The 60,948-nt window shown below is 50.8% G+C and overlaps 1 protein-coding gene across 1 annotated transcript; it reads left to right on the top strand.

Moving 5' to 3' along the window:
* The first annotated feature begins 8,398 nt into the window (after positions 1–8,398).
* NOL6 (nucleolar protein 6) lies at positions 8,399–39,774 on the top strand. The gene is made up of 26 exons (XM_086771007.1): positions 8,399–8,410; positions 8,508–8,714; positions 9,709–9,825; positions 10,064–10,243; positions 10,890–11,058; positions 11,813–11,947; positions 12,091–12,254; positions 12,717–12,837; positions 13,181–13,239; positions 13,387–13,488; positions 14,023–14,138; positions 14,542–14,719; positions 15,125–15,247; positions 15,408–15,556; positions 16,216–16,291; positions 18,042–18,182; positions 18,476–18,593; positions 18,812–18,966; positions 19,197–19,360; positions 19,805–19,957; positions 22,311–22,408; positions 23,655–23,779; positions 23,940–24,029; positions 26,636–26,833; positions 36,444–36,545; positions 37,753–39,774. The coding sequence occupies exons 1-26, from the start codon at positions 8,405–8,407 to the stop codon at positions 37,900–37,902; spliced, it is 3,396 nt and encodes a 1,131-aa protein (XP_086627133.1). The 5' UTR covers positions 8,399–8,404; the 3' UTR covers positions 37,903–39,774.
* Positions 39,775–60,948: the final 21,174 nt, after the last annotated feature.

Genomic DNA, 60,948 nt, shown 5'->3' with positions numbered 1-60,948 from the left:
TCTCCAGCATAAAACTTGGGTGCAGTAACCGGCCTGTTTTACGACAGAGGTTCATCACCTGGGGGGCAAGGAAGCCTTCTGCTTATGGCTTGGTAACCCGCAGCAGGGCAGGATGGGGTATCCAGGTGAGAGCATCCAGCTGAGAGTTTCAAGCACGCCTGTCACTCCTGGATCTGGGCATCCGGGATTTTTGGAACTACCTGGATGTTAGACAGCACAAAGCCCTCAGCTCCCTCTGCAGCCTTCAGTGCCTTCAGGAGGCAGCTGGCCTCACCCTGTGCTCCCCCGACCGATCTCAAGGCGTATCTCTCCCGGGTGTGTAAGCAAAGGCACGTAACTCCTACCCTTTGAGGTCAAACCATGCTAAAGGGCAGCAAAGCAGATTTTCCCAGATTCCCCAAAGCTGGTGCTCAGTTTTTGTTTTGGTGGAAGGACCCCTGTGCAGACCTCAAAGGTGTCTTCCCTCATGGGGAAACCATCTCTGACCTCAGCAGATGGCAGCTCTGGCTCACAGAGCAGGCTTGCAGGGGCTGTAGGGGCCAGGGAAGAGGGGTTCATCCCAGCCCAAAGCCAGGGTGCTCCTCTCTGTCCTCCCAGACCCAAAGCACCCCGTGGGGTGAGACCACACACTTGAGACTCCTCTGTGTGGAGAGGGAGGCCCAGGAGAACACCTTCAGCACCCACATCTTGCAAGATGTTTCTGGAGCGGCAGAGCTTTGAAGCTGGTTTCTGGTAGCACCCTCTTGTGTGGAGTCTTGAGTGGCTACTAATACAGTTCAGCATGCCCTGCTATCTTCCTGCCAGTGGAGGAAGACTTTGTTCTCTCTCCTCCTCCCAGCTGAGCTGCCTAATTCCACAAAACATCTCTGAAACACCTACTTCCGGAGGTGAAGCTGCCCCCACAGGTTAAAAACCACAAACAAGGAGGGATCTAGCAGAAACAGACAACACAGTTGCGTAATCTCTGTTTCTGTGGGAAGCCAGAGCAAAACAGAGAATTGTGAGGGAGTTTCCTGAATGCACATGTCAGCTCTGACTCAGCTTTCCTGCACCCCGGCAAATCCCCCCACTGTTCTGTCTCAGTTTCCTCATCAGGTGAACAAGGATGGACCACATCTGTCTTCAAGAGTCATTAGGATGGGGGGGGGGGCCGGACAGACGGGACTGGGATGAAGGAAAAAAGGGCCAGAGCTGTTAAATCTGAGCCAGGTGTGCCTGAAGATTTCAATTAATCAAGTCAGCATCATCATCATCATCATCACCCCCACTGACGTTTGCCCAGTGCCACGCCGGCTGGGTTTGGCTGAAAGGGAGGGAGGGAGGGCACTCGCATTGCCAGGCAGTTTGGCATTTGGAGGTTTAAGCCATGAATAAATAGACACTGCATTTGCATGTTCCTCGTTCTCTCCACTACATCTAGGCTTGGGAGCTGCCCTGGAGATTGAATTTTTATTTTTAGAGGGGAAAACAGAGCACTGTCCTGTTGCAGGGAGATTGCCGAGGGCTGTTTCAGTGGGACAGACAAGGCAAACCAACCATCGCTGATAAAACATGGCACGACTACAAAAGGAAAGAGGGCAGAGCTTTTCTCCTCCTTCAGTGTCTCTGATGTGATTTTTGGAGGCTGCAGGTTGTTTCTTACTATCAGAAAAAAAAAAAAAAGTTTCTTCCTCCTTGTTGCTATGTGTAAAGCCCACAGCAACAGCCGGGAAATCAGATAAATTTGCTCTCTAGCCTGTTGCAGAAAGCAAACAAAAGCAACTGGAAAATAAAAACAAGGGCACAAAACAAGCTATGCAAAATGCAAATAGGTGATTTAAAAGGAGGCAAAACACTGCTAGCGTGTTACAGAGCATATCAACTTCTCTTGATGCAATTCAGGTTGCCAGAGTCTTGAGATAAAGCTGCCACAGCCAGTGGCAGACAGTCAAAATCAACCTCTCCCTCTCCACCCCTGACCTATAGGTATGGATCGGTTTAGTCCTCTTTGAATTTTTGACCTTTTAGGCTTTTTTTTTTTCCTTTTGCCTAGGGGGGGAGGTATAACATACCTTCCCAGAGTACAACCTGCTAAGGAGGGCTCTGCCATCCCAGATAAAGCTCAGGAGCCACCTCTGCTGCTGATGGGGGGATGCACAGTGGCTGCTCCATCCCCATGCAGACAGGTGAGACTTAATGAATCAGGTTAGACTTCACAAACCACCATCCATCCAAGCAATGAGTGATGACTGAGGCTTGTTTTAATCAACATGACATTGCCCGGGTGGACTCTGAGGGCCAGGAGGGACCTTGGCATCTCTCTGACCCCATCCCATGGGAGAGGAGCTGGTGGTGTCTGAGCCAGGAGCTGGGCTCCAGCTCTCTCAGGACTTTTTTTTCTTTTGCTGGCTGCCAGGAACATGCTGGGTGCCTGCCTCAAGTTGGCCATGAAGCCCTTGAGGTTTTGTTTATAGCTTAAATGGCTAAAAATATCTGCTTTGCCCTATTTCTTTGCCTTGATGAGGTCCTCTACTTCTTGGCCATCATGAAGATTGCTCATTAGCTGTGTGTTTCCGTGATATGGCCATACTTGGGTTGGACAGTCAAGCATTACAGGAGTGCTTTCTTGTGTCATTACTCTGTGTACCAGATTATTTTTGTCCGGGAGTTACAGATGACTCTATCATGCGTTAGTACTTGAGAATTTGAAGCACTTGAAAGTGCTTTAGAAGCCAAAAGGAGGAACTATTTAATCCTACAATGAAATGCAGATTCTGCTGGGGTGGAACAGAAACCCCTCTCCCCAGGAGAAGCAATAAACCCCATAAAATCTGGGTAAAGCTGTTGGGAGAGATCAGCCAGGCAATGAGAAGTGACATGCCTCTGGACTTCTGCCTTGCTCCAGGCACTATTGCTGAGATCATGTTTTGGAGGGCTTGGAAAAAAAACAGCTGTGATCATGGGGTGGCCAAGTGGGGTTAGGGATGGATGCAAATGTCCAGTGGGGAGAGCCCCAGGCAGGAACTGGCTTTGTCCATGGAGAAGCATGAAACATTCACAAGTGATGCTGAGGTTGAGGTTTAGCTGCCCACAGCTGCCGTGGGACCAGAGCATTTCCACAGCAGTGGAGTTTGCGGGAAGGCCCCAGGGTGGAACAAGGTGGTGCAGAGGGCGGGCGGACGCAGGATAAGCTGGGGTCAACGTGACGGCTAAACCTGCTCAGCAGCCTCATCTGACCACAGCTCTTTCCCACCGGCTGTGTGCGATGCCAGCGGCATTCCCAGGGCGGGAGCAGAGGGAGCAAGGATGTGCGTGCACGCGGGTGTGCGTGCACTCGTGCACTCGTGCACAGCAGAGCCACGTGGTCGGGGTTGCCAGTGCCATGATGGGCTGAGGTTTGGAGATGCTCAAATTTTTGAGAGCTACTCCTAGGAAAGGCAGCACCAAGCAGCTCCGCACCTCCTCACACTCCAGGTCAGCAAGTTCAAACGTCCGAGCCTGCCGGCGGGAGGTTGCTGTGCTGGGATCTAGCACCCTGTTTGCAAACAGCTTCAGCAAGCTGAAGGCACTTGGGTCCCCTCAAAAAAAAATTGGAGGAAGTATGTCTGCAAGTCACCAGCAGGCTTTTTGTTTTGCCAGACGTAAAGGGATAATGGAGAGCAGCAACCCTCTTTTTCTTCTGCAGCTCCCCCTTTTTGGGACAGTAGCGATTCCCGCCTGTGGTCAACACTGTCCCCCACCCTCCTTGCGTGCCAGGGGAAAGGACAGCCCTGCTCCACCAGCATGGGTGAACCTAGTGAGGAACAGATGGAAACAGAAATAACCCAACAGGGAGGGGAAAAAACTCAGCCCCAGCCTGTTGGTCCCACCAGTGCTGTTATCTCATGGGAGATATTTTGAGTACCAACTGTCACACCAGCTTGTCCCAGTGTGGGGCGGCGGGCTGTGTGCCTACGCATGATTTCCATTTGTGTGAAGTGAAGGGATGGATTGTGGTTTTTGCCCTGCGGTTGGTGGCCATGGATCTTCTGGAACTTGGGGTTGACTGTGTAGGACACAGCGTCAGGTATTTGGGTGGCTTGGCTGTCCATGTGACAGTAGTCAGGGGCTGTGTCGTGGCTTATTTAGCGTGATGTAGATGTTTTAAAGGAAGTATGCATGCTATCTTGGGGAGTTTTGCCATTTGTAAGATGCCACCATTGAATTTTGATGGTGGTGTTTGGGTAGCTGGTGTTAATGTGGGATTTCCCCAGGGGTGCCTTGATGCCAGCTTGCCATCCATACGAGCCTCGTAGGAAAGCAGGAGCTCTGGGATGTCACGCTGAGAAGATGCTGGTACATAGAGTTTGGGGATGCTGACGCTCAGTGAGAACCTGCCTGGGAATGGCTTCACTTGGACTGGGAAACCCCAGGTTCCTGGGAATGGAGTCAGGGGAAGGATTCCTCCAGTTCCCTGGGGGTTTCCAGGCAGCAGGGATGAAGTGTGGCTGGAAGCGGGAGCCCAGCAGCAGGCAGGTGGCTGGGGCCATGCCGCTGTTCTTTAGGCAAGGTAGGATGGTGGGAGGGGCGTGACGCCTGCGAGGGCAGGCACGTGGCGTGGAATGCTGTAAAATATTTTTTTTATTAGTAAAATAATATTAGCATTGTAGGATGGGGCGTGATTAATGACTCACTAGCTGCTGAGATACTTTATTAAACAACCTGTTCTGGGAAAGGCGTCATTGGCCCTGCTCCCCACTGCAGGGCTGCCCGGGGTGGCCTGGCTGCCCTGGGGTGGCACATCCAGCAGCCAACCTGCCCCAATCCCCCTGGCCCCTCTAAACTCCCCCCAGTGCCCACCAGTCCCCAGGACCCCCTGGCTCCAGCAGAGCTGGCAGCTTCTTGCTGTGGTTCTGTGTGCGGGAGTGCATGTGTCTGTAGGCATGGGTATGTAGGCTCACGTGTACGTGCATGCCTGTGTGTGTACGTGTGTATTTCTGCACGTGTGTGTGTGTGTGTGTGTGCCTGGGCACATGCCCCATCCTGGAGGCTACAGGGTGAGCGCTTTCACCCAAAATCAGGTGGATGCAGGGTCCTGGGGGGTGGCAGGAGGCCAGGGCCAGGCACTGCCCTGTTATCCTGCCTCACCGACACCACACCCTGAGCCCCTTTCTACCACTCCGCCTGGGCCTTACACCCCATCCTGGGGACAGCAGGGGTTAAGGGGTGATGCTGAGGGGTTTGCATGACGGGGTGCCCAGCGACCTGCCCTGGATCTGCTGTTTACTCCCCAAGTGACCGAGTCCCTCCTCCCCCATTGCTCTCAAGCAGTGCAGGGACATGATCTTGGGGCCAGGGATGACCAAACTGGTTTTCCCAACCTTCCTAAAAATCCTTTGCAGGGCTGCAATTACCCTTACCTTAAATCAGAGGGGAGCCCGACACCACAGGTATGCCTACAGCACCTGGAAGTGTTGGGCAGTGAATCACATCTTGGGGAGCAGCGTGGCACAGCATGGATGGAGCGCAACGAACTAGGAATAAGGAAGAGGAGCGGAGCTGGAACAAAGGGGTCCTGGTCCTGGCAGGGGCAGGAGGAGGGAATGGAGCGGAACGGGAGCTCCTCTGTCCAAGGAGCTATTTCTTTTGGGAATACAGAGCATAAAATCTTCCTGCGTTAGTAGCTGATGCTGTAATTCCTACTCAGCAAAGTCACTGGGGCTGTGCACAAGAATTACTTGCAAAACTGGATAGGAGTTAAACATCTACACTAACTGAAAGTCAGTTTTGGAAGCAACCTTGGGATGCAGTGGATGAAGGGGAATGTGTGCACGGGTGTGGACTGATGAAGAGGGTTTATCTCCCCAGCTCAAGGGCCGGAGATAACCCTGTGGGACGCGACCCAGGCCACTGAGATGGAGAAAGAAGTGACTCAGAGGTTACAATGCGCAAAAATCCTCTTCTGGGATTCTCTAGAGAGGGCTGGGGATCTTGCTGTTGGTGGCTGAAATTGAGAGAGGCCACGATGCCGCAACTGGGCAGGAGCTGCAGCGAGCAGTAACAGGGACCAGGAGCCTCATCTCATAGCTACAGCTGTCACCCACATCCCTGCTGCAAGTGTTTGTGCGGAGGAGGTGGTCCCCAAATACGACAACGGGTCAGCTCAGCTCTTGAGATACTTTCCTTGGAAAGCAGGAGGCAAACATGCCCCTGCCAGGAGTCCTGGTCCCCTGGTTGACACAAGGCTGACCCAGCTTTCAGCAGGTTTTCTTACATGGATGTTGTTAAATTTGGGAGACATGAGGCTTGAGGGGGCTTTTGGCAGTGATGCTAGTGACTGTGCCGAGCTAGGCAGCAGGTCAGGTGCCAGCCCTTTTTTTTTGGGAAAGGAAATGATGCCTGGCCCCAAGCAGGAGCTGAGCATGGGGATTTCCCAGGCAGAGACGATGCACAGCAGCAGTGTGTGGAAATGAGCTCTCCTGGGTGAAAGCTGAGCAGCCACGGGCACCAGAGGACACAGTGTTGCCATGATTTCTCTAGCAGAGGTAAGGGTGAGAGCTTGCCCTGGTGTCCCAAATAAGATGCAGCAAAGACCTGTAGGGCAGACAGAAAATCAGCTGCAAACATCCTCTGAACAGTCAGCTTGGTTTTTTTCCCCTCCAACACCCAACCTGCTTATTTTTTCCCTAAACCTGCTTGGTTTCCCCAAAACGTGCTTGTATTTCCCACAAGTATAACCGAGGAGCAGTGGGCTGATTTGGCTTAGGGGTCCTGTGCTGGGGACAGAGCTCAGCCCAGTTCACTGGAGAGTTCCCTGAACTCCTACGTTTACCTTCAGGATCGATATGTGATACACATCTACTCTTGAAGAGATCCTGCTTATAGCGTTCCCACAGTGCAGGAAAAAAACCTGAACCGAGGGTGGCCAGGGTGCAGGGAGAAGAATTTGGACCTGGCGTGGAGATGACGCACTCCAGGCTGGGTTTGCTCTCCCAGAGCAGAGTCCTTCTAAAGGACAGTTCCACCGGAGTCACAGCATCTCTGCTTCATATTGATGCACAGCAGGGCACGGAGAAGTGAATTACACTGTCTACAGGAATGCAAAAGCCAGGTAAAGAGCTGGAAACAGAACTAAAATTATGAGTTCCAAATCTGTGACCTGTTCAGGGACTCACATGGGGCTTTTATACACCCCAGCAACCTAAATCCAGTTGGACCTGGGGTTCGGAGTTGCCTCTGTAAAGGCATATAGATATGCAAAGGCATCTATAAAGGCGATATTTCTCCTCTTACAATAATCTGTACGTAGGCTGCTGCTGGCCCAGCCCTGCTCCCACAGCCTGCTCCAGCCCCTGTGGGAGCTGGCCAAGCCAGGTCAGGCTTTGCCTCGTGCTCTTTGCAGGTCACGTAGGGGACGTCCACCTCAATCAATCACAAAGAACCAGAGCCCGGCTCCACGGCATACAAGCAGCTCTGTGCTCGCCCTACCCAGGATTAACCCAGCCGTGCTGTCTGCAACCTGGCTGCTTTGGTGAAGAGAAGTCTTTTCTGGGTGCAGGAAACAGGTCTCTGTCTTCACTGTGTATCAAAAACGTCAAGTAACTCAGGGTTTTTGGAAAATCCTCCCATCAGGAGGCACACACAGCTCTCCTGCCAAGCCACCCGAGGCTCAAAACCAAAGAGGAATGATTTTCTAGACCCAGCTCAGCCGTTTGCCAGAACTGTGTATATTGTGCAAACTCCAGCTTACTTTACTACGCGTTTATCTGCAGCTTCCCTGAGCCCAGCTGATGCCCTGGTTACCCACCTAAACTCTACACCCAAGCAACTCCGGATTCTCCTCATGTCTAGAGCACGAAGTCACACTAGATAGAAAACTGGAGTCCGGGATGTTTATCAGACTCAAATATACTTCACCTCCCCCAACCCCAGTTATTTTAAGGCCCCTTTCGAACACGATGTGAAAAATGCGGCGCTGCTTAAATCAGGCTCCCCAAGAGGCACCGCAGCCAGGCCCCGGCCAGCGGAGTAATGCCGGGCGCGGGGCGATCTGGCCTCTGGCACCCACGCGCGACCAGCCTGAACATGCAACCACGCCGCGGTGCCCCGAGAACCGCAGTTTTGGGCTGAAAGGTTGTGAATTTGGGTTACAGCTCCCCACAACCCTACGGGGCGGGACGGTGCTGCCGCAAAGCACCCGCAACCGCTGCAAAACGCACGCGACCTGCCGCAAAGCGAGGAAACACCCTCCTCCCCCGTCCCCCTCCGCCCAAGCGAGCGCGGCTCCGTGGGCGGGGCGGGAAGGCGGAGCGCGGAGCCGGCGCAGCCAATAGCAGCCTTTCACGGCTACGCGCGGCCAATGGGGAGCGGCGCTCGGCGGCCAGCCGGGTGCGTGGCGCTGCACGTGGTGACAGGGCCCACGCGGGCGCGTGCGGCGGCGGCGGCCATGGCGGTGAGGCGGCGGCGGGGGAGCGGGCCCGGGGCGGGAGGGTCGGCACCCCGAGGCCCTACGGGGCTCTGGGCCGAGCCGTGCTGTCTTCTCCTCGCAGGGCTCTCCGGAGGCGGCGGCGCAGGGCCGGGAGCCTCCCGCCGGGGGCGCGACGCGGAGCGGGAAGAGGACGGCCCCGGCCGGGGCCGGAGCCCTGCAGCCGGCGAAGCTGAGCCGGGCCGAGCTCTACAAACCACCGACCAGCGAGGAGCTGAGCCAGCTGAAGGAGACGGAGGATCTGTTCCACTCCAGCCTGCTCCGCCTGCAGGTCAGCCGGGAGGCCCGCCGGCCTGGGCAGCCGCACTCGGCCGCGCTCTGCCCCTCTGGGGGCTAAGCTGGGGGGAAAGGTGGGGAGCGGCGGGACCCCGGACCCGGGGCTTTCCAGGAACCAGATCTCGAGCCGCTGGCAGGCCCCTGAGCCCTCCTGACCTGCTAAATCCGGGCAGCGGCTGCTCCTCTGCAGGAGCTGGGCACGGGGCAGGGACAGAAAGCACAGGCTTTACAAGGCACCCAGTGTATTACTGGTATCGCCACCGTAATTCTTATGACCATCCCGCGCCAGCCTCTTTTACACCGTTAAATTTGAACTGCTCCAGCACATAACTGCAATGTGATGAAAGCTCGACCATCGCATCCTTTGCTGCGGTGATTTATTGCTTACCAGGGTGAGGAACTAATGTCAGCAGCTGTGCCTGGCTTTGACAAGCTTCTGGATGGGACACGAGGATCTTCTTATGTCCTCGGGAAGCAGGCTGTCTGTGCTAGGAAGAGATCAGGCTGGTGACTAGATGGCCCCGATGGTTGTAAAGTTAGTGATTTTTGTGAAGAGTGGTTTTGATCTCCTGGGTACCTGCTAGCATTGGTGGCAGGATCTCTAGAGCCTGGTTTGTGGTGTGAACCTGCATGGTTGTTTCCTGCAGCTGATACTCTGTAACACAAAAAAAAACCTTTCTGAGAGCTGTGCCTATGTGAATCACGCCAGTTTTTTTTTTTTGTGGGTGGACCTCAGACAGAAGCCAGTGGGATGGAGTTGATTGCCATCCAGCACTTTGCAGGAGATGGCAGGAGCTGTGTTGTCCTTCTGCCCATGGGCTGACTGAACTCCTGGCTCCAGGCAGGGTTTCTGGAGATGCACAGGGATGTTCCCCACCTCACCTACTACCCTCTTTGCCAGGCTTCTGTTTGATGCTGGAGGACAAGGTAAATGGCAGGAGCAATTCCAATATTGCAGCTACCCTTGATGGTCCTCTTTCCTCCTACAGATTGAAGAGCTTCTGAAGGAGGTGACATTGAAGGAGACAAAGAAGAAGAAGATTGATCCCTTCCTCCATGAAATTAACAGCCTGCTGAGTGTCATCCCGGAGACCCCAGAAACTGAAGTACGTTCCAGAGGCAAGACCCTGTGTATGGAGCAGGTTCTGCTGTCGCTGTGCAAGCAGGGGTCCTCATGGACTATCTTCCTTGGGACTGAAAAAATATTACTTTGCTATATGTTGGAGGGGAGGACACTCTGTCTTTAAGCTCTGGGGCAGGCGCCTGCAGCGATGTGGGGAGAGGGGTCCTGCACATCTGAGGTGGTGATGCTTAGAGCGTTCTGTGTGTCCTGTCTGTTCCCAGCTCACTGACCAGGCCTGGCTTCCCAAGGGCGTGAAGGTCCCGTTCCTGCAGGTGCCATTCAGTGTGAAGGGCAAGTTCCGCTTTGTGCCCCCGGTTGAGCTGAAGGTGGTGGGCAGTTACCTGCTGGGCACCTGCATTAAGCCAGAGATCAATGTGGATGTGGCGGTGACCATGCCGCGGGTGAGTCTGAACATGCCTGCTTCTGAGTGGCCTGGAGCCTGGCTGAGCCCTGTCCCCTCCTGTCCCCCACGACCCCTGCACTGCCCGCTCCATTCGTGAGTGAGGATGCGCATCTAGATGTGCAGTGTGGTGACTCCTACAAGGAGCTGGGGAATGCAGTGTCACTGCTTGCTCTATCAGAGCTTGCAGCTGCTTTAATTTCAGTTTCTCATTAGTACCTTCCTTTTCTCTGCCTGGGCTGAACCTGTTCCACATTGCCGGGCAAATAGATGCTGCCCAGCTTTGTACCCCGTTGCACTTCTGCCCCGGCTCCCAAGACTGTGTTACAGGGAGAGTGATTTTTTCAGGCTGTTACCCCTCTACAGCTCCTTCCCCTTGCTGCCCAGACTTGCTCTAACAGGCTTTGAGATGAAGCGACGCTTTGTTTGGCTGCATGGCTCTACTCTGTCTCCTGTAATCACAGAGCCTGGTGAGCTGGCAGCAAGGTAGTGCTCCTGACCGACTTGGAGCTTCTTGGGGCCGTAGCCACAGTGCTGGTGTAGGGCTGCCCTTGAAGCCAGGACGAGCGGTGGGTGCTGTAGCGCCTCAGGCTGAACTGGGTTCTGCAGGCAAGTGAGGTGGGATTGCTCCATCCCTCTCTTTCCAGGAAATCTTCCAGGACAAAGATAACCTGAATCAGCGCTACCACCGGAAGAGAGCTCTGTACCTGGCCCACATTGCCCAGCACTTCTCCAAGGAGAAGCTCTTTGGCAGTGTGAAGTTTGCCTACATGAACAGCAACCATCTCAAGCCCATCCTGCTCCTGAGGCCTCAAGGTAGCGCATGAGCCTTGCTCTGGTGGGGGGTGTGAGTGGGTACTGGTATTAGATGGAGGGTGTGGTGGTGGTCTCATACCTTGTAACACGTCCTTTAGACAGGGATCAGTCTGCAGCTGTCATTACAATTTGTGATAAATTTTGGAGCTTTGATGCTCCCAGTTGTTGTCTCCCTCCCCACAGAGCCCAGTCCTCAAAGTCTCTTCCCCTCCCAGTCCATTTCTGCAGCTTGGCTGGGCTCTCCAGCCTTGGCCTTGCTGGGTGGCCCACCCTGTAGGTACTTCAGGGAGTAAAGCAGACCCTACAAAAGCATGTCTAGCGCTGTCCTTCCTCCCTGTTCTCCCCAGCCCTGCTCCCTGCCATCTTCTTGCCTTCCCCAGGCAGCTGTGTGCAGCTGGCTCTTCTCTAAGATGATGTGGGGTCTGTGTGCTCATTGGATGCTGCTTGTTTACGCAGCCCCAGCCATTTGGGCTTTGACAGGCGGTGGTGTGGCCAGGCCAGGGCAGGCAGGAGAGTGCTGAGGTAGCAGACTGGTCAGTGGAGATGAGGATGGGACTTGGACCTGAGCAATGTGAGCTCGGGGTTATTTTTGGCTCTGGGATGTGGTCACTCTCTGCTCTGAGATGATTTCCACTGCCGCTGAGCTTTGCTGGGAAGGAGCTTTTTCCTTTCCCCAAGCTGGGGATGCTCCCTGTTTTCTCAAATTAGTCTCTGACGTCTCTTTCTCCTGCACTTTACTCCCTGGTGCTTACAGGCAAAGATGAGAAGATGGTCACTGTTCGACTCCATGCCTGTCCTGTCCCGAGTCTGTTCAAACCCAGCCGCTTCTATCCCAGCAAGAACAACATCCGGACAGCCTGGTTCATGGAGCAGAGCACCCCCAAAGAAGGTAGGGCCTGGGGCTGGGGGAACACAAGGCTGCTCAGTTCAGCCAGAGACTGCACCCAGTGTGCAGACGTGGGTTTGCTGCAGCTCTTTTCTGTGAACGGGAGGTTTGTGATTGGGTCCAACATGCTGTTGTGTCCCACACAGGAGCCACTGAGCCGCCGACCCCGCACTACAACAACTCCATCCTCTGTGACACAGTGCTGCTCTCCCACCTGCACTTCTTGTCTAGTGCGGCCACCGACTTCCCGGGCATGAAGGATGGCCTAGCCCTTCTCAAAGTCTGGCTGAACCAGCGGCAGCTGAGCAAGGTATGTCCTGTGCCAGGGGACAGGGCAGGCTCTGCCCTGGTGGTTTGGTCCTTGTGGGTGTTGTGGTGGGCTTGTGACTCTGATTTGAGCTGTGTTAGGTTTGAAGGAGCTTCATGCTGCCCTATGGCTTGCAGTGAGTCTGTGTGTACCAGATAATTGTGTTTCTTTGACATCCCTGGAATGATGTAGTGGGGTTTTGGTTGTTTTTTGGTGTGTTTTTTTTTTTTTTTTTGAGGGGGGAATTAATCCCATTTTCCAAATAACTTTGAGGTGTTACCTTCCTGCAATGGGATCCGTATCTCTGCTCGTTGTACAGGGCTTTGCCTCAGTGTCTTCCTGGTGGGACTGGGGTTTGAGGTCTGCCCTGCTGATGAAGACAGAGGCCAGAAGCAGTCATGTGGGTTGGGCTCTGGGGCTCCTGCTGCCTCGAGCTCTTGTTGACTCAGCCCTCTGTTTTCACAGGGCTTGGGGTGCTTCAATGGGTTCTTGGTCTCCATGCTGGTTGCCTACTTGCTGATGAAACGCAAGATTGTCAAGATGATGAGTGGGTACCAGGTGCTGAGGAGCACCCTGCAGTTTCTGGGTGAGTTCCCAAGGGCCTGTCTGGGCAGGGAAAGGCTAATGTCAGCAGAGTCTCTGTGTGAAACCTGAACACAGTAGGAGAAGGGAGAAATGTGGCTTTTCTCTCTCCGATGCTGAGACCCTGTGGGTGCGATGGACAGGAGGGGATGAGAGAGCAGAGCGGGGATGGGTGAAGCAGCTTGCAGAGGAGTGGGTAGGTCCCATCACAAGGTGGAGGCCAGTGTTGTGTTGTAGCACTGTTAATGTTGTGAGACCACAGTGCTGTTGGCACATAGCTGTACCGCTATCAGCAATGGGGGAGATATGGATGGTGGTGTGACTTGTTCCTTCCTGTCTGCCCACAGCCACCACTGACCTAAGTGTGATGGGGATCAGCCTAGCGAAGGATGGGGATGCCTCCCTGGTAAGCAGCCCTCCAGGGGTGTCTCCTGCCTGTGTCTGGCTGTGCTGCCTGGGCAGGGATGTGCCTGTTATAGGGATGGCAACAAGGTGGTAGTGCCCTGGTGTCTGGGCTGCACCGTGGCCCTAAGGACTGTGTTTGCTCTTCCAGCCTGTCCTGGATGACTTCCACCAGGCATTTGAAGTGGTCTTTGTGGATCCCTCTGGGCTGGTGAACCTCTGTGCTGATATGACCGCAAGCAAATATCACCAGGTACTGAGCAAGTTGTGATGACATCCTGAAATGCTGTCTTAGGAGTGAGCTGAGATAGGCAGAGGGTAGTCAACATATCTTGGAGGAGAATGTTGGGTGTGGGGAGGGAGTTCAGTGTTGTTTTTTAAGCTTTTAGCATCTGTCTGCAGCTCTGAAGCTTCTAAGTGAGTTTTAAGACTTTGAACCACTGCCTTACCTGTCTTGCTTGAATGGTGGAGGGAGTTTGTTTTCCTCTTTGTGGGCACCTTTGGGTGAAGCCAAGCAGCTGTTTAGCAGAAGTAACTGTTTTGGAGCAGAAGAAAACCACCTTGATCGCAAGGCTATCAAGGAGGGACAGTCTGGCCAGCAGCAACAACCGTTGGTGACTTGGCTTCATGCTGAGGACAGAGGCTGTCTGGGATCAGGGTCTGCTAGTGACCATGGAGCTGGGGTGGCCATGGTTGCTGAGGGAGCATTGGTAACCACTGCTGGAGAGATTTGCTTTCCTTCTCCCCTCCCATTCATGCTCTTGCTCTGTCTTGTCTCCTTGCTCAGGTCCAGTTTGAAGCCAAGCGCTCCATGGAAATTTTGGATGATCGAATGGTGGACGGCTTTCAGGCGCTGCTCATGACCGCAAAGCCCACGCTCAGAACCTTTGACCATGTCTTCCAGTGAGTTTTGCTGGTGGGGTAATGCTGAGGAGCCTGTTCAGAGAGAAGTGGGCTGCTTCTGGCTTTGGACTGGGGTGGGTTCAGACCTGCCTGGTGGGAAGTGGCCCTGTGAGCTCTGAGATACACTAGTGCCCCTTGCATTTGGCCATGCCACTTTTACTGTCTAGATAGCCTCCTGGGAGGGAGGAGGGCAATGCTTTGGCCGTGGGAAATTATGACTGTCCCAAGGACCAGCATCTCCTGTGGTGCATCCTGAGATGCCAAAGTGCAGTGTTTCTTCTTGTAGCCCTCATCCTGGGCCAGGATGCTCAGCTCCCCACTTTATCCATCCTCTAGCATATCTCTCTCTCAGAAAGGTTACGGTGGCAGAGGTCGGTGACCAGCTTCTCTCCTTATCCTGTAGCCTGAAGCATGTCTCCAAGCTGCAGGGTGCCTGCAAGAAGATGCAACTGCTGAATGAGCTGATGGATCGGGGTGGGAACTACGTGGCTGCAGCCCTTCCCTTCATTGTTTCGCTACTGGCCCGTGGGCTGGCTGGGAGAGCACTGCTTGTGGCTCACTCCTTGCCACAGATCCAGGAGGTAACGCAGCTCAGCAATGACACTGTATCCTCTGTAACACATGGGGTCTTGTGTGTCCCTTGTGGCACTGCCAGGCACAGGGAAGGGATCTTTGTTCACTGAGGAAGGAGACGGGCATGTCCCCTGTGTGGAGGATGCAGGACCTGAGGCCCTGGACTGGGGTGTGGGGTGCAGCTGGGAGGCTTGGTCTGGGCAGAAGTTCTCGCCCAGCAATGGGGCAGGATAAAGACAACTGATTTTTTTTTTTGTCACGGAGAACTATTAAATGAGGCTTTCCCTGTCAGTGCTTTTCTGGGCACCTGAGAGCACATAGCAGGAGTTTCATCTAGCAGCCCAACATGCCAGGAACTGCTGCTCCAGCAACTTCTTTTCTCCTTGTGTTTCATGTTCCCTTTTTTCCCACAGTGGCCGATAGACGCTGAACCCCCAAAACACAAGGATGTTGGGCCACTGACATTTGGGCTCCTCTTTGTCCCCGAGTTTGCTGCCAGCACGCTGGAGAAGGGACCACAGGCAGATCACCCTGAGGTGAGGGGAGCTCTGCTTGTGCCGAGTAGGGTGGAGCAAAGCTGGTGCCATGCTGTGGTTGCAGATGGCTGAGGGGCTGGCTAACAGTCATAGGAGTGGTTTGGCTGGCTCCAGCAGTGACCCATGTCGCTGGCCTGGCTTGGCCAATGTCCCCCCACAGGCCCTGGACTTTCGGACCTTCTGGGGGGAGAAATCGGAGCTGCGGCGGTTCCAGGATGGCAGCATCTGCGAGGCGGTGGTGTGGGAGGCCGACACTGTCTGCCAGAAACGCCTCATTCCTGAGCAGATTGTCAAGCACTTGCTGAAGCTGTAAGTTGTGCTGAGCAGCAACCAAGGCTGGGGGACCTGCAAGTGTGTGGGGGTCACTGCCGCTCTCCTGGCTTGTGCTGCATCCCTGGTAACCCCATTGTCAGATTTGCACTTTTGGGGATGTTGTGAGTAGTTTTGACTTTGTGAAATCTGGAAATCACTTCAGTTGTGATCCTGGTGCTGTGAGCTGCTTCCCAAGAGAAGATGGGGAGGGCAAGCACATGGTGCTGTAGCTTCTGCTGATGGTAACAGTAAGGGCAAGGATGCAGCATTGTCCTGCCCTGACATGCAGATGGGAAGTTGAGACACTCATTGTTGGCAGAGGTGGAAGAGAAGCTGTCTGGACCTTACAGGATGTTTAATGAAATTTTCTGAGACCCTGTAGTGGTTCACAAGGTTGGTTCTGTGTAGCATTGGAAAGCCTCCCTGTAGCAGTTGGCTTTGAATCCTGTGAAGCTGCATGAGTTGCTGGGTCACTGTGAGTGAGTAACTTGGGCATGGGAGGAGCACACAGAGATTGATCTTCTCACTGTGACCTTCCTGTATGGAGGGATTCTTCATCCTTGGACTGACCCTTGCCTGCGGGTGCAGCATGCGGTGTCAGGATGGATGAGTTGGCACGTTGTAGATCTCATGCTCTGTTGTCTTCTCCCACATAGCCACGCGGACATTCCCGAGTCCTCCATCTGCTACACAGGAGCCCTGCTGGAGTCTGTGATCAGGACTGGGAAAGAGGTATGGCTGCTTCCCCAGTGGGGCTGTGGGTTTCTCAAGGAAGGGCAGTATGGGGAGGGCTATGAGGAGGTCATTTTAGCTTGGTGGCCCTGAGGTTTGCAAGAGAAGGTAGCAAGGGTAAAGAAAATTCCTGCCTGCAAGTGCTTTAGGCAGCATGGTGCTCTTCTTCGGTCTACCAAGCCGCTTGTGCTCACCAAGCATAGCTGCTGAAGTCCTCTTTCTCTGGCAGCCCCCATACCCCATTTTCCTCTGCAAGCATCCCTCTGGCCTCCTCTCTCTGCTTGTGTCCACTATGTCCATATCATCTGAGGATATATCACTGTCCCACTGTGCTCCTCCGACTCCACCTTTCAGGTCCTGCGTCCTTCAGGACATGGGACAGACAATTCTGTGCCTTCGTCCCGTAGATCCAGCTGCGAAACCCAGGAGAAGGATCTTTCTTGTCATAGTGCAAAGTGCTAGATCATGCCCACCAAGCTCTACTCCAGCTGAATGTGCAGCTGAAACAAAGAAATGCCATTTTGAGACAGAAGAGATGCATCATGGAGGCTAGAAAATGTTCCTCTGCCTACTTCTGCTCTCCAAGTTATGAAATTAAAGCCTGGAGATGAGCCATGAGCACTTTGGCCCCACTGTACTGGTCTTTGGTAAAACCAGCTTTTTACCTGGTTGTTGGATGGAGGAGGAAGTTGTTTTCTTTCTCCTTTTTAAGAGAAAAGAGGAACAAATCTGATTCAAAGAATCTTCTGTGTCAGGACCAGTTGTGTTCTGGGCAGAGCTGTATGTCAGGTTTGGGATGAGATGCTAGTTTGTACAGCCTGTTGCGTGGTGAGGCAGCAAATGCCTGTGTGCCATGTCTCTGCAATCTAGCCTGGGGTGAGCAGGGCTTGTAAACCCCATGTGGGAGAGGGGATGCACTTTCCTCGAGCCTGAGGGGCATTTAGGAGTTGATTGTTGCCTGTCCTTGAGGAATGAAGGAGAAACTCAGCCAGCTGTAGGGAGAGGCAGGACCGTGGTCTGTCGTTTGTGGTGCACCCCGCAGAGGGTGCTGCTGCTCTGCCGTAAAGCCTAGGCTGACTGGATACATGTGACTCAGTTCAGCTGTATCTGAGCTCAGTGGTTTGGTGTCAGTGGTGTCTCCTCCTTGTTTAGGTTCCTCTGCTGTGCTTTAGGGAGATGGTAGGAGCAAGGGCAGCAGCAATTCTCCTTTTTAGTGCTTCTTATCTGCCCTCCTCAGGGCTCTTGTGATGCACTGGAAATTTTCTGTCTTTGGTTTTGGCATGCTTAACAGTTCTGCCATGGCTAAGGATGTAGCTGGTGCAGTTTTCTGTTAACTGCCGCCTCTGTTAGCATCATGGTAACTGACAGGGAGGCAGTAGCAGAGCTCTTGCCGTGCCAGCATGCGATCCCTTTACTCCCAAATCACTCTTAGCTTCTCTCTTCTTAGGGAGAATGCTGGCAGTACAGCTCTTGGTGCTGCCTTAGTGCCTTGCACAGGAAATAATTTCACTTGCCACTTGAAATGCAGCCTCTAGGATGCCTGTGGCTGTTGGGGAGCCACAGTTGGTTTTGCCATTATCTTCCCTGTCTGTCTTACCTCCTTATTTTGCTGAGTGCTCTTGCCAGAAGCTGGTCCCTGAGGTGGCAGTGCTGGCTCCTTGGAGCTTGGCTGCGATGCCAGCCTGAGAGGGAGGTGAGGTGGGCGCCTGTGCGGGAGAGGTGAACGGAGAGGCTGCCTGTGTGTTTGCAGGTGTCGGGGACGGGCGAGGAGGCCATGGTCAATGTCATTTGCTCCTATGATGACCTGAGCCGCAAGCTTTGGAACCTGAAGGGGCTGCCGCTGACCGTGACGGCCGTGCAGGGTGTCCATCCAGTCATCCGGTACACAGATGTGAGTGTCCCTGGGCACAGCCAATGCATGAGGGTCTGCAAGAAGCTGGTGGGATGCGCTGGGGTGAGGGAGGACCAAGAGAATTAGTCACTCTCTGCTTTTATGGCTCCTGTGAGCCCTCAGGGTGACGCAGTGCCTGTTCTTTGCTGTCTCATCCCTTGGGCTGGCTATGCACAAGCTGGCTAAGCCCTCCATGGGCTTTGCTGGGCCGTGAGGTTTGGGCTGAGGGGGTGCGCAGTGCCCCGCAGTTTCTGTTCCCTGTTCTCAGTCTCCGGGTGGCTGTTGTCTCCTAGGTGTTCCCACCCATTCCCATGAAGCCAATTTATTCCTTCCATACCCGAGTCAGGACCAAGCACTTGCTGCTTCCCTCAGAGGAGAAGCCGTGCCCAGCCTACATAGCCCCTTTGAAGAGTAAGTGGGGAGAGATTGTGAGCGGGAGGTGATTTGGTGGGAGGAAGCAGAGGCAGACAACGATGTTGACTGTTACTGCTGCATTGGTGTGCCACTGGCAGGAGTAGTGCCCTGTCTCCTCCTGCTCTCCTGCTGTAACCTCTAGTCCCAGCCACCCCCGTCCAACGCCTCATTTCTGTGTGAGGCTCACTGGCCTCCTGCTGTCCCTTTGCCCCCAGTCATCTGCCACATGGAAGGCAGTGGCCAGTGGCCACAGGACAAAGAAGCCATCAAGCGTATCAAGGCGGCTTTCCACCTCCAGCTGGCTGAGCTCCTCCAGCAGCAGCACCAACTGGTTTGCAGACCTGCAGTCACCCACACCGACGTGTACAAGGTAGGGGAGCGATGGGAACCTTCTCCAGACCTGGCTTGTTACCCAGGAGGTAGGCAGGGGACTGTGGGGGTTGTCCCAGTGGACAAAACCAAGATTTGGATGGTGGGCCTAGGAAGGAGCATGGTGGGACTGTGTTGATCCCAGGATGCTGCTGTTGTGTCCCTGTGGTGCAGCGTAGCACACCAGCTTGCTTATGTTACCACCAAGCCTGACTTCACCTTTCATCTCAGGATGGCTACGTTTTCCGTCTCCAAGTAGCCTACCACCGGGAGCCCCTGATCTTGAAGGAAGTGGTCACCCCAGAAGGGATGCTGAAGTACCAGGACACAGAGGAGTCTCGGCATCTGGAGATGGAGACATTGCATCTGCCCTATCTAACCAGCTCCCTGCATGGGTACGTGAGGCAGGGGGTGCCTTGAGGGGCCAGGATGCGGGGCGTGGCTGGAAGCCAGTGTGGAGGTACCCTTGGATGCTGGAGGGTGATGCTGGGGAGAGGAGCTCACCGTGGGAAGTAGCCACCTTGTGAGAGGCTCTGTGGCGGGGTGGACGGACGAATGTGGGTAGGGGTAGCACCACTTGTCCCTGTTGTCACATCCGAGGTCACTGGTATGAGAAGACAAGTACCAAAGAGCAGCATGGTCAGAGAGGAGCATGTCGCAGCATTTCCCCTTCCTTCTCCCAAAATTTCAACACCTTCAGAGAGTGCCTTGTGGTCGTGATGCTGCGCACATGTTCCTGACAGATTTTTGCCCCTCTCTTCTCTCTTGCTGAATGCCAAAATGCCATTTTGAGTTCTGGGATGTGTGGGTTGAGCAGTGGCTTCTCTCTCTCTTTGCAGGCTCCAGCAGCAGCACCCTGTCTTCGGCAGCACTTGCCGGCTGGCCAAGCGCTGGGTCAGTGCCCAGCTCCTGAGCGACAACATCTCTGAGGAGTGTGTGGACCTCCTTGTGGCCTTTCTCTTCCTCCACCCAGCCCCCTTCACACCACCCAGGTGAGCATGAGGAGCTTGGGCTGGCCCAATGGGGATTTACTGCTTTTTTCCTTACCTAGAATGGAGGCGGGATGGGATACTGCTAGAGCAGGAGGTGCTGGGAGGTGCACAGCAGGGACTGTGAGGGCCCCGTGTTGCCGAAATGCTGTCCCAAGCCCTGTTGGGAGTGGCTGGCCAGAGGAGATGGAGATGCTTCGCACTGTGGGGCTGTGGCTTCCCCTACCCTGTGTGCTGCAGAGAAAGGGAAGAGACAGGTAAGGATGGTAACAGATGTCCTCAAGGCCTCTGGATGCTAGCAGCACAACCATGAGGTGTCTTGTGCCTTCTTGAGGACTGGTGAGGCCCCTTGTCCTGGGGAGGATGGCTGGTAGAAGCAGGGTGAGGGCTGCATTGTGGCTGCCAGCATGCTGGGGCTCCTTGGTTCCCTGGTGTCGTAGTTTAGCCCCACTTGGCACCAAGCTACGCAGTCTCTCACTCGCTCCCCTCATCCTCCGAGGGAACAGGGAGAGAGAAGATAAGAAAAAAAAAGGCTCGAGGTTTGAGATAAGGACAGGGAGAAATCCTTAAAGTTACCGTTATGGACAAAACCGACTGGACTTGGGGAAAACTATTTATTATTAAAACCAAAGCAGGATAATGAGAAAAAGAACAAAATGACTTCCCCCTACCCCTCCCTCTTCCTGGGCTTAACATTACATTCAATTGTCTCTACCTCCTTACCTCCACCGAGCGGCACAGGGGAGAATAGGAAATGGGGGTTGTGGTCAGTTCACCACTTGTTGCTTTCCACTGCTCCTTCCTCCTCGTGGGAAGAACTGCCCACATTCCTCCCCTGCTCCAGCGTGGGGTCCCTCCCATGGGCTATAGTCCTTTGTGAAACTGCTCCAGCATGGGTCGTTTTTCTATGGGGTGCAGTCCCTTCAGAACGACTGCCCCAGCGCAGGCCCTCCACAGGGTCACAGCCTCCTTCAGGCATCCGCCTGCCCCGGTGTGGGGTCCTCCCCGGGCTGCAGGGGGATCTCTGCTCCTCCGTGGGGCTCCATGGGCTGCAGGGGCACAGCCGGCCTCACCATGGGCTGCACCACGGGCTGCAGGGGAATCTCTGCCGGGAGCAGCGTTACTGCTGTCCCTGCTTCTGCACTGACCTTGGCGTCTGCAGCCGTTCCTCTCACCAGAAATTCTTTACAACCGGCTCAGGCAGACGCCTCTCAGGTTCTCTTCACATCTCCTCTCCTCTCCACTTCTTGCAGCCAGGCCGGGCTGAGTTGGGCCCAGTCGGCCGCCCGGCGGGAGGCCAGAGGGTGAGGGCCGCAAAGCCCACAAGGCTCGCGCCTACCCCTCTGTGCCCCTACTTCAGCTTCTTCATATCTTCTTCTTCTGGTTTTTTTTTTTTTTCCTGTTTTCCCCTTCTTAAATACGTTATCACAGAGGCGTTATCAGGGAACCTTCTGCTACCAATTAGCTCAGCCCTGGCCAGCAGCAGGTCTGCCCTAGGCCTGGCTGAGTCCGCCAGACAAAGGGGAAAATTCCAGCAGCTTCTTCTTGCACCATAGCCCTCCCCCGCCACTAAACAAAACGAACACACCTGGGAAGGATGTTATGGTGGTGCTGGTGGCTGCAGCCTCCTTTCCTCTGGGAGAGGACTCCTGAGGAAAGGGTGAGAGGTCAGCTGCTGAAAGCTGGATGGAGCAGCATGCTGGTAAATAACCCCATGGGGCCAACTTGCCGGCTCCTGGCAGGTGGATGGGATGCAGCCCAGAGGGAGTGAAATTAAGTTAAAGGAAGCAGTTTTGCTATGTGTGGAGCCAAAAGGTTACTCTGACCAGCACTCAGTGTCCTGTTTCCTTCCCCAAAGTAGCAGGAGTAACAGCTTGATACCTAGAATGCTTTCCTCTATCCTAAAATACCCTGGTAGCAGGAGCCTCATCTTCCCAGCTGTTTGGCTTTGCATACATGTTCTGTCGCAGGGGAAGAGGCACAGTGTGAACTTGGCGGGTGTTCAGAGCTGCATCAGAGATGGGCGTAGCCCTCTGTTGACCTCCCCCTTACTCCAGCCCCAGGAGTCCAGCTGGGGAGAGCATCAGGAGATAGGGCAACCGGGGACAATGTTTCACTTTTGGTGAAACTGCTAGTTTCTTTTACTTGAGAAGGGAGGAACAAGGGGGAAAGACTTTCTCTGGGGATTTGGAGAAGGGGAATTGCCTCATTCTTGTCCCAGACTTCCCTTTCCCACCACGGACATCCCTTCCTGGGCTGCATGTAGGCTGGGCATCACTAAATCACCCCCAAGCCAAGCCCTTCTTGCTGCCATGGGAGCAAATTCCAATGTTGAACTGTCTTGTCTTGGATGCAGCTCTCCGCAGGTGGGGTTCCTGCGCTTCCTCGACTTACTGGCAACCTTCGACTGGAAAAACAACCCTCTGATCGTCAACCTGAACGTTGGCCTCACAGGTGAGCTGGCATGCAGGAGAGCTGTGGTGAGGGTCTTGAGTCCTTCTTGGTCAGTGCCTGGCTCCAGGAGTCTTGGATACATGGAGGGATCACAGCTTCTGCCAGGCCAGGGACAAGGAGATTTTTCCACTTCCTTACTCCTGTCCTGCCATGCTTAACTTGGTGTCAGGATGGATTTGGTTGTGGCATGTTTTTTTTTTCCCCCTACTTGCCTTTGAAGAGGTGGATCTCAGCGATGATGCTCTGCTGCTTCTGCTGAAATGTGTGATGAGCCTGGGTGGTGTTGGATGTGGTAGTATCTTTGAAGCCCTCTTCTCCTTTGTAGCTGGCATTTTAGCTTGAGGGTTTGCCCTGGCTCTTGGGGGCCAAACCTTTGGTTGTGGTGGGAGAGCAGTCAGGTCCTTGAATGGGAAACTTCAAAGCCTCCTGCCATGTGTCTGCTTTGAGAGCCCCGCTGAGCCACTCGGATCATGGGGATAATCTGCTTGTCCCCCACTTCAAAACCTGCAAGGGAAAAGGGCTGCAGTCCTGCAGGTTTTGTTACCTCCTGAGCCTTGAGAATTTTGTAGTAAAGGTCTCTGATTTCCAAAGGAACATGCAGGCGCATCCAGCGGTCCTGCCCTCTTCCTTGTGTTTTTCCTGTCAATTATCTTTTGGATATGTGCCATCTTTTCCCAGGAGCCAGAAGAGATAATGAGATTGTCTTGGGTTATGTGATCATGGGGTGGGGGAGATAGCTACGTCCAGCTTTTAAAGCTGATTTATAAAAAATGGTAAAGCTTCTTGGGAGAGAGTTGGGTTTTGGAAACTGGTATTTTTCTACCCTCCAGCTTTTTTTTAATGAACTAAACAGAAATTGGTTTTGGCCAAAGTGCTGGTTTTTTCCCCTACTTGAGGGGAACAAAAAAAAGGTAGAAAACTCTTTGGGTATGAACTCTGTTATTAGCTTATAATGTGACTTCACAGCCCATTTCAGGCAGGTCTGGGCCCGTGTGGGTGGATTTAGAGCAAAGATCCATCTAGCCCTGCATCCTGTCTCCAAAACTCCCTGCAGATGCTGAGGGAAATGTGAGAGCAGAGTGCGCCCAAGGTGATAGAGCTCTGGTTGCACGTGGACTCTGGGATCAGATAGTGGGAGAGGATAAAGCCTGATTATTGCCCTTTTCTGGGCTGCAATACATGGATGAGGAGGCTGGAGGGCTGTGAATGGGGCAGAGTATCTCACCTGTCTGCGTGCCCTTTCCAGATGCTGACTGCGCAGAGATCAAGAACAAGTTTGTGACTGCTCGCTCTCGCCTCCCCGTCATGTTCATTGCCACCCCCAAAGACCGATGGACCTCCATGTGGACACGAGAACGACCCTCAGCACAGGTGAGCTGGGCCCTCTGTCTTTGCCGCATGGTGGCTGCTGGTTTGGGGCATTTCCCTGCTTCCAGTGCAGGAGTGAGCTCCAATGGCTGCGTGGGTGAGCAGGGTCCCTGCTACATCCAGGATTGATGAGTTTCACCCTGTGGCTTTCTTACCTCCTCAGATCCTGCAGCGCCTTCTTGTGCTGGCCTCAGAGTCTCTCCGTGCCCTGGAAGAGCAGCTCATGGACCCGCTCAACAGCCAGGATGTGAAGGTAACCTCTTGTGCTGCTAGCACAAGGATTTTCAGGCTGTGGCAAAGCATACTGGTCTTTGGTGATGATCCCTGGGATGTGTTAGTAGGATTCAGACTGTGGCCATGCGTGGTTGCCCAGAGCAAGAGCATGGATGAAGAGCATGGAGAGCATAAGCTCTTGCCCAGAGCAAGAGCATGGATGAAGAGCATGGAGACTGGTGCCCTGCTTTGCCACACTGCTTCTAGGGGACCCAGATCTGCATAGCAACTTGGGGTGAAATATCATTGACTGGGACAGATTTATTTTGTATTCTCTTATTTTCTTGGGATGTGAGCAAACTCACAATGTTCTTGTGCTGACTTGGTCGTGTGTCCCTGGCTGGAGCTAATGGCTACTCTGGGAGACTCTGCCTTGGTATAGCTGTACAAATCTGGCTTGTGTGCTTGAGTCTAGCCAAGCCCAGGGTGGTGGAGGTTTTAGTAGGATGCTACCAGGCACTTTAGGAAGACGTTATTTTGGTTTGAGTGGAGAAGCAAGGCCATATATAGTTTAACCTTCTTAATTTTCTCAGTGATTTTTTTTTTTTTTAAGTTAAAACATCCATTACTGAAATGGACCTGCGAGATGTAGACACGTTTAATTGCCCTTCAAAGAGAGATACCTGTGTTTTGGAGAGGAGCTTGTTGGTGTACCAAGTAGTGATCGAGGCAATTGAAGCTGAGAGGACTCAAAAAGCTGAACAGTGGTTAGATATGTCAGATTCACATCAGGTAGAAAAACGTCATCATATAGTGGATTTTTTTTCTGCCTAGACAGTATAAAAAGGATTTACTGACCTTGCTTTCAATTCTGCTGCGTTTTGTGCTGGACGTATTACAGGGGTGAGATCCCATGAGGCGGTAGCAGTGTGTGTTACAGGGCTGTGAAGGGGTGAGATGCTGTACACTGAGACATGTGCAGTATGTTGCAGTCACAGAGCAGACCCAAGACTGAAATTCAAGAGGTGCAGTGTGAGCTGAGGACAGTTAGCTCCTGAAAGCAGCCACTGCCTGGCCGTAGCATCCTCCCCGTCCCTTGCCTCAGCCTCTTTGGTCCTCTTTTCTTCCCTGCTCATGGCCATTGCAGGGGGATCCTTTCCCATCCCCAAGGTATTCTTCTGGGTCCATAACAGCATCCTCCCAGGCCTGCAATGTTCCTTAGGGATAAACATGCGATACTGTTTCCAGAGCTGCTCATCTGTTTGTAAGCAAAACTTGGGGCAGAGAGGAGGGAAAAGCCCCTCTGGTGCAACTTGGAGTTGCCTTCTCTTCCGATGTATCTAAGAGGGTGCTCCATGTTCTTTTTTTTGTCTGTGCATTTGGGTCACTTGGGGATGTGCCCGCTCTCACACAGATGCAGACATGAGTTTGTGAGCTCTGTTTCTTTGCTCCCAGTGGGGTACAATAAGCCATGAACTTGGTCAGTAGGGTGAAGAAGGAGCATCCGGGTGGACCAGAGCTGGGACTTGGTGCTAGTCACTGATGTTCTTCATATGTGTCCTCCCCAGCCTAGCTATAAACCAGCTCTGAGCAGTGGGTTTTCTCCAGTGCCAAATTGGGTGGTATCCCGTGGCTCTGTTCATGTTTCCGCATTATTTAGTCCATGAAAATGTACAGATAGTTTTAAGTTTTTTCCGTTTTAATACAGCTGCATCCACAGTGCCAGATCCTGCCTGTCCAAATATTTATGTATTTGAAATTGCTTCTCTCCATTAACAGGGCTTGCTCTCACCCTCTATCTGTGTGATGGAAGATGCTGCTGCCTTCTGGGGCAAGTCCTGCTGGATAGACAGGACCGTCCTGCTGTTACACAGCTCCTCGTGTCCCCTGGGTGTTGTTCAGCTCCTATTCCTTTGTTCTGGGACTCTGTGATGCGGTTACCTGTCCAGCTCACTGTCACTCCCTTTCTCGACTGCCCACCCTGCTGATGTGCACTGAGATGGGGTTGCTGGGGTCTGTGGTCAGGGCTGGAGAGAACCACCTTGGTCTTGTGGAAAGCTATTCTCTTGTCCCTCATGTGCTAGGGACAGTGGTTAGATTTTTCTGACGACCTGAGAAACCAATAGGGTAGAGAGTGTAGTCCTTCTGGCTAGACATCTGATGTGGATAGGGAGCAGCTCCCTTCTATAATTTTTGAGCTTGCTGTACAGTTGGGCTGTGGCAATCAGGTGTGTCTTTCCTGGTGCACTTTGATGGCCCAGAAAACGTTTACACTATCCACCAGGAGATGGCCATGGGGGAACCACCTTGAATGCAACAGAGTCCTTGTTACAGCACTTGCATGGGATGTTGGAGTGTGAGGGTGGTCACATCTTTCTGATGTGAGCAGAGCCCATGGTGGGACTGGGACATCTCTCAGCCCAGAAGGAATCGAGTGACCAGTATGGGGTAGAGCTCCCCCTGGCTCCACCACAACCATATTTCTCCTGTGAATGTTTTGGCAAACTTCTGACAATAATCTCACAAAAATTTGGGCTTTGTAAGGAGAAAGGAATAAAATGCAAGCAAGGACTCGGGAAACCTTTCTCATACCTCCTGCTCACCTGTGTCCTATATTGGAATAGCACTGGTCTTTTCTCACTGCAGATGGTCTTCCGCCCTCCTTTGGACTTCTACGATGTCCTAATCCACCTGAATCCAAACCAGATTCCTCGGCAGCTGGAGAGCGTGGACCGGCCACTAAAGTCATTTTCCCGGGGTGTGGTGAAGAACAGCACTGCTGTGAAGATCCTCTTTCCTGTGGTGGATTACGACCCTGTACAGTGCTACCTGCAGGAGCTGAGAGTAAGCATAGCCCTTTGGGGAGGCACAGGGTCCTACTTGCTTAAGGGGGAGCTGCCTCCTGGCATTCAGGTTGCCTGCCACTGCAGGACCTAGTTGGTGGCATCTTTGTATGTTTTGCATGGGATGGTCACTCTTTTTGTGCATGGAAATGGGAGTGCTGCTGATATGAGAATGACCTCAGATACAAAGCACTTGGAGCTTTTGCTGAAGAATGTTGTATTTCAGTGCAAAAATATCTTTAAGCCATTTGTCTCTAGTCAGTTAATTGACTTTTCGTGGCTTCTCGCAGCAGCTAGGGTGCATGGTGGGCAGGAGCTACCCGTATTTTCTGGGAGGATGTACAGGAATCCATGGCATGGTACCAGTAGGGCTCCAGCAGTTAAGCCAATGGTTGCATGAGCCATGGAGCTGAATATTGCTCACAGGACAGTTTCTCTGGGGCTGGTTACATGCTTGATGGCAGAGGAAGTTTGGAATGTGGGTATGTGAAGAAATCAGTATCCAAAGTTATCAGCTCAGTGCTTTTCCACAGTATAGCCATGCCGAAGTCTCAGCAAACTGGGGAGATATGCAGAGTCCTGGGTGGTAGCCAGTGCAGCCAGTACTTTGCAGATGTGCAGCTTTTGCCTCTTTGACCTTTCCCAGCTTTGTGTGCAGTAGCTGAGTAAATGTTAGTGTGCAGAGAGGTAGAGCTGTGATGCCCTTTTTTCAAAACCTGGCTTGACTTTCAAGTGCCATCATCCCTTACCCACAGAAGTGCTGTGAGCAGTGTCAGAACTGCAGTAGGAATTGTAGGCTGGCTTTGGCAGGAAGGGTGCTGCAGAGGTCTCCGGCCCCGTTCCCCACTCAGGGCAGAGCCAGTTTTGACATTAGGCTTCACAGAACCCCATCCTCTTGCATGCTGACTGTCCAGGAATGGAGATTTCCCACCTCCCTGTCCCAGTGCTTGGCCACCATTGTGAAAATTTGTTTCTTAAGACCTAACTGCGATTTCCCTTATTGCAGCATGTGTTGGCTTCTCAAGTCCCTGCAGCAGCCGGGCAGCGCTAGGGGCAGCTTGCTGGAAGGCAGAGCTGGAACTGGGGGGGCTCCAGCAGTAGCTGTACTCTGACAGCTCCTGGCCAGCCCTCACAGCCCTCCTGGGCAGCATGGCAGGTCAGAGGGCTTTCCTCTTGTGCTTCTCCTGACCAACACACCAGGAGGCTTTTTTCCACCTTCCCATATGCTTCTCTTGTCTTAAGATTTGATATCAGCTTCTCTCCAACCTTGCGTTGAGGAAGGAGGTGTGTCTGCCAAAGAAAAATAGTTTTTGGGTAACCTCTTTCCTCTTTCTGGGCTGCCTCCTGCAGAGTGTGCAGGGTGTAGCATTTGCTGGTCCCTGAGTCAGCTAATCCTGCAGTGCTAGCCACCAAGCTTTTCTCTGCTGTCACTGCCAAACTTGGCAGTGGTGGCAGCTGCAAGGAGGGACAGCAGAAAGGGCCAGATGTTGCTTTTAGGTCTATAGAAGGAATTGCAGAGGTGCCTGAATTAAAACTCCAGTTCAGACTGGAAGATGCTGAGCCCTTCAGGTCCAAGCTCCCCTCTCACCTTAACCCAGGTAGCTTAGGAGGTGGCAAAATAAAATTTGGGAGGGTTTCTTTGAAGGTTTCCTCAACCCTAGCCCTGTTACCTCCCATGCCACCTGACAGCTGCGTTTCCTGCTAGTCACTGCCCAGTCGATGGGAATCTGCTGTGGTTTCAGTAGAGCTGCCTGTCTAGCAAGGTGTGAGCTTGATCCTTCTCTCACCCACAGCAGATTGGGACAGTCTAGGGTGGGGGGCAAGGAAGTAAGAGATGGAGATGTAAGCAAGACCTCTTTTAATTGAGGAAGACCTTGAAATTGTCCCACAATTACCCTGCAAGTAGCACCGCTTGTTTGGCTGGAAAGTCATGGAAGAGAAGAGAGAGGAGAGAAGGTACTCAGTGCTGTCCTGCCTTGGAGAAGGAAGGTGGCTTTAAAGCTGGAGGTCCTGCAAGAATCATAGAATAGTCCAACCCCCCCTGCAAAGAGCAGGGACATCTCCAACCAGATGAGGTTGCTCAGAGCCTCATCCAACCTGGCCTTGCAAATTTCCAGGGGTGGGGCTTCCACCACCTCGCTGGGCAACCTGTTCCAATGTTCCACCACCCTCACTGTAAAAAAAAAAATTCCTTTTATCTCGTCTGAATCTGCTTTCTTCTATTTTAAAACCATTACCCCTTGTCCTTTCACAACAGGCCCTGCTAAGGAGTTTGTCATTGTCTTTTCTATCAGCCCCCTTTAGGTACTGGAAGGCTGCTATAAGGTCTCCTCAGACCATTCTCTTTTCCAGGCTGAGCAGCCCCAACTCTCTCAGCCTGTCTTCACAGGAGAGGTGCTCCAGCCCTCTGATCCTCTTCATGGCCCTCCTCTGGACTCGCTCCAACAGGTCCATGTCCTTCCTGTGTTGGGAGCTCCAGAGCTGGACGTAGTACTCCAGGTGGAGTCTCATGAGAGCAGAGTAGAGGGGAAAGACACATTGCAGAGAGTATTTGGGGGGTTTCTTGGGGTCCAGGGTATGCAAGAAGGAGGGGGAGAAGCACCCTATACAAACCTTCTGAAAAGGAGCAGGTAGCACAGCAATCGGGAACCATTCACTATTTCGCTCTTTCCTGACGTCTGGATCTGACGAGGAGTATCAAGACTGGCCCCTCTCTTCTGTTCTCTGTATAATCAGGATTTGACCTGCCACTGTGAGATCTCAACCAAGAGGCATAGATCTGGGTAGGAAATGAGGTTTCTTAAGCCTGAAATCCCTCTCCACACCATGCTGGACTTGAGGCTAGAGTTGAGCTGAACCTTGCAACAGCTGCGAGGGCGCTGGAGGTGCCTGCATACACGAGGCTGGAGCATCCACATCTCTAGAGGGGTTGGGGCTAAGCGACTCTCACGGAGACCTGGCAGGAGGCTGACTTTGTGCTCAAAGGGGAACCGGAGACTCTTCGATGAGCCGATGGGGAGAGCAGGCTCCTTGAGGAGGCTGTTAACAGGCTTGCAGCAAATCATGCTGTATATCGAGGCACTTGATTGGGAAACTCATTGGGGTGTGTTGCAGTTTATAGGACTTTTTTGTGCTTGTCGTCATCTTGGTGTCAGCAAATGGCTCCAGAAGTTAAAGATGCAGAAGAGACTTCCCTGGAAAGCAGCTTTCATTATGCTTTAAACAATTATGACTTAATTGGTTCAGTCAATTATGACATCCAAATGGAATTTTTACTGTCTCTTTTCTCTGATACAGGTAATAATAGACTCGGAATAGGGTTTGGTTGTGTGGCCAATTACAGCTGGTCCTAAATCCAGTACACTCATATCCCCATGAAGAAACAGTGGATATGAGCAAAGGTCACGTTGCCTCTTTAGAAGCAGTGTTGTGCTCACTTGGTGTCTCTCATTGTTTGGTTCGAGGATGCTTTGGGAGGAACAGAGCAGGAATTGATCATAGGTTTCTTGAATCAGCAAACTATGGGGTAGAGAGCCTGAAATCTGCCTTGGCAGGCCTAGCTGGGGGGCTTTTCCTCCTCTTGAGGGCTCGGAGATAGTTATAGCTGTGTTCCCATCTGGCCATTGTATTGGAGGTATCTTGCAGTACCAGTTCACTTGGCTCTTGTAGCTTCCGGATCAGTAGCAGGCAGACCTGAAGGGGCTGATTAATATCTCTTTCTGAGCAAACAGGTGTTTCTTCTGGAAAAATCAAAGAGGTGATGCTGCACATGCTCTCCAGTAACTCAGCCATGTCCACCTGTTTTAGGGGGCCTCAAAAGCCAACATTTCACTGCTGGGTCACCATCAAGCAGGTGATGTGTACTGTCAATCAGAACTACCCTATCAGAAATCATCCAGCTTTTTGTCTCAGTGTACTGATGTTGTTGCTTGAAGGCAAGACATATACATTGGCTTTGTGCTATGACCTGGCTTTGGTTGGTAGCCTCTCCAGCACCTTTGCATTTCTATTTCCCTGACTTTTGCTTCTCAAAGCTCATCACAGCCTGAAGGCTGGGAGCCCTGGGGGTGATCCAAACACAGCAAGAAGTTAGTGCTGGAAAGGAGTGTGGTGACAGCAGCACATCCTTATGCAGTGAATCCTTATGAAAGGTTTTGGATGAGAGGGCACTTGGATGCAGAACTGGCTGGCTTTGGCTCAGAATAATTTGCTATCCCTTAATAGCACAAACCACAGAATTGAGCAACAGGGATGTAGCTGAGGCTGACAGTGCAGCCGTGGTGTGTTTATAGCAACGAGGGGAGACATCTGCCACGCAGCAATGCTGTGGGATTTTGTTCTCTTCTGTGGGCAGAAAATACTTATCAGCCCTTTTCTGAGACTGGCACATGAAAAAGGGATGTAAATGCCCAAGCATATTGATTGAGTTGAGAGGGACAGGGAGTAGGATCTTCCCCAGTGTCCTTGTCCCAGTAACCAGGAGACTCACTTTTCTCCTGTACAACCTGTTTGCTCCTGAGAGGTCCCTGTTCTTCTCACATCAAACAGGTTAGCAAGGCAAGAGTGCTCTGGAGCGGAAGGATTGCTGTGTGTCTTCCCCAAGGAGCCTAATTAGAGGAGAAAATGAAAGGAGGGGAGGTGTTGCGTCCTGACTGCTTTAATTTTTCCTGCTTTAAGGAGATATGGTGCACGAGCTGGTCTGATCGAGTTGCTATGGTGCCCGAGAGTCTCTGGGTAGAGATGAAAGGCCAGTCATGGAATTCAGATGGCAAATTCTTCAATTCCAGGACAGATCTGATAGAAAAGGCCTGTTCTGAGGGGCTGTCCAGGTGAGAAGGCTTTACAGACAGATACTTTTGAGGGAGACCAGGTGCCAGACGTCCTGCAGAGAGGGCTTCCCTCGAGCTTCATCCCACCACCAGCCTCCTTGACACCTACGGTCTCGAGCACCTCAGTGAGCAAACTCTAGGTCTGATCTCAGTAGGGATTCTTCAGCAAGGCTAAACTAAGCGTCTCAAATGAGGCTTTTCTGGGATCTGTGTTGTGACTGCTGGTCTGCGTCGTGGTGGCTCTCCAGCTGCAGAAACCCCAGCTGTTTCCCAGGGATGTGGCATGGCGGTCAGCACAGCTCTTACTCCAGGGTGCCTTGGCTGTCCTTGAGCTCAAGGGACAATCTTTCTGCCTGCATCCCGTGAATCCTGTGGATATACTTGCCATGCCCATTTGCATGCATTCAGGAGCACACAAAGCCCAAAGGCTGTGGTCACCTCCCCAGGGTCCACAGCTCATGGTGGGGAAAATCGGATGAAGCTGCCTGGGCTATGTCCATCCGCATGTCTATAATGACTGTTAAAAGACATAACATTTCTTACCAATTCTTTGGTCTCAGTGGGTCACTGGATGCTAAGCGCTCTATCTCACCAAGATTTAGCTTTCTCTGGCTGCACGTGTTTATTAGAGAGCTTGTGTCAGAGAAGCTGCCTTGTCTTGTGCATGGGAGATCTTTCTTGTGCAGGTGAACAGGGAAATGTTTCCTACTTTGCTGTAAACATCCTTTCCTCTAAGCAATGTTTTGCATTTCTTGCACCTTGAGACAAGACCTATCTGGAAGCCTCACAGCCCTTTCCTTTCTTCCTCCCACAGTGTAGGAATCTGTATCTTGCTACTGCATGTTAGGAAGGAGTTAATGATATTAAGAGTTCTCAGTCTCTTACAATATATAAGCTGTGGTTATGGGAGGTAGCTGGAACTGGTGAAATCTTTTCAGGTCCAACTGCTCCCTTCCTGTTTTGACTGACAGGCCTGACTTCTCCTATTGAGACTTCCAGACAGGAAGAGATGAACCGAAAAAGCTCTGTAGGCTCTTGTGGCATGGAGGAAACCTTCCTATCTGGATTTATGCACTTGGAGGGGCAGAGGTGGCAGGAAATTTCCCTGCTCTTATGGCTTCAGAGCAGCTGTGTGACCCTTAGTGTGTGCCCAGGGTTGTGGGGTGGATGCACAAATGTATGCATACACATATTGAGCCATCAGCCCCTCGTGCACCTTGGGTGAGCTCAGGGGGTACCTGTGGCTACATTTCTCTGGTGTTGGTAATGCCTTCCTGGAGATCTGCCTTAGATTCTTCCCATAGGAAGCCACTGAAGACTTTCACCTCAGATGGATTGGTGGACAAGGCATGTTTGTTAATGCAGCCAGGAGAACATGGATGGCTTTTTTCCTTGCCATACTTCTTTGCTGCTGCTCCAAACCCTCGGGACAAGGATGCGCATGTGGCTCCAATGAGCCACTCAGAGGTGGAAAAGTTTGGATAGTTTGAAATATCTTTTACCAGGTGAATCCCAAACCTAACACTCGGGTTTCTTCTCTCTTTTAAAACCCTTCTGACACAGAAGTAAACCCAGTCAGGTTTTCTTGACAGTACTCCTTGCTCTGTTTGGGCGTGGAGGAAGGCCCTGTCTGTATCAAATAACTTATGAGCATCAGGGCAGGTCACAGTAGGATGACAAGGACTTTAAAGTGTTAATAAGTAGCTTTAATACAGCTTTATACTGGTAGATCTCTTGCTGAGAGCACTTAAAATGATCTAAGCACTGAGCAAATGTTGATTGATGCATTTGCCACTTGAACTGCTGTCACACCAGGAAGAGCTGCTAGGTGCATTTCGCGTGCAAAGGCCTCACCAAATGGCTCCTTTTTTTCCAGCAGCTCTGATGCAATGAGCCCAGTCTCTGGGTATAGGTAGGAGCAGTGAAAGAATGGGTGGATAAATGGTCAGGCTGAAAAAACTCACCCCTAAACAACAACAATGTAGTTGCTCAACTAGTAATGAGTGCTTCCCTTATTGCAAAATCCACGCTTCAACCTGAGCTGCTTAATCCAGTAATCCCATTTTAGATCAGGGTATTGTTTTACTCACCACCTTTCTCCATCCTTTCGTTCGAACAACCCAGACAGCTCCTTACAGACCTTGAGCTAATGTTCTGCCAGGTGCCATGTACCCCTTCCCTGCACTATTAGGGTCCTGCAGATCACAGCCCTGAGCTTACAGTTCCCCCATGCCTCTGCAAGATGGGAATCACCTGTACGTTCTACTGATGGCAGGGATCCTCCTGAGCAGGGAGAGCTTTCACTGGGCCTTTAAAGCTGAATTGCAACCAAAGGTAGCAGCAGCTTGAGAAGGGAGTAGGGGTTCAAATGCGCTCCATGCCTTTTCTCCATTTTCTGTTAAACTTTCCCTTGAGGAAGGTGTTTGCAGGCTCAGGCAAGCCCAGTGACAGTGGGCATGGAGCATAGGATGTGGAAAGGGAGGTGAACTCTGTTTGCTTTTACTCCCCAAGCTTCTGTACAAACAGAAGTGTGGTGACTAATATACCAGACCCTTTTAATGCTGCAGTTTCCCGAGACTTGAATGTGCCTCTCTGCAGCTCGGTGAAGCTGGCCCAAGCGCTGTTATGTGGATGACTCTGGGAACAGCACAAGTGCAGAAGCTTGCCCTTTGCTGTAATTTTGAACTGGATGCTGTCCTTTCAACATCTGGCCTCTACTCTCAGCTGTCTGGATAAAAGGTGCTGGGTAGCAGGCTGAGCCTAGCAGGGCTCTTTTCCTGCAGATGCTTCTGGCTCCTGCCCAGCAAGACGTGCCTGTGAAAAATACCTTTCTCATAGGGAGCATCGCGTGGCACTTGAGACCTCGCCCTGTAGAGCAGTGGAGCTTTCTCAGGTTCTCACATGCTCTGCTCCCCTCTGGGTCAGAAAGCTGCTCGTTGGTGATCAGCATGTCCTGAGCTTTCCCTCCCCTCTGCTGTTTTGCCTTTTGGCAAAAGGAGGAGTATTCCCTGTTGACTGGGCTCTGAGCGTAACCTGTTGGTCTCAGCTGAGAAGTGCCAGGGTGAGTTACCTCTTTCTCAATGTATTTTTAGACAGTGGTTTTTCTAGCCAGTTTGGCAAGGTAATGCCTTGACCAGCCTTGCCCCTGTGAAGATCCCGTGAAGTGGGATGAGCTGGCAGGTCTCAGGATCTTCCCAGCTTGATGGCCTAATTGTGTTGTCCTCTGTTTGTGATACTTCAAGTCTGAACTTATAAATCTGCTCTGAAGTTTGCAGAGAACACCACTCCTCCCTGCTTATCAGGTGTTTTTTCTTAAAATGCCTTCCCACCCTTTGGGATCACTGGTAATACCAACCCAATCCATGTTTTTTTTCCTCCTCCTGCAATCCCAGTATGTCCCTACGAGACCTTGCTTTTGATGCTGTTTTTTCTGTCATGCACATCCTCATGAAAACCTCATGCTACAGTGATGCCAGCAGAGACCTCTCTTTGTAAGAGCATGGCTGAGTTGCAGCTGAGGAAACTAAGGGGATGGAGGAGAAGGATGACAAGGGAGCAGAGGGTCTATATTTCTTGCAGTAGGTTGCTCCAAAGCTAGGGAGGCCATGTGCAGAAACTTGTCCTGTACTGATGCTGGGAGCATCAGAGCTATTTGCTCTGCCCAGTAAACGTGTACTGGTGTTAATCTCCACCAAGATGAACAAGTGTCAGGGAGGAACTTCTTAGCTGCCTTGGTCAGCTGTGCTTAGGGTGCATGTCTCCAGGTACCAGTGTGTTGGGTGCTGAGCTGTAGGGCCAGACTTTTAGGTTTGAAAAGTTGCTTGCACACAGTGTTGTTTACTTCTGCTGCAGTGTTCATCCTCTGCCTTCTTGCAGTGCTGGGATTCCAGCTTCCCTAGGCTTAGTGGAGAGCAGACTGGCCTTTAGTCATGTCTTTGTGCAAGATCTCTTTTTGAGCTCTCTTGCTCAGAACTGCCAAAGGAGCTATTCATTGACACAGCTGCTGAAAGACCGAGGCAAGGACAGCAGATTCCTGTAGGGCCTCCATTGAGCCTTCCGTCTCTTTGAACCTCGCAGGACTTTGCATTACTTAAAATTTCTACTTGTTATGTTTCCTTTTGGGACACTGTATGTGCTCACAGCACATGTGGGACTTTGTCCTGGAGGAAGAAGGAGCTTTTATACTGTTGGTTGTATGGATTGCAGAGTTCAAGATGCTGGCCTCCAGTGGAAGATCTTGGGGTGGTTGATCTTTGCTGTGACGTAGTGAAACATACTGTGTCAGGATTGCCTGCTGGGCAGGGCCTACCTCTTGCCATCTGATGTACTGTGAAATCTTGGACATGGCTGTTAGGACAGGACAGCTTAGTAGCTGACAGCTAGCAAGCTGTGTTGAGGAGCACTCAGTGAGTGTCACCTAAGGGGTCCAGTGTCCTAAAGCTGGATGCTGCTTTCTGGATGCTCCTGCAGGCATGTGGGAGGTGGTAGATCATGTTTCTGCTCTCTGGTTCAGCAAGAGGTAGTCAGCAATGAGGTCTGCATGCAAAACTTGGAGGCAGTGCACTGTGTCCGTTGAGGCTGGGGGAAAGAGGCAGCAGGAGGCACCTAGGACTTGTCCATGGGCTACCGGTTGCTTTCTGTGTTGGGAATCCACTGGAAGAGTTGCACTTTTGGTCCTGGCTGGTGTGGAGCTGCTGTGTGTCCCTGTGTAAGGAGACTGTGTCAGCCGCGGGCTCTGGCTCTGGGATGACTGGTACAACCTCTTGTTTGTTTTCTACCCAGGATGCCTTCAGTGATCTCGCCTTGTTCTTCTATGACAAGCATGGTGGGGAAGTGATAGCAGTTCTGTGGAAACCTTTGAGCTTTCAGCCTCAGCCTTTTAAGGTAAGTTCTTGACTCTACTTTAAGCTTTATGTCACCTTTATGCCTTGAAAGCTTGGAGGGCTTTTTTTCTGCATTGTAACTGCTTTGTCTAACTCTCATCAGCCCCAAAGCACTTTGAGGAACAGAGCTCCAACTTCTGTCCCTTCTTAGAAAGGGTGAAACCAAGACAGAACTGTGGTCATAGTCCTCAGCAGAGCTCAGAAAGGAACGTGTGTCCCTGGGCAAGCCCCAGCACCATGATCAGAACAGAGCTCTCTGTCCCAGGTGCTCTTCTCTGGTCCCCCCCGAGAGGTGGGCGATGCCTCATTTGCCAAAGACATCTGGTGTGTGCTGCAGGCTGTTCCGTTCCTGTGGCTTTGGGTGTCTTACCCAGAAATACCCAACCTGCAAGAACCTGGGGCGTTAAGCCTGGGTTCATAGTGCCCAAGTCCAGTGGATGTACAGAGACGTTTTCCAGCTACAGTGTGTGGGCTGGCAAACTCTAGAGGGTGGTTGAGCTAGGTGTGAGGCACGCTGGAGTGATTCATGCTGCTTTCTATGAAGGAAAGACGCAAAGAAACCAATGACTCATGGCTCAGAGTTGGCAGCCCAGGCTCTTCTGCTGTCAGTCTCTGGGTAATTTATCTCCCTTCTCTTCATGGCCAGAGGGCATTGGCCATTCAGCCTAGCTGCCATTGTGAAACCCAGTTATTCACAGTGGTGAAATGAGAGGAGGAGATGCTTGTATCTGAGCTGAGTGTGGCTTGATTAAACATGCAGATTTTTTTTGCTAGTGAAGCCAAGAATCTCTTCCCACTCAAGCTCTTGACACCCAACAACAAAGCAGAACCCAAGCAGCTCTTACTCAGGGTCATGATGTGATCCCTTTTGCATACCCTGCCAGCTCTGCTTACACAAGCTCTACCATGCACCTGCACACTCTTTTCCCATCTCTACCATGCCCCTGGTCATTGCTTCTCTTCCTTTGCAGTCTTAGGTAAGCCCTGAGAGGGGCTGGAAGGGCCACTCTTGCAGTTTATTAGCTCTAATAATGAGCAATGGTGGTGTTGAGAAGTGAAGCTTAGAAAATTTGATGTAGTGGTGTGGCAGGGTTTGGCTGTGACGAGGCTGGAGAACAGTTTTCTTGTCCTATTTGGGGCTTGCAGAGGTCACAAAGCAGCTCTGAGTTGTTGCTCCCATTTGCACAGTGTTTGTGTGTTATTTGCAGGTCTCCAACATGAAAGGAAGGATGGTGACAACTCTGAACAATGAGCTGGTCTGCGTTCCAAATGTGGAGGCAATTCTGGAGGACTTTGAGGTTTTGGGAGAAGGCCTGGTCAAAAGCGTGGAAGCTCGTACAGAGAAATGGACTATCTGAGGCCACTGAGAGGAAGAACCTGTCCTGAAGCAGAGTATATTCACTCTGGGACCATTCCTTTTTATAAATCAATCCTAGGAAAGGCTGTCAACTTTTTAAATCCCAGAACTGTGTGTTTTACTCTATTTATCTTTATATACATTGTTCAGAAAAGTAATGGGACTTGTTATTGTGTTCAATAATACAAAGCCTTTTTATTTTGAAGACAATATAAAGATGGGATAAAATTTTTGAAAGTGTTCCTGGTCATTGTAGGAAACAAAGCTGTGTTCACCTGAAAATGTCAAGACCTGAAAATTCTGGCTGAGGTGTGCATTGGGAAGGCAGTTTCCTAGTTCAATAGAGAGTTCATAGCAACGGCTATTATTTTAGTGGTTGGGAAAACCAAATAAATACTGAGCCATTAAAAATGACCAGGTTATTCCCCTCTACTTAGCCTTGGTGAGACACATCTGGCATACTGTGTCCAGTGCTGGGCTTCCCAATAAAAGAGAGACATGGACACACTGGAGCGGGTCCAGTGAAGGGCAAGGAAGATAATAAAGAGGTTGAAGCCTCTGTCATACGAGGAGAGGCTGCAGGAGCTGAGGTTGTTCAGCCTGGAGAAGAGAAGGCTCAGGGGGATCTTAACAATGTGTGTAAATACCTGATGGGGGAGTAGAGAAGATGGAGCCAGGCTCCAATGATGGGATGAAAGATGTAAACTGAAATGCAGGAAATTCTGAAACACTTGGTTTTTTATCATGAGGGTGGTTGAACACTGGCACAGGTTGCCCAGGGAGGTGATGGAGTCTCCATCCTTGGAGATATTCAAAACCAAACTGGACATGGTCTTGGGCAGCCTGTTCTAGGTGACCCTACTCTGAGCAGGAGTGTTGGATTATTTTTCTTCTGTGAAATGATCATGGGGACTCCTGATGGGGAGAAAGAGAGGGAAATAAGAGGGAGCAAATGCACTAGTCCCATCCCCTCCTCTGATGGAGGCAGCATGCATGTTCCAACAGCAAAGTAAGAGTGAATCACTTAACAGGGTAAATAAAACAGACTTGATGACAGCAGGTGTTGGAGAAACCAGAAATAGATTAAACTTGGAAAGGCAGGTGGACATTCAGGCAGTTTGATAACTGTAGACAGTTGTTGCTTGGTAAGGAGCATTTTGGGTGGGATGTTAAATCTGTTGCTTCAAGACCAGGTGTTGGAAATGGGTCCGAGGCTTTGTGGAGGAGATTCACAACTTATTTTTCAAATGTTTTCTCTGAAGCATTTTAAAGCAGTCTGTGGCACTGGGCTGGTGCTGTCTACGTGGTGCCCGTTGATGCAGTGTTTGGAGGCATGATGTATCCTACAGGATAGATACGTATGGGCAGCATCCCTGGTTTTGGGATATATCTGATGTACTAAAATCACACGAAATATTTTTCTCTCTTCCCTGTGCTGGATGCTGAGGGAAGCTGTAGGTGAAATCCTTGGCCCATCTACTGCTTGCAAGAGGTTTTTGAGTACACCTAAACTGAAAACATTGGAAGCACTTAGTGGGCAAAACAGATATCAGACCTGAGAACAGAGCAGCTCTTTCTGTTGCTACCATGACCCCTGCAGCCTAAGAAGCTGCTGACATGTCCATTAGCAAATGAGATGCAGGCAGTGATTTAGGCAGGTTTCAGAAGCAGTTAATTAAGGATTAGTTTTTAAGCTTCTCTTTGTTCTGTTTTGTCATCCTCTAGCTGTTGGACTCACCCAGTCCACCTTCCACGATGGCTGTAATTTTCCTCAGTAATCAGATTGTTCCTGCTTTTTGCGCCTGTCTACTCTTGCTCCCAATTGGGATCCCCTTGATCTGATATTGGGATCCTATAAATTTGTTGGACAACACTTGAGTTGCCAGATCGGTTGCTTGTCCAGGGCTCTGCCTATTGTCTCCATGCCCCATCCTGCCTCTGCTTGTCCCCTTGCTGTATGTTGTGGATTTAGAATCATAGAATCATAGAATGGTTAGAGTTGGAAGGGACCTTCAAAGGTCATCTAGTCCAACCCCCCTGCAAGGAGCAGGGACATCCCCAACTAGATCAGGTTGCTCAGAGCCTCATCCAGCCTGGCCTTGAACGTTTCCAGGGATGGGGCATCCACCACCTCTCTGGGCAACCTGTTCCAGTGTTCTACAACCCTCATTGTAAAAAATTTTTTCCTAATATCTAATCTAAATCTACCCCCCTCTATTTTAAAACCATTACTCCTTGTCCTGTCACAACAGGCCCTACTGAACAGCCTCTCCCCATCTTTCTTTGGGCTGGGGCTCTCTCCTTGCTGTTTATATCCGTGATTTTCCCTAGGGCAGAGGCGTGTGCCGAAGCCCACGTTAGCTCACAGGGGAGCAGAGCTCCTGCAGCCCTGCTGCTGCACCAGGTGGATGGGAGGGTCCTGCTCCCCCTTCCCCAGGGCTGTCAGAGGATGCAACCCTTCACTGGCTTATTCCCTGTCTGGCAATATTTATGGAGAGACAGTCTCTGCTTTTGCTACTGAGCAGTGCTGTAATTCCCCCCGCCCTCTCCTCCCCGGCACAGCTCCCATGGGCAGGATAGCTTGTGAATTGTGCGAAGAATATACTCTGTAGTGGTACCCCTGCAGCACCTCCATTTTTATCTGGTTCTGCTACACTGTCAGGTATGGTATTGCTGCTCCTTTTCCTTTTTGCCCTTAAAAAGACATCAAACTATGCATCGCTGCAATCTACTGTGTATTGGATCTCCAATTTGTTCCTCCGTCCTTGGGTAAAACGCTGCCGTTTGCAGCTTGCAGCAAAGGATTGGGCAGCGTCCAGGCTAGCCTTCTGCAAAAATAACGATGCTAAGTTAACTGATGATAGATGAACTCACTCATAACCAAACCCTCATGCAAGTACCAACCTGCTGCTGTTTCACAAGGTAATGCCGCTGTGCTCAGCAGCCAGGTGTGAGCCTAAGTCAAGCCTGAGCTGCAGGTGTTTGCGGGTGCCAAGGTCCATTTTGGTGACAGATAATGGTATCTCAGTAAAGGCATTTAAATAAATGCACTTAAGACTGGCAAAACTGACCACTGCTAACCCAGCTTACATCACCTAGGGGGAATACATCTGCGTCAGCAAAAGTTACCCAAGTAACACGTTATCCCAGCTGTGCTTCAATGCTCCTCATGTTGCCAAAGCCTTGGTTGATCCACAGGCTCCTCCCTCCTCTTTCAGAGGAAGAGTAACTCCTTGATGCCCCAAATCCCCAGTATCCAAATACTTAAAGGCACCTGTGAGCCACTTTGGAGCCCTTGTTTGTATGGTCAAACATTGCATATGTTCTCGGTCATGTTTTATCATCTACTAAAATCAGACCCCTGTGGCCAATGTGGACAAAACTACTTTGAAATTTAGCTGGAAAAGCCTAGGAAAAGCTCTTAGGGACTGCATGTTGGTGCTACCTGACTTCTTGAGCATCACCTGGTATGTAAAGCAAAGTGCAAAGCATCTCTGCCTCAGGAGCAGAGGGTCCCTCTTCCTCTAATGGGTCTGGAAAGGCAGGAGCCAAAGGAACAGCTCGTCTCAGGTATATAAGAGAGGGCAAGAGAGGTCTCCATTGCTAACTTTATATCCTGTTGGCTGATCTACCGCTGTTGTTGGTGCACCGTGACTAATTTATATGGTGAAAGCTGGGGTAGGGCCTGGGTTATTCAGAGCAGGCTTGTTTGACAACCTGTACTGGGTTTCCACTTCAGAGCAGTGAGTGGGCACTCGCTTGCTTGCCTGCAGGTGTTTGCTTAGCTGTGGTCCCCATCCATAAACAAGAGCTGTACAAGCACAGAGCTGCCCTGGAGAGCCCATGCCTTTTCATGTCGCAAGAGGCAGGACAAGGGGAAAGGGAGGGAAGTGCCGAAGCTGAGGTAATAGCAATGGGATTTGACATGTTGCCACTGCTCCAGATGTGTAGGCATTGCTACCACGTTGATTTTGTAGAGAGACAGGAGACCTTAGAAGCTCTTTACAGCGAGTCTACCATACACAGGGGCGAGAAAAAACAGGGATGTATTTCAAAATGCAAGGCTGGGCTGTAGTGATGTTGGTACGCTTAGCAGGCGGATGGAGTCAGCCAAGACAGGGCTCAGTGGTATCTGCTTTCTAGCAGACCTTTCTGAAAGTTGGTGTCTCCTCCTGGGCCTTTTCCTGAGCCACCCTTTGGACAGCTTTCTCCTAAAAGGGTCAGCTCATGCTTTGCGAGATTGTTCTCTGAAAAAGGGGTTGTTGGGAGGCAGTTGGTACTGGTTCAGGAGAGGCAGTGGTGGACGGAGCCTTTCTTCTGCCATCAGACCCCTGCTTACCAGGTGCTCTTGACAGCTTTGAGTGGCAATCACAAGATTTATGAAATGAAGCTGGGGAAACAAGTTGATGAAACACAGCTGGGATGAGGGGATGATCAGAGCAGGCTGAGTGCTGTGGGGCTTTCTTGCCTGCTGAGTTGTTCAGCTCTCACTGATCAGGGCCACCAAGATCTTTTTGGAACTGGTTTGGGGTCTCTGTGGCTGCCTGGCTTCAGGCTGATTCCCTGAATGCAAGAAGCATGTGTTTCCTGGAAATCAAAGCACATTTTGCTCATGCACTCATAATCACTGGTCATTTTTGAAAACCCTTAAGTTAAATTTCCATGGCTGGTTGGGGAAGGAGCCTGTTTTTTGGCACAGAAAGGGAACATCTTCCCCTAGTTTGCTGTTTCTGCAGCAGCCGTGCTGCTTCGCTGAGTGTTGGCTTGTTCGCCAGGATTTCTGTTATCAGGAAAATGCTCTGGACCTGAAGTGATTTTTCCTGGCCAAGGGAGCAGCTTTCTGGAAGCACCCATAGCAAAGCGGCTCTGGTGGGCAGCAGCTTTTGATGTGCATGGTCTTTTCAGGAAGGCAGGGATGCTGCCCAAGGGGTGAGGGCAATGCTTAGCAAGTGCAGGGTGTACACAGGGAAGGGAAAATTAGAAGGAGGTGGGGGGGTGGTGGGTAAAAAATGGGAGAAATGTGGTCCATAAAGGGGCTGGGGAAGAGATACTGATCACTGGCACCCCAGGCCTGTGCTGGGGGAGCAGGAGGAAACTGCAAGCTTCTCAAACAGTATGAGCCTTGGCTGATGCAAAGATGCTGTGAAGTCTTTGCACCAAACCCAAGTGCTAAAGGCTCAGCCGTCATTAGGAGAAAAATATGGATTGGCTATGAGCATCGTGGAGAGGTGCTGCACGGCTGGTGATGCCATGGTGGGCTCTTGCAGAGGAGCAAACTGGAGATGCACCAAGGATCTCCCTGTTTCCCTGCTTTCCTGCTTGGTGTTGCAACCAGGTTCAGCAAACTTGCTAACCTCTTCCCACCAGAGAGTGAAAGAGGGGGGATTTGTCCTCAGGGCATCATTTGTGGTCAGCAACGGAAGTGCCGAGGGCTTGCGTTTGCCATGAGCCGGCATGGAAATGCTCGTGCCTTGTGCTGGTAGCTCCTGCGCTGCTGAAGGTACCAGACAGACTGTTCCTGTTCATGTTGCTCCTGGATGTGCCTGGAAAGGCTGAGGGAGGTGCCAGCAAAAGGCATGGCAGGAACCTGGGAGGGTGTTGATTTATTAGCTGGAGTCTCTCCCTTTTGGCTAAATCGCTTGTTGTTTTCATGCATAATAAAATGTTAAGGATTGCAGTGTTTGGGAGGAAAACTACAACAGTGGCTCCGCTGCCCTGTGAGTTCATGGCTTGTTGGCTCTTCCCTGACAAAACACGTAGTAGCTGAGCTTGGTTTTGCTGAGGGCTGACCTGCCTCCTGTTAATGCAAGGTGGGATTTTGATCGTGGGCTGGAGATGCTGCCGTGGGGTAACCATGTCCTTCTGCATGCTTGGAGACCCTGGTGGTGTTACAAGGCGAGGGATGAGGGCATCTTGTTACTGGTGGGCAGCCAGCTCCCTAGTGACACCAGGGAGTAGCAGACCCCATCCTGGACTGAGGATTCCCCGCAAAACCAAAGGTGTAGTGGTTTGGGCAGGACCGCCCGGTGCAAAGGGTGTCCCATAGCGCAGGGTTGAGCCAACTCTCGCTGTTAGGTCTTGTCGGTGGGGATTAGCTTTGCTAAAGGCTCAGCCAGGTGGAATAATGGGCAACTGAATCCCAGGCTCCCTCCCACGCCAACCTGGGGCTGCGGAAGGATAACCCTCCTCCTGGGGCCGGGGCAGCACGACCTTGTTCCTTCTCCCCTCGGCAGTCCCATCCCAAGGACCTTTCCTTTCCTCTGTGCCTGTCAAAATAGACACCTGTGCCTCTCCCTTGCACGGACACAGGGCAACACGTTGTCCTGCCTTATACCAGCTCTATACCTTATATTTATATAGGTAAGCCTGCACCTATTTCTTCACTTTTGTGAGGATGCCTGGGTACCTGTTGGGGGATGGCGAGGTATTGGGAAACCACACGCCTTTCCCCAGCACAGATAGCTGGCGGGGCAATGGCCTGTGCCATACTGTCACTGGCAAATACCAAAGAGCAGGGGCTTCTGATCTCCATCCCTACAGCTCTTCCCCTTGGCTCCTTTTGCCCCAGCCGAAAGCAATTTCCTGAGTGAGTAATACTTGCAGCTCCTGCCCCGTGACGGCGACGTTTTTCATCAGGAACAGCAGTTTGTTTAGCTCCAGCTATCTGCCACAGCCCATCGGAAAGAGGCAAGGAGATAGTTTCCCTGCCCTGAAGCACTGACGGTTGGAGGGAGGTGGGATGAGACATGGAGGGCGTGAGCGGCGGCTGAGGAGGGAGCGTTGCGGGGAGAATCGGGTCCAGGGCATGGATGGGGTAGTATATCACAGCTGTGTGTCCTGCTGCAGCAAAAAAGACCTGGAATTACCCCCAAAATGGAGGGAGTCCTTCCCTGTCATCTGAGGCAGGAGAATTCATCTGGACTCTGCAGAGTCCCAGTCTGGCTCACTCTCTTACTCACGCTGACCCGCAGCGAGATGGGTTTGCAGGACCTCTTCTGCCATGGACACGGACCTTGTCTCAGACCTCAACAGAAGCGTTCAAAAGTTTGTTTGGCATCCCTGCTCACCCCAGCAATGTGCTGTCCATCCCAAGGTGGGATTGCGGCACTGGTGCTGCTGCCATGCTGGGGAGAAGCAGTGGCAAGGAGCAAACTTGGCAGTTTCCCTGCATGGCTGCACTTTTTGCCTGCTGTATGTGAAAAACGCTATAAAAATGCCTTTCAGTCATGATATGGCGGTGCGAGGACACAGCTGCCTTTATCTTCCTGTCTCAGCTGGCTGCTGCAAGGCTCATGGAGGTGACAGGGCCAAAGCCATAGGGCAAGTCCCTGGTAGGGCTGGGAGCGAGGACGTGGCTCCAGCCGCCCTCGTCCCCTCTTCGAAGAAGGAGCTGACGCTGCCTCGTGTCTTTGCAGGCTGGGAAGAGCGGAGCAGCATCTCACAAATAGCTTGTTCCCAGGCATGAAAACATTTCCATGCTCCTGCTGCTGTGCCTGAAGAATAACATTCAACGCTGCCAAGAGGGTTTTCTTCCAAGGGGCGCGGGATTGCCGGCTCTCAGGAGCCATCCAAGATAAACTATCAGCCCATAACACGCTTCTGTGAGGCCCCTCCTCCACCCCGGGGTGCCGGCATGCAGCCACGGGGCAGCTCCAGGGACATGCGATGCTGCCGAGCTCTTCTTCGCAGAAGAGCCCTGCCTGAGCGGAGGGATTTCCCTCACAAGGCCGTCGCCCCTGGAAATAGGGGGTGGTCTGGCCGGGGCTTTCCATGGGGGAAAATTTATTTGGCAATGGGAGAGGAGGAGAGAATGGAGAAAACCACCTGCTTGGCAGCGAGCAGCCCTGAATCCACAAGCTGCAGTGTTTTGGGGATGCAGGATGGGAGATGGAGTGACTGGATGCCTCTCTGAGCTTGCGGCTCTTGGTGGCCATGCCACTGGTGACGAGAAAGACTGGTCAGCATGGAGATGCCCTGAGGGCTGTTGGGCAGTGCGGGCACCGCAGCAGATCAAGGTGGTGGTGGAGGGGTGCATTGGCTGCCCGCCCAGTCCCCAGCTGGGTTTTGTGGCTTGCGAGCCAGGTGCCACCCCTATGTACCAGCGCCGTGTCCCTGGTGTGAGCCGGAGCGGGCTGGGCCACCTCCCCGCCGCCTTACGGAGAGCGAGCTGAAATCTGGGGCCTGCAGGCTGCTGAGGCACCCTGTTATCACCAGCACGGGGTGGACCAGGTCCCCTCCGCCTTCCAAACCAGCCCAGCTCCTCCAGCCTTGGAAGGGCCAGGGGCCCATCTGTGCCTCCAGACCTCGGCCCCATCTCGCGGGGTGCCTGGGCCGTGCCCTGCAGCGGCGGCTGCTCCCGCTGCCCAGGGTGACACTGAACCCTGGCGATCAAACTTGGCCAAAGGATTCACGTGTCTTGAGTTTCACCTGAAACCACAACACTGTTGGTATGTTTCTGTGCAAAGCTCAGCAACCTTCTTCGGTCTTGTGCCAGCACTGCCGGCAAACCTTTATTTATTAGTATTAGCTTTTCTTCAGGAATTGTGTCTAGGCCACGTGAGCCGACAGGCCTCGCTCAGGCTGGGATTTACAGCTTGCACCGGTGGCCCTGGGGCAAAGAGGTCTTGGCGTGAGCCAGGGCAGCCCTTGGCTGTGGCAGCGCATGCGCTGCAGCCCTTGTGAAGGTCTGGCTCTCCTGAAAAATACCAAAAAACCTCAACAGCCTCCACTGGGAGCTGCCAAAGACAGCAAAGTTCACTACTAGAGCAGCCATTTGGGGCTCCTGAAAGAAGAAAACTGTTCTTCCTGAAAGAAGAAAACTGTTTTGCTCATCCCAGTAGTGTGAGAAGTTCCTTTCTTTATCTTTAAACCATCTGGGATTTCAGCAGTAACACATCCAAGGAGCTGTCACCAGCAGATGCTGCCTGTGCTTTCGAGGTACAGGTTGGGTCCTGGTTCTGCAGGAGGGTTTGCCCTGACCCCATGAAGATGGGACTTCAAAGGCATATTGCTGATTGTCACACAAGACAGGCAGCTGGGGACCACGTATCAGCTGTGCCGTGGTGTTTGCTCCTCTTGGGCTGAATGTCACCTCGTGCAGTCCCTGAAGGCTGCGTGTCTCTTTCCCTATGGGAGATGCTCCCTCAGCATGAAGTGGCAATGCTAGACTGTCCTCTGCATTCAGGGACTGAGAAACATCAACTTTGCCTTCCTGTCCTAAAGCAGAGATGCTCTATGGTGGAGCTGTGCTTGCTCTTACCTGCTCTCTGGCTCAAAGGACTCATATTTTTTTGCCTTGTGAGGTGGAATAGCTCAAGCAAAAGGCACAGAGAGCCCCCCACCTCCTCTTCACCTTCAACCTGTCTCTCTGTAACCCCACCTATGGGTGATCCTCTGCTCCCAGGGCTCAGCTCCCTGACTCCAAAGTCCCAGCTCTGACCCTGCCATACCCTGACCATGTGCTGGGGAAATGGCCATGCTGGGAAAGGTAAGCTTGCAGCCAGAGGTGGGATGGCTGAGACAGTGGCAGCAAGGAAAAGGACAAAATCCTAAAGGAAAAAAGACAGAGAGTCAGGAGGTTTGTTGAGCACCATGCTGAGACCACCCCTTGAAGCTGTGAAGACCACCAGACATCCCTGGCCAGCAAAAGCTCTTTGGGCACCTTTTTGAGGTGGTGAGCACAGTAACACCAAGCTGAGGATCTCACCAAGTCCAAGTCATACCTATCTTTTGTGTGTGTGTTGGCCAACAAAAAAATTGCTTTACACTTTCAAGGCCAAGCCTGTTTTCCACCCTTGGCAGGTTTGATTCATCCAGGCCCCTTGCAAGAGAGCTGAGCACAGTCACGCAATCCTGACGCTCCTTCACCCTTCCCCTGCCCTGAGCATCTCATGCATGCTGAGGACAGTGTTTGGGGTAGGAGAGGCTGTGTGAGGCTCGAGGAGGTACCACAGCATGTGATGGGCAAGCAGGACTGGCCATTGGGTGCTGTACGCCCCTGTTAACTGGGTGCTTTGCCTGTGCTACCTCGTAACTGCTTCCTACCACCATTCTCCATCAAGCTGAGCTTGCGTGAAATGTCCCTGCCCAGCACTGCACTGAGTGGCACAGCCTTCCAGCCAAGATCTGGTGTGGTTCTGAAAGCAAGACTCCCACCACCAAGCAGGACGGACAGGCTCGGGGTGGGAATTGCTGGGTATGGACCTCTTTGGCCTGGGTGATGCCAGTGGTCAGCCTTGATGGTTACAGTCCATCTGCCCTGCAGATCTCTGGATGCTGGGGTTTGCTCTGCAGGGGTCAGCAGCAATAATGCCAGGAATGGGACGTAGCTGTGTGTCCTGGCCTGGACTAAGGGATCTGACTCAAAAGCAAGTTTTCCTGCTAATGCCTTGTGCTGCCCACATTGTTGCTTCATCCTGCTGCTGTCTTGCCTTATCACCTCCCCTGAAGTGATCCTAAGATATCACTTCCTTCAGCAATGCCCTGTGCAGTGGAAGTGAGTTGTGAGAGCACCTGCTTTGCTGGGCATCCTCCCCATTGCAGCACTGGCTATGAGGAGGTTCAGGTGGCTTCCCATGGCTCAGCTTCCCCAGGGTTAAAAAAAAAAAAAAAGAGTAGATGAGATTAGTTGTGAAGAAAGTTGCAGTCCCTCAAGAGCCCTGAGCCCTTAGTGAGGCTATTTTTCCACTATTGTAGTTGTCATGGCCAGGCACTGAGCCCTTTTGTGGTGTAAACCCTAAGAGATCTTCCCAAGGTGATGCTTCGGTTGGCTGTAGCATTAGATCCACAAGCTGCTCCTGCAGCTGGGCTTGCTCTGCTAGGCAGAGCTCATCACAGGGATTCAGCTCTTCCCTTCTATATGCAAGAATGTGACAGGATAGAAATGCATGTTCCTCCCCTGACTTTCATCCTGAAATGCTCTCTGACCTGCTGGACTAACAAGGACAGCAGATCTTTGGCTGTTGATGGTACCATTCTCTCTAATTTGAGAATCGCCTACTGCTCGTGAGAGATCTGGGCTGTGCACGATGCAGCGGTAGATAGCAGTGGTCACGCCCAGATTCGCAGGAGGTGGTTTTGGCTGAGGGAACCTGTGAGTAGGTTCAGCCCTTGGAAGAGGATCTCTATCAGTTCCCGTTTGCACATTACAAGATGCTGTCTGGATGACTAGGTAGTGTTTGCACTTGGCCTGATGAGCGGATCTTTCTCAATTTACTTTATTTATTTTTTTTTTTCCTGCTTTCCTTGTTGATCTCAATGTGAGAAGGAGCCAACCTCAACATGCAGAGCTAGGAGAGTGCGCAGCAGCAGCTGATGGTGCAAGGGGTGCCTGGTTGACCCGAGGAAGGGGAGATGAGTGCTCCCATGTCACATCCATGATCTGTCTACTCTGCACGTAGCTGCACACACTTGATGCCTCAGAGAAGATGTCAGCTTCCCTTGCCTTGTTACACTTTGTTAGCCTTGACCAAAGACGCTGTAGAGAGGAAGATAAGGAGGTGGCTGGGCAGCAAGTGGTGCTTCAAAGCTCCAGCAGAAGATGATCAAGAGATTACAAAAGAGAAAATGTTGAAAAAGATGACAAAGAAGAGACCTGCTTGCTCAGCTGCCTGACAACCTGCCTCTCCCTGCCCTCAACACTGATGTTTCTCCCATGCCTTAGCAGGAGAGTGGAAAGAGCAGTAGTGTAGGGAAAGCCTTCTCTGCTCGTCTTGAGCCATGCTCATGGCATCACCAGGTTGCCTCAGCAGCACCCCTCCCCTGGGCTCTGGGATGAACACTGCTGCTTCTACTCTGATCAAACCAGACACGCAACCTTTTCGGCAAGGAGTGTGTGCCAGGCAATGGATTCTTTATAAGACCTAGCCTCTGAGCAGGAGTAGTGGTACTAAAACCAGGGGTCTGTTGGCTGAATTGGACCAGGCAACCAAGCTCCTGTCTGATGCAAATCCCTTGGGCTCCCTCCCTTCACATGGTGTGGACAATTTCGGTCACAGCTTTACACTATGCCCAGCCTTGTACCTGTAGATCAGAGCCCTGAAAATGCCTTAGCATTTGTGACAATTAATAAATATGAAAGAAAAATGATGGCAAATGTTTTACTGTGGCAAGAAGTAGACAATGATGTCCATATAATTAAGTCAAGGGGTAACTATCACTGCTACCTGTCTCCCAATAGTTATACATATAGAATCATAGAATGGTTTGGGTTGGAAGAGACCTACAAAGGCCATCCACTCCAAGCCCCCTGCAAGGAGCAGGGACATCTCCAACCAGATCAGGTTGCTCAGAGCCTCATTCAACCTGGCCTTGAATGTTTCCAGGGATGAGGCTTCCACCACCTCTCTGGGCAACCTGTTCCAGTGTTCTACAACTCGCATTGTAAAAAATTTTTTCCTAATATCCAATCTAAATCTACCTCCCTCTATTTTGAAACCGTTACCCCTTGTCCTATCACAACAGGCCCTGCTGAACAGTCTCTCCCCATCTTTCCTGTAGGCCCCCTTGAGGTACTGGACACTGGAACGCAGAAACAAGGGGAGAAAGAAACACATTTGTTGTTCTGCTAGAGCGCAGGCAGGGGTGGACACTGCTGTGGGGCAGCCGGTCCCATACAGAGGGTGATTTTGGACTTGCAACACACGACTGCCTGTGGTATCTAAGAGCTTGTCATAAATCACCCTGACATCAGTGGGTGCTTTAATGTCCCTACAGCAGCAAACGGATCTTTTCTGCACTGGGCTCTAGATGACCTGAGTGTTGCTGCTCCTGTGTCTTGTGGTCTTCTGCCCCGTGACCCTCCCTGCACAGCCCGAGGCACAGCAGCTCCGCTGTGGCAATTTTCAGCCAAGGCATGGAGAGCTTGTGCGAGGCTCCTCTGGATGCCTGGGGAAGAGGACTGCTGTGGGACAGGGTCACCTCTAACCCCAGTGTCCTTTCTCATCTAGGAAACACGATATTAACTGCCCTCACCCCTATACAGCACACAGCAAGGGAGTTCCCAATATGCTCCAGTCTGAGAATGGAGGTGTTTAAGCCAAACACCCACCATTTCCATCCTCCTTAGTTCCAGGCAGGGGAGGTACATAATCTTGGTCTATCCTCTCCTACAGCTAGCTTCCTTTCCTTCCCTGGCTGCTTTCCTGTTCTTACCTTTTGACCACCCTACCCCACCCTGTGGTTGCAGGAGAGCCAGGTCCAGCTCCCTCCCCACCTGCAGAGACCTAAACCCAAGTCTCTCATGAAAGCTCTAGTGAACTTGGAAGGGCACTGAGGTGCAGGGCTCTCACCAGCTCTCCTGCTGAAGACCCTCTGCCATGCCCTTTCTGGTGGAAGTGACTTGCACTTTCTCTTTTGGATTATTTCATGCAAAGTGGGAAAGCTTTCCAAAGGAGAGGTGTGGAAACCTCAGCTGTGGCCATCTGACATTCAGGGTGGCTGTTAGCACAGGGGCTGATCTCTTCAGTTTTGGGTCTGATTTCTTCAGGAAGGCATGGGATTTGAGTACGGATTCCCCTGATCATCAGGTGAAGACCACTGTGTGAGGGAGGTCAGTGCTGACTCCTCTGCATCGCACCTGAGGCGTGACAAAGCCTTGGGAGATGGATGGATGGGCCACTGCCTCGCCATAAACCCTTTTTGTGCTTTGCCTATGTTGGTGACATGGTCGTTGCTTGGCCAAGAATGTGCCATTAGTAATTTCCATTGCTTGGCTTTGGTGAATGGTTTGACCCTGACAGTCTGCCGTGTTCTTCTCCGAGTCTCATTCTTTGGTGCAAAGTGTATTCATCGTCATCACTTCCCTGACCCAGGAAATCCTTGGTGCAGGAAGGCTGGTGCTGGTCTGCATTGCCTTTGCCATGGGCCACGGAGGGCTCCTCTGCAGCCAGAGGGTCTCACCTCCCCTCTGCATCTGAGCTACGGTGTGCTGCTGCCCACAGAGACAAAAAACCCTGCGGCATCAGCCTGCATATCAGCTGGGATTCTGAATTACCTGACTGTCACTAAGGCTTGCCAGGACCAACTAGAAGACCATTTTGTCAAATTATGTTGTCTTTTGTTTGACTTTGACGGGAAGTTTGTGTTAGCATGAGCTTGAAAGCCTGATCTTAATAAGATGACACTGCGATGATCTCCTCTTGCACAGGTCACGGTACAAAGTCTGTTTGTGTTGGTAATAAGTGTGAATCTTGTAAACACAGCTTTTGTGTGAGACAGAGGTGTGGGCAGCACATCAGTCTCTTTGGGGAAAGCGTGAGTGGAAGCACCTGTTCAACAACACTGTTTCACACAAAGGGAGGATTTGGGGCAGGCACTGCTGGGGCCAGGTTTCCCTGGTCTCGCTGCAGAACCAGTTTCCCGACTGGACAAGCAGGAGGTGAAGCCAGTGTGAGTGTCCCATGGGTTGGCATCTCGTGTCTGCCCAGGGAATTGTACTTGGAGTATAAAAGCCCCCAGCTTTCTGCCAGGTGTGGGGCCAGGCACTGTCGGGAACCCCAAGCAAGGCTTGCCTTGTGCAAGAGCCCTCTTGCTCTTGCATTACCTACATTATCTTCCTGGTGGCATGGGTTTGCTTTCCATCTAGTGACTCAGTGAACTAACCTTGGCACACAAAAGCCTTTGTGGACTGAATAACTCCTGGATAACACCAGTTTTGGAAGAAAAGGAGGATGGGAGGAAGGAGTAGCTAGGAGCAACCCCTCACCTCTGCCCCCCAACCCAAACCCAATTGCTATCTCAGTGGCCACTGAGCTCAGGCAGGCTCCAAGTGTGTGAATTTCTGCTGGTGCCACAGCCAGGCTTTGGCACATTGATCTGTTTGTGGTACCTCCACTCCTGAGGACTCTCTTTGACGCAACTTACGGAGACTTCGGCTGTAAAATAGGTCTCCTGAGTTATCTTCCCCATTCCCATCACCCAAGGAGGAAAACTGTCTCCCTGCTCTGCCTGTGCACACCTGTGTTTCCTGTAATTCCTGTGGTAACTTCTCCTTGATTCATTCCTTTCTGCAGAAGGAATAGTGGGAACTCCCTCCCCGGGCAGGGCTGGCTACAGGGAACTGTGCTCTGGCTCCCTTTCCATCTCTCACAGTTTCCCTGTTGATTTTATTATGCAGGGCAAGGTTTCTGGGTTTTTTTTTACCCAAAGTCTGCTGCCAGCTGTGTTGGGATGTGCCATAGGTACAACACCCCTCCATCTGGGTGCCATCCATCTGGCTCACCTCTGTGTTCCCACGTTGACAGCCGGTGCTTCTGTGGCTGAAGGGAAAAGTGCCAGCGCACAAAATCCCAGTTCCTCTTGAATTCTCCTATGGTCATTCTCCTGGGAAGAGCTATTCGAAACCATCTTCTGCCAAGGCTCAGAAATATCATGGGAGAACTTCTCTGCACTGCTCTTGCTGTTTCCTACGTCCCCATCTGGCTTTTCAGAATATCACCTTCCATTTAAAAGCCCAGACCAGCAGCAAAACCAACCCTCAGAGAGGGCATTTCTCCTCTCCTTATACCTTTCAGTCTCCTCGCTGGTACAAGGAACTTCTCCTCTGCAGTTCTGACACAATGGACAAAGCAGTTACCAGCATTTCTTTGCCCCGGGCCTTTCCATGGTACTTCAAAGCATAGCTGAAACCTCACTATTTATTTGCAGTGTATCTATCTGCACTGTAGATTTATTGCTTTTCCTTTGTGATGTATGTTATTATCACTAAAAACAGCAGCAGCAACAAATTAATTTCACTGAGAGCCCTGCTAATTCCATCTGATCCTGCTAGCTGTGGTGGAAATTTTTGCAGATGTTTCCTGCCCTGAAGTTCTTGCAAGTTCAAAATCCTGTCCAAGATCTGTTGAAGCTGATTGAAAGAGTTGCACTAAAACCACAAGTAGCTTCAAGGATCTTCAAGGATCTCCAAGAGCAAGGTTTTCCAAGAGAAGGAGCAGGTCCCACCTGCCATCTCTATGGTGGATTGATCGGAAATGTTTGGTCTAATTTAGTGGGCTTTAAAATCTGTGAATCCCAAATCCTTTTCCCGGAAAAATCTGAATATTGGGGCACAGAAATGAGAACTTTGGCTTCTGTTCTATGTCTTGGTGGCATCTCTGCACCAGACTTGGCATAGCATTCACACTTCATTTTGGTTTCCACCTTCTGGTGTGAAACTTACTCTACTATTCTCAGCATTCAAATGCTCCCTACAGCCATTTCCTGGTGATTTGAAATCAGAAAGTGTCAGAACAGAAAACTGGGCATTTGTGAGCAATAGATTCAAGAGAAGTTTCTCATTTCTCCCCTCCAAGGTATATTACAGCAGTGGATGGACACCTCCTGCTTCTGATTAGAGCCAGACGAGGTTAACGGCAAGGTGGTAGTGATTACAGATCTGTTTTCTGTGGGATGCTTAACTCTTCCTCCCATTCACATATCCTGTGGGCGGACTTGGAGCCAAAAGGTAGGGTTTGGCTGGGAGCTGCTCCTCTTGGGCTGGTTCAGGGATGGCGGTGCAGTCGGTGGGCACGTTTGCCATGTGTGTGCCACACGCCTCCTTAAGAGAAGGAGAACATCCTCCTCTTTCTTTCCCTTCCTTGCTGCTCCTTGGATTAATTTTTCTTAATGTAAGAGCTGAGAGCTGGCTGATTGGGCCGTGACCTGAGTTTTATATAATGCGTTGTGCAACACACTTTATGTAATCAGAGCTTTCTTGTGTAATTTATTTGCAGGACTTTTGCTGAATCAAGGGTCAGACCTGATTCCTGTTGTATGGGAGAAGGCTAAGTGGTGGGGCACAGATAGGTTTACTGTTTCTTGGCTGCTCGCTGCCTGGGAGGATGTAGTGTTAGAGGGCCAGGAAAGGAAATCCATGCAGCTGTGGGTTTGATGGCTCTTGGTCCATGACTATCTCCAAAAACATTTCTCCTTTCTCCTTAAAATGAAAGAAGGCAGGGCGTGAGTGTCCTCCTGAGGGCCAAGTCTGAAGGGGGCTCAGCTGCCTCCACTTTCCACTGGTTATAGTGGGAGTCTGGGGCATGGCTTTCCCCTTTGACGGCTCAGTGGTGTGCTTGGAGTTAGCCCGCACCGTTTCCTCGCCAAGGGGGATGGATTGTGCTAGAAGGTGGGTCAGGAATGTGAGGTGAGGGTGTGATTCAGGCTATGAGCTGAGGATATGACCCCTGCGGCATGAGATTAAAATTCATTTTCTCCTGGCAGATGCAGCCTGAGCACACAAATCGTGCCTGCTGTTCATGCTGCCCACTGAGGTGGTTAATCCATCAATGGGGCCTCATCCATGCCCCAGGAGTGGAAGGATCCACACCCAGGCCGTGATGGAACAGCTAATGGGCTGGAAACAGCCAATGCAGATGCCAAATGGAAGAAAAGTATCTATGGGGCCCTCTCATGAAACAAGCTCTGGCAAAGCAGTGCTGCTGGCTCATTATGTGGCCAGCGCATGAGTTCTCCTGGGAGATGGTCAGAGCCCCCCTGGTACTCTCCAGCCTTCCTTCCCTCCTGTTAAAGGAGAAGTCAGGTCCTTCTTGCTGAGGTTTCTGAGGATGTGCTGCAAGTGTGGCTGTGGCACGGCATGGCTTGCACAACCCGGTGAGGTGGGACTGGCCCGTCCACCTCGCTGAGCACTGTGGCCCTTGCAATGCTCTTTTATGCTACAGAAGCTCTGTGTTTGGGATAACTTGGATGAGGCTCTGAGCAACTTGATCTAGTTGAAGATGTCCCTGCTTCTTGCAGAGGGGTTGGACTGGATGACCTTTGAAGGTCCCTTCCAACCCAAACTAGTCTATGATTCTATGATTCTATAACTTGGGATTCTATATTTTTTTGTATTCCTTTAATTAGGAGTATTTCGCAATGGCGAGAGAACCTGACACCTGGCTGTGTGTGAGCTGGGAGGCTGATGGACTGTCAGGTCTGTAAACAATGTCCTGCATGAAAAAATACAGTGGGGAAGGCTTGGGTGCAAAAGCATTCACTCCTCAGTTGACTGAGGTCTAATTAGTAAAGGAGATTCCAGTGATTAGTAGATCCTTAGAGACAGTAAAGAAGATATACAGACAATTTGATGGACCTTTGCTCTGTCTTAATCTGTGACCTGAACTAGCTGAGCAGCTTGCACCAGTTAAAATATTCTTCAGTATGAAGAAAAATAAAAGCAGGAAATTTCATGAGATGGGCATTATCAGATCTTTCACGGAGCTGCTTGGCTCGTCCTCACCACCTCTGTAGGAGGTGGAATGCCCTGGTCTCACTGGGGAGCATGGTCTGTACAGGACACAATACTTGAGACACCCCACAGAATTCTGGTCCATTGGGCATTTCAGAGTAAAGATATTCAGTCAAAACTCTTCAGAGTTAATTATTTTGATAAAGCTAGAAAATATCGTAAGACTTCTCCTTCCTCCACCCTCCTGCTTCTTGCTGCTACTTTGTGTTGGATTTCAGCTGTCGTTGAAGCGTGTATGAAAGGTCAGGATGACTCTGATGAGTTTCCTGGTCACTGTTCTTGAGAGATGCCACCTCATCTGCCAGGCAGCCAAGCCCCAGGAAGATGTTGAAGCTCCACCTTGCTGGGAGCTCGCAGGGTCACTGCCCTTGACAGGTGAAACATGAAGCGAAAATGGGTCGTGTGTCAAGATGAGATCTTTGCAGTGAGGCAAGTTGTGCTGGGTAATGGCTGGGGCATTGGGAAAGCTGTGCTTTTTGCTTTTGCTTTTGGGAATCCCTGCCTGAACTTCCTTGTTCCCTGGAGGTAACCGGAGCTGTGTGGTGCCAGCATCGCAATCACATGCTCGTTTGTGCAGGTTGTTATGAGACATGCACTGTTTGGGCTACGTCTTGGAGACTGCCAGCAAAGAATCAGGAGATGTTGGGAGAATTTCCTACTAGGAAGTAGAGGTTTAATTAAAAAATAAACAATATGATTCTTTGCATATGGAATAGAGGTTGTCAGTGAGTTGTCTACTGTGATGATCAGGTCTCTTTGCAGAGAGGCTGAACTGAGCAATGTTTTGAATAACTCAAATGCTTTTTTCCTTGCAGTTGGCATTATGGAGTTCCATCTGCCAGTGCTATAGACCACTCTACTGTCACCATGCCCAGCCCCATCAGCTCTTTACTCACTGTATTTGTTGGCTCTGACTGGAGAGAAGGAATGCAATTCGAGGAGGATGGCACAGGTTTCGGTGTGAAGGTAGGAATAGTCCTCTGTACAAACAGGGGAGAGGCAGATAAGCAGTTGGGTAAGCTGCAGCTGTATAGAAAAGGCTTTGCAGGTGGTTCATCAACTGACCATAAGTCAACAGCGTCATGGTGTTGCAAAAGAGAAAGGAAAATTTAAACATCCCTGGGATTTATAAACAGCAGCATTGTTTGTAGGCCACATGAAATACTTCCAACACTTACTGTAGACCATGCCTACACAGCAGTGATACAATCAACTCTGGTCACTGCCCTTCAGGAAAGGTGGGAGAGAGTCCAGAGGAATGCAACAGAAGCGATTGGAAGGTGAGGAAGCATGATGCATGGAGAAGACCTGATGAGACCAGGGTTGTTTAGTCTAGAGCAGTGATTTTTCAAACTATCGTCTGTTGTCTTTTGGTTTATTTTTAAAGGGCCTGGAAGAGGTGAGTAAGAAAAGTGAGTTTCTATGTGCTTTAGAGCTGTCTATGTATAATATCTCTAAAAAGTTTTGCGCTTGTAGGAAACCTTATTTAGGGTCTAACACTGAAGTGAGAGACAGCGAACCACTGCTGTTGCACAGAGAAGATGGAAAGGGGTCCAGTGCCAATTTTCAAATGCATTTAAAAATACTGTTAAAGGAAGAAGTTTTTCTCTCAGTTGGAGAGGCAGAATGTTAGGAGAGTGCATTGTAACAATGGAGATGGAGGGAGTGAAATCTTATGGATAGTAGGATTGCTAGGTCCTGGAATGTGTCATCTGGGCAGGCTCGAAATTCCTGGCAGGGAATCTCAAAGAACAAGCTAGATAAACATCTCTATATAATCACAAGGATAGGACTGACTCCTTCTTGGCTCTTTCAAGGTCACTTTGCATCCCAGTTCTCTACGATTGTGTAACTAACTACTGCCAATTTATGATCACTGTTATTTAATAGATTCATAAACACAATTGAGAAGGGAGTGAGCAATGAAGCAGTTGTCACCTAACTGCTCATTTCCTTTTCTGGATTAGTAAAAGTATATTGAGCAATACTAATCCACAAATCCACCCCCAGGTATCGATTAATTGCTAGGCAGACCTCCCCAGGTCTATTTTTTTGATTCTGCATCACAAGACTGGCATGTTGATTCTGGGAGGTAAATACAGTGGCCTCAGATAGTCTTTTTTACAGCATCTGATTTGTCCTAACTTTTCACAGTGCTGATGAACAAACCTTCCTGGACGTCATCCACCTATCCCCAAATCAGCACTGTCTTGAATTTCACCTGGTAGCAGCAAGACAAAACATAATTCCAGGAACGGCAGGCGGAAACCGCATCTGTGATGCTACTGCTGTTGTTTGACAAGGCTCCGATTCCTCTAAAAACATTTGCTGTGGCTTGAAGAAAGCAAAAGCTACTGTTATTCACCACAATACCTCTATTTGCTAGTGAGGAGAGATCTTTGAAAGGCAGTCAAAGCCTTGTTGTATACGTAGCTTTTTTAGAGAGGCAGCAATTCTTGCAGAGGACCTCACTAAGAGGCAGGAGAAAGAGTGGGGGAGCTGATGGACTTGGAAGGCGGTTTGAGGACAGGGTATTTAATGAGGATAAGCCAGGTGAGGTGAGACACTTGCAGTCCACCTGAGCGGATCCAGGGGCTCTGTAATTGCAGTGCAAGGGCAGGGGCTTTCTGTTTGTTTTTTTTTTTTGTTTGTTTTTTTCTATTTTAGTTTTATTCCAGTTACATTCACTGTAGTTCATTTGCAATTTTAAAAGCTTCTTGTCTCTCAAATCCTTGACTGACAAAGGCTTTGGTAAGCTGAGGCACAGTTTGGGCAATCAGTATGTCTCTGGCATGAAATAGCTCATTGCTCTACGTCAAATTCACAACACTGATGAAAATGCATCTCACCTCAGTGTGGACACTACTCCGGGCACTTACATGTGCTGCCTGATTTTTCTTACTAGATTATCTTTTTAATCCTGGTATGTGCAGAGGGGGTTTCGGCTCCAGAGGGTTTCCTGGACCCTTTGCCTAGGACTTAAGGGGCAATGTAATGAAAGACAAAGTATTTTCTAGCCTGATTTATTGTTTAAATCAGCAGAAAGCAAACAGTGTTTCATGCTAGCTGCAACTCCTTTGCAGAAAGGCCTTGCAGGGATTACAGATCTAAGTGAGCTCATCCTTTTGCCCAAATTAATAGAAGAGCTGCTGCAAGTATCATCAGTAGCTGAGAGGCTTCATAGCCAGCCATTCCAATTCCTTGTTGGAGAATCCTTTTGAACATGTCAAGAACAAACTTTTAGTTTGAATGGACAAGCACAAGTGTTATTATCAAGTCCTATGAATTCAAAGAAATCCTCTAAGCCTGTTATTTAGAAGAAGTCATCTAAAGACTTGTCTTGAGATAGCAAATCTCAGTATCTAGCCAAAGTGCTATCAAATCCTACTGGTTTTCTTTACCATTGAAATTTTGTTTGTGTTTCATCTCCAGGAAAACATGTCCCAATCATGAGATTAACAAGGATATACTGAATTAACCATAATGTTTAAAAAAATCCATTGACATCTATGAAAATGTTGATTTGATTCGTGGGCAATGGTTTAAATGCTTTGCCCCACCCAGAGTGCAGAAGGCTCTGATATGTTATTTTGCTGAGACTTTGCTGAGTCTGCCAATTGTGCTATGTGATAAACTCTTTTATTCCTGTTGTTCCTCTTGCTGAGGTTGTTTGCAGAGAGGGTGTGATGAGTGCTGAAGGATGAGGATAGAGGACACATTTACATGTTAAATTCAGAGGTTTATTTATGATCACTTCTTTCCAAAGACCCAAAGAAGAAAGAAAATACAACTCTTTTATACTTGTCTGGATTTGAAGCAAGCTGTTGTGTTGCCTCCATGTCCTTGCAATGAGTCAGAGTCCTCGTGAGGTTAACTTGTTGAAATTTTCAGCTTATAGCTTTGTGGACTCTTGTTCTTACAGAAACTATTTTTTTTGGTCTTTTTCTTGAGTAGAGAAATTATCTGAATGGTTTTCAATTTCGTGAGATGCTACTCTAGATTTTTTAGGGTTTTACAGGAGTGGAAATTTTGTTCATGATATACTGTACAAAATCTACTATTTTTATAAAGGTTCTCTAGCATTAAAATTGTCCTTTTAATGATACTAATTCTTGAAGGAAGTCTTGACACTTAATTTCTTCTTAAAAATCCCCCCATCTTTTCTTCCTGACATCCTTCAGATCTTTCTGAATTTTCTAAGGAAGATGTCTATGTGCTGCCAGATGAATAATTTCCTGATTCTTATACTCTATATTCTGGTGATGATCATGCTAACAATTGTTTTTTTCAGGGAGTTTGCCTTATGCAACATAAACCCTCCCAGGTTTATATTAAAAAAGTAATGAAGGGGTAATTACATGAAGGTTTGTGTAAGGCGAAAACAAATCCACGTTGAACTTCTTCAAAGGGTTTTGTCATCACAATCTGTTAAGGAATAACCAAGGCCAGTGAGAGTCTTGAATCAAAAAGATAGCCAACATCTGCAGAAACTTTTCCAGCCATCTATCAGTTTAAGATGTTTGGGGGATAAAGACTGCCTCTAGAACATACTTTTCACAAGAAATCTGCATGCTTTTGCCCGTAACTAAAGTAGTGCCTTTCTCAAACTAGCATCTTTTTCAGGCAGAACGTAGGCTTGTGTTTTTCTGAGATAGCTAATGGCTCTAATAACACCCTCCTACGTCTTTGCTCCCAGCCAAAAAGGATATAATATTTCTTGCACAACAATAGCTCATTGAAAAACATAAATATCTTACAAAGCTCGCTTTCCTCATGTAGATGTTGTGTCTACACTAAATCTGACGTCTTGTATGTGTAGGA

Source organism: Chlamydotis macqueenii, chromosome Z (genome assembly GCF_036417535.1).
Source record: "Chlamydotis macqueenii isolate bChlMac1 chromosome Z, bChlMac1.mat, whole genome shotgun sequence".
Classification (NCBI taxonomy): Eukaryota; Metazoa; Chordata; class Aves; order Otidiformes; family Otididae; genus Chlamydotis; species Chlamydotis macqueenii.
The sequence above is the reverse complement of the archived record's forward strand: the minus strand, read 5'-3'. Positions and strand labels throughout refer to the sequence as shown.

Excerpts from the sequence above, each read along its gene's own strand:
- NOL6 (XM_086771007.1), top strand. Across the intron at positions 19,958-22,310 it reads GCCCCCTTCACACCACCCAG|CTCTCCGCAGGTGGGGTTCC; the intron begins GTGAGCATGAGG and ends TCTTGGATGCAG. Across the intron at positions 22,409-23,654 it reads CCTGAACGTTGGCCTCACAG|ATGCTGACTGCGCAGAGATC; the intron begins GTGAGCTGGCAT and ends TGCCCTTTCCAG.